Source organism: Nomascus leucogenys, chromosome 16, assembly GCF_006542625.1.
Source record: "Nomascus leucogenys isolate Asia chromosome 16, Asia_NLE_v1, whole genome shotgun sequence".
NCBI lineage: Eukaryota > Metazoa > Chordata > Mammalia > Primates > Hylobatidae > Nomascus > Nomascus leucogenys.
In genome coordinates, this window is record NC_044396.1 from 41,968,450 (window position 1) to 42,040,538 (window position 72,089).

The window sequence follows — 72,089 nt, forward strand, 5'->3', positions numbered from 1 at the left end:
CCCAATTCTGTTAATTCAGCACAATGCTCATTTCTGAGGATATACAGACAGGTAAAATTTCCTCTTTTTAATAAGTTCATTAAGACCCAGAGCCATGGTTATTAACACCAACTATACTGCAGAGTTTTCTATGGCACTTTTGAAATACAAGGGCTTCCCACTTTAACCCTTAGTGTTGGTTTTGGACAGGGCTCGGTATCTATTACTTTTATGCCCTGCAAAGAATTCTGATACCCAGCCAGTGAAAAGAATCACTAGCCTTATGAACATTCTTTGCTTATCACTCTTCCTTTATTTTTCTAAAGGTCATTTATATGCAATTTCTCATAAAACTAACTATGCACTTTCCCTGTAACCCAGCAGTTTTACTCCTAGGTAGTCACTCAAAACAAGTAAAGACATATGCCCACAAAAGGACTTGTGCAAGAGTGTTTATGACACTTTATTCATAATAGCTCTTGTGTCCAACAATAGGAAAGTGGTGGCGGGGACCCTCTGACACACTCATATAATGGAATATCACTCATTAATTAAAAGGACTGAATTATTGATGCATGCAACAAGATTAAATCCCCAAAACATTATGCTAAATAAAAGAAACCTCACAAAAAATAAAAGTATTTTAGTATTTAATACTGTATTATAGTATTTATATTACATTCTAGAGCAGACACAACTAATTTATGGTGGAGATAATCAGACCAATCATTGTGTTCAGTGAGGACAAAGTTGGGGAGAAGGCCAGTGAGTGTTGGTTGTTGGGAAGGCAAGAGGGAACTTTCTAATGTAATAGTCATAATCTATTTATTAATAGGTGTTTGGTCATTCTATTGGTCTGTTTTCATGCTGCTGATAAAGACATACCTAACACTGGGTAGGTAATTTATAAAGAAAAAGATGTTTAATGGACTCACAGTTCCACGTGGCTAGGGAGGTCTCATAATCATGATGGAAGGCGAAAGGCATGTCTTACATGGCAGCAGCAAGAGAGAATGAGAACCAAGCACAAGGGGTTTCCCCTTATAAAACCATCAGATCTCATGAGACTTATTCACTACCATGAGAAGAGTATGGGGAAAACTGCCTCCATGATTCAATTATCTCCCACCAGGTCCCTCCCACCACACGTGGGAATTATGGGAGCTACAATTCAAGATGAGATTTGGGTGGGGATACAGCCAAACCACATCAGTCATACTAGTGCATACATTCATCAAAACTCATTAAATACTACACTTAAGATTTGTGTATTGGATTTTTTGTAATATTACCTCAAAAGAAACAAGTTTAAACAAATCTTGAACACCTGATGGCACATACATTGAAGTATTTAGTGGGAAAATGTAACAAAGCAACAAGCAACTTATTTTGAGTAAATGAGGTGTACTGATGAATAGAGAGCAAGACAGATGGATAGGTAGATAGGAATGTGATAAAGCAAACAGAATAAAGTGTAAATGTAGGATCTAGGTGGTAGATAGTGCAGAGTTTACTATAAAATTTTTTCAACTGTTTTGTATATTTGAAAGTTTACAGGACAGAATGTTAGGAAAAACATTAGAAGTGTGCATGTAATGTTCAAAGTGAATACTTTATCCATGATAACTCATTGATTTTGCATAAATCTTGTGATGGTGAGAGACTAGCTGTCCACCAAACTGACTCCTCTTCTTCCTGATTACACAGCTATTTCCTAAATAGTCATATGCTTAAATGTGGTCAAGTGACTGAGTCTGACCAATGGAATGGGAGTGGAAGGGATGTGCACCATTATCAGGCCTGGCCCATAAAAACCTTTCTCATCTGAAATTGGATGGAAACGTGACCTTGGATACCTTTTGTTGAAGATAGTGGAGCCATACACAGTGAGTCTCTTACTCACTGAAGGGATGATGCTTGCCAGTCAGAAGTATCAGTTTTGGACTTCTTGTGAAGTAGAAATAGACTTCTAGTTAAATCACAGAAGTCTGTGTTTTATTTGTTATAGTAGCCCGTGCACAACTCTACATGCCAGGTCCTATTAGTATCCTTATTTAACATGTGAGGACACAATCCAGGAGTGAGGTGGCAGCTCAGCAGCAGCCTTGCCATCCAAACCCAGGCAGTCTGGCTGCAAAGTCCAGGCTCCTGAGCCTTACACTATCTTGCCTCTTTCTTCCTTGCAGGCAGAGATACAAGATCATTGTTTGTTTCTCTTTTAAGAAGGTAATATAACCCTGTGACAGTGGGTAATCCTTCAAAATACACATTTATATTCTTGGGAGCAGACTTTTCTTGCTAATGGTAGAGCATGCTGGTTAGCCACCATTTCTGCCAGCTGGCAAGCTTCTGGGTACATAATGTCTGGCAAAAGCAGAGGGAGGCAGGAGGAAAAGAAGGAGAGGACATGAATATCAGCATCGCCAACCCTTGCAGACATTCTACCCCCCATTGCTAGCCTAAATGATGAAAAAGAGGGGGTGCCCCAGCCATTGCATAAAACTCCCTGGTATGTTTGCAGCTGGTGTTTCTGCTGGCCCCAAGAATTCATATCCAAATAGGGAGACTGAGCTCTCTTCCTTAACCTTCACCTCACTCTGTCTCATTAGTAGTATTAATAGCAGAAAGGGGAGCTTATTTGGCCTTGATCAATCTTTGAAATAAACCATGTGTATTGATTTACCAAACTCCTGGTAATGAAGCTGGTGCTTACAGGACCCACAATGTAAAAGAGAGAGGTCAGAAGAGGACCTCTGCTGTTTCACTGAACTGAGCTCTGATGGGTTCACCACATCCTGCAAAATACATGCATCCGATCCTCCAACATGCAGATGCAGGAAGTGGAAATTTTATATATAGAACTATTACCGCAGTGTCTTTGGAACTTGTGTGAACCATCACGCTCCTAATTGCCAGATGCCATGCAGCTTTGAGTTACATTTAGGAAATTATCAATGCTGCCAAATTCACATTTAAAGAGAATAACAAGGGGCACAGCAATACCAAGTAGGCTTGCAAATCAAATGCAAAATCAAATGAAATTCAGCCACAGACCTTCTGTTTTCATGTTTGTTATGCTTTACCAGGTAACTGAATGTGAAAATAAACCCATGCGGATTCTGTATTTTTTAATGTAGAGCTACAGATTACAAGTCAGTCAGCTTTTGGCAACAGAATAGTGTTTCTGAATGTTAATTGTTAACAATCTCTGAGCATTGAAGTGATCTGAAATATCTTAGATTTCAAAATAAAATCTTCAACTTTCTCGAGGTGATTAATGTCAGAATAGAAATTCACCAAACTTACTCTTTAAATTAAACCTTTAGAAAAACTCTTGCGACCCTAGCCCAAGTGAACCAATGGCATTTTGTCATACTACCCTCAGCTTCTTCCATGTGTAACAGATGTCAGGGTTTGGTTTGCAAATGTTTGTCAGCTAAGTCCCCAGAGACCACAGCATATGCTCATGTGTGGCCCTCAGGGCTGCTCTTTAACAAGAAAAAGAGTGGACCTCAGACTTTTGGCTCTGTTCTATCACATAATTGCTGAGGAGTTTGAAATTCAGTTAACTACCCAGCTTCCATGTAATGTGCCTCGCTAAAATTCTTGTCCACCCAGAACCTCAGAATGTAAACTTATTTAGAAATAGTATCTTTGCAGATGTAATCTAGTTAAGATGAAGTCACACTGGAATAGGGTGGGCCCTAACTCCAGTCCTTATAAGAAGAGAAAACAGAAACAAAGACACATGGGAGAAGGCTATGTGATAAACAGGCAGCAATTGGAGCCATGTGTCCACCATTCAGGAAACACCAAGGATTATGAGCAGCCTCCAGAACCTGGGAAGATTCAAGGAGGACTTCTTCCCAAGAACCTTCAGAGGGAGGCTGGCCCCACTAACACCTTGATTTCAGACTTCCAGTCTCCAAAACTGGGAGACAAACTTTTCTGTCCTTCTAAGCCACCCAGTTTGCAGTGCTTCATTATAGCAGCCCTGGGAAACTAATACAGGAAACACTGTCTGTTAAAGAGGTAGTGTTTTAAGGATTTATTCCTAAGTATTTGAAATCGGATCAATGGGAAATGCAAGATGAGTCTTTCCCCGTTTTGTTCAACCTTCCTCTGAAAGAGAAAAAGGAACAAGTATTTCCTCTGAGGTTACAGCTACAGACACCAGCTAAGCATTGCCAGCCATCTGTCATTCTCCACTACTATGCTTTAAGGAGCAGAAGACTTTCCATGATAAAGAACAGATAGAGAGCAAGCCCAGGGCCCCTTCTTCCAGCATGATCCTTGCTGTCTTCCAAGATGGCACCTGTGAGACACTAGATCTGAGATCATCCTCATTGATGAAAGTAGGATCTAGGTGGTAGATCTTACCACCTAGGTAGAAGCATTTCTTTGCAAAAAAAGTTTAGAACCAGGCTGCAGAGAGTGATATTGGCATGCTACTTGTCACATCAATGAGCTTGCACAGGTTGTCTAGCCTTCTGAAGTCTCTATTTCATCTTTTATGAAATGGAAACAATGGCAATGCCTACCTCAGGATTATTTAGAGAGGTAAATAAGTTAAAGCCTGAAAAGTGTGTAGAACAATAGTCAGCTCACAAAAGCACTTAATCAGTAGTAGCTGTTATTGTCTAGGACAGTCCCAAATGTTCCAGAAGGAAAAGTTCAATATAGAGATTATCATAGCCTGGGAGACATTTGCTTCGCCTTCTGTTTTCAAATGCTTGCAACACAGAAGACTGGAGTGAATCCAAGACAAGTGTTAATACATTGTCCAGATCTTTTATCCTAACTGATGTAAAACCATGGAGTAAGATAGCTATCTATCTCTGGTAAATAATCGTATGTATTCCCTTGGCACAAGCAGCTTCCATGGCTTTCTGATAACAGTGACAAGAAAATTATTTGTCCATTAGAAGAACACCTTTTTATCTGCTTTCTTTCACTGTATGGACAGAGTGCTCTTGACTTTTAGCCAAGACTTAGAATCAATTTGAAATGACACAGTTGATAGAGACAGCACCAAGTTTTCCTCCTGTGACACAGAAAATTCCAACCTTATAGGCATCTGAACCAGCACATTTGTGAGACTGATAGATGCCTTCATTATTCAGAAAACACAATTATCTTTACTGTGTGATCTGTCACGAATATTCTGACTTCTTGAATGTGATAGTTCCTAGTCACCCACAGTATGTTAATTCTAGAAAAAAAGTTGGTCACACTTATAAGGAAGATCACCCATTTACTTATTGTGTTTCTCCATGAAAATTGACTATTTGGCTTGTTTAGTTTCTTTGAACTCTGTATTGACTCATTTACTCAAAGCATAGAGCAAGAGAGTGAAACATCAAAGTTGGATGGTATCAACATTTCATTGCTTCGAGCTTACATCCAAATTTCACATGGTCTTCAGCCAAACTGCCTCAGGAGAGCTAAGAGCCCCTCTCTGTCTCCACGTGAGTGCAGGTCCCTGCATTCAGTGGGCACAAAGTGATCAAAGGAGCACATCTTCATTTTGCTTCTGGAGACTTCTGGTTTCTGGTCTGACACAAAAGAGCTTACATGTTATCACTTCTGTTCTCTGAAGAAGAAAGCTAAAAAACTGAAAATCAATGACTCTTCTTAAATCCATCAGAAAATTGAGGTGACAAGACAAATTACTGACTCAAAAGCTGGAGAGAGAAACATATGGAGAACCAGAGTATACTGAACAAAAGCCCCAGCTAGTAGAAACACTTAAAGGGTGATGGACTAATTCCTCGAGGCTGAGAATGGACTACTTCAGTAGAGAAAACCCCTCAGGGCCCAGCTGTGGTGGTGATGGGGACACATGCATGAGTTGCAACTCCAAGAGACTACCAGATTCTCAAGGTGAAGATCAGAGAGAAAACCCTGCCTGATTTGAGCAAGGGGAAGGAAAGTAATCATTTTAAAATACACTTGGAGCATTTCAGTCTCATTAATAGAGGTAAGTCCTAAAGGAAAACTTAGATCAACTAAGATGGGTTTTACCAGAGCCTAACCAATGAGGGGGAAGGGAAACACAAAATCTCTGCCCCCGTTCCCCTCCTATCCCACCTAAGAGGGTGAAAAAAAGCATGAGGAAGCATTTGTGAAGATTACATCCCAGGAACGTAGGCCCATTAAAAGACAGAGACTCAGTTATAGAACTACAAAACATTTAGCTTTCCTCCATATCTTACCACTGTATCAATAGAACACTTTTGTAATAAGAGAGGACTACAGCTAAAAAGAACTGCAAGGCTCAGATTATTTTAGAAGACATCTGTAGGGAAACCAAAGACAACAGGAGAGTTGAAAACCAGGGCACTAGAAGAAATTTTAGCCTCGGATACCTATAGCAACAGCAAACAGTAAACACAGCCTAACTCCTTCCTAGATAAATATAAAATTGCACACTAAAGGAATATTTACCTCAGTTTCCTTTACACAGTACACCATGTCTGGTTCAAAAAAACAAAAACAAAAACTCAGGGCATACTAAAAGGAAAAAACACAGACTAAAGAGGCAAATCAAGCATCAGAATCAGACTCGGATGTGGCAGCAATTTTAGGATTATCAGACTAGGCATTTAAAATAATGGATTAATATGCTAATGGCTCTCATAGCAAAAGTAGGCAACATGCAAAAGCAAATGGGAAATGTAAACAGAGAGATGGAAACTCTAAGAAAACATAAAACTTAAACTTTAGAAATCAAAAACACTATAACAGAAATGAAAGAACATCTTTGATGGCCTCATTAGTAGACTTAACACAATTAAGGAAATCAGTGAGCTTGAAGATATGTTAATAGAAACTTCCCAAATGAAATGGCAATGAGAAAAAATAATGGGAAGAAAACAGAACTGAATATGTAATAGCACTAGAGGGATTTTTTTAATAGACTTTATTTTTTAGAACAAATTTAGACTTGCAGTAAAATTAAGAAGATGGTGGCTGGGCGCGGTGGCTCACGCTTGTAATCCCAGCACTTTGGGAGGCCTAGGTGGGCAGATCACGAGGTCAGGAGATCGAGACCACGGTGAAACCCCGTCTCTAGTAAAAATACAAAAAATTAGCCGGGCGTGGTGGCGGGCACCTGTAGTCCCAGCTACTCGGAGAGGCTGAGGCAGGAGAATGGCGTGAACCCGGGAGGCGGAGCTTGCAGTGAGCCGAGATTGCGCCACTGCACTCCAGCCTGGGCGACAAAGCAAGACTCTGTCTCAAAAAAAAAAAAAAAAAAAAAAGAAGATGGTACACAGATTTCCGGTATACTTTCTGCCCAGTTTCACTATTATGAGCATCTTACATTAGTAGGCATACATGTTACAATTAGTGAACCAATACTGATACATAAGTATTCACTAAAGTCCATATATTTTTCCATTTTCTTAGTTTTTACCTAACTTTTTTCTGTTTCATGTCCCATCCAGAGTGCCATGTTATATTTAGTCATCATGTCTGTCTCCTTAGGCACCTCTTACCTGTGACAGGTTTTCAGACTTTCCTTATTTTTGATGATCCTGATTGTTTTGAGGACTACTATTTGGGTATTTTGTAGAATATCATTCTTTGGGGATTTGTCTGACATTTTTATTATGTTGTAAACTTGAGTTATGGTTGTTTTGGGATGAAGCCCAAGGCAAAATGCCATTTTATCACATCATATCAAGGGTACATACTGTCACCCTTGATGGTGACCTTGACCACCTGGTTGAAGAATTGTTTGCCAGGTTTCTCCACCACAAAGTTACTCTTTTCCCCCATTTCCATACTATATTCTTTAGAAGGCAGTCATTCTGCACTGCCAATACTTAAGAGGTAGGGAATCATGCAATACCTCCTTGAGGGAGGAATATCTGCATAAAATATTTGGAATTTGTCTCTTCTCCCATTTATTTATTTGTTTAGTTATTTGTAGGCCAGTGTGGACTCATCAATATTTCTATTATGCTTTGGGTTATAATTCAATACTACTTTATTCTGTTGTTCAAATTGTTCCAGCTTTAGCCATGGGATATCTTTCAATTGGTTCCTCTATCCTCTGACATATACCCAGAATTAGAAGATTATTTATTTATTTTGAGTATATCCTCAATTTCTGGCACTGGAAGACGTTCCAGGCTAATCTTGCATATTACCTGCCTCAGTTTTAGAATTGTTGCTCATGTCTTACATTGGAGAGTGGCATTAGAAACTATGATCTGAGCACTAAGTGTGCTCATTGCTACTGGGTGTCATTTTACTTAGATTCTCTCAGTTGACAGAGCAAGGAAATACATGTGTATATTATAGCTCATACACATACACATCTATAAATTTTTATATATGTAATTAACTGGATCTATATTAAGACAAACATGAAGTCATACTGATGTCTCCAATTCTAATCTATTACTGCATGGATGATTCTAGTTCCCCTTGCTTGTCTGCAAATTCCTGTGCAACTAGGAGACCTGGGCCATACATCTGCCATCCAATTTAAATTGCTGAATTCCAATATACATGTGTCATAATAGCATGTATCCATCATTACTGTAACAAATAAATTATTTCACTGCCCTAAAAAATCCCTTGTGCTTCACCTATAATTTTCTTTCTCTCTCCTTGAACCTCTCATTACCATTGATCTTTTTAGTTTCACTCTAGTTTTTGCCTTTTCCAGAATGTCATAAAATTTGAATCATACAAAATGCAGTCTTTTAAGAGTGGCTTCTGAAAGTGAGACTTGGAAATATGCATTTAGGGATCATCCATGTCATTTCGTGGTTTGATAGCTCTTTTTAAAAATCACTGACTAGTATTCCTTTATATGGATATGCCACAGTTTATCCATTCACCTGTTAAAAGATATCTTGGTTGTTCTAGTTTTTATCAAGTATGAATAAATCTGCTATTATGAATAAATATGCTATCAACATTCATGTGTGAGTTTTTAGATGAACCTAAGTTTTAAATCCAGTTGGGTAAATACCTGGGAGTTCAATTGCCACATTGCACGGTAATCCAGCTGTTTAGTTTTGTAAGAGAAAAGAGGGTTAATTTTTAAAATTACCCCCAGTACCAATGTTTTATGATCCTACCAAAAGATAGGATTTATATCCATTCTATATCAATGGTTAATAATGATAAAATGCAAAACATGAATGGGAGGGAACATGAAAATAATGATATACCAGCACTATTTTTCCCCAGAGTATTCTTTTCAGTGAATTAATACCTTATCTCAACCAGCTCATTTGAGATTAACAATAATTTACATAGGGAAATAGGTGCTGATCTCTGTGACTGCCACCTTGAGATCTTGAAACCTATCATTGTCTTTCAGGCTAACAGTCATTAAGAAGTAATTCTCTTTTTAAGGGTTTCAGGGAGTATTCGCTGGCCTATCTCTGGCAATCAGTGAGATGTGTTCATTCTAGAAATTGCAATGTTATATAGTCAGGTGATATTAGCCCAGTTGTTTATGAACTGTTGAGCAAAATGCAATCTGACTCTTTAAAAAAGAAAAAAACACAAACTTTTAACTTCAGAGGTACATGTGCAGATTTGTTATATAGGTAAACTCGTGTCATGAGGGTTTGTTGTACAGATTATTTCACCATCCAGGTATTAAACTAGTACTCAATAGTTACTTTTTTTCTGATCCTGCCCTTCCTCCCACTCTCCACCTGCAAGTAGGCCCCAGTGTCTGTTGTTCCCCTCTTTGTGTCCATGTGTTCTCATTATTTAGCTCTCACTTGTAAGTGAGAACATGTGGTATTTAGTTTTCTGTTCCTGCATCAGTTTGCTAAGGATAATGGCTTCCAGTTCCATTCATGTTGCTGCAAAGGACATGATCTTGCCCTTTATTATGGCTGTATAGTATTCCATGGTGTGTATGTACCACATTTTCTTTATCCAGTCTACCATTAAAGGGAATTTAGGTTGATTCTTTGTCTTTGCTGTTGTGAATGGTGAAGCAAAGAACATATGTGTGTGTGTACCTCTGTGATAGAATGATTTATATTCCTTTGGGTATATAGCCAGTAATAGGATTGCTGGGTTGAAAGGTGCTCTGGTTTTAGCTCTTTGAGGAATAGCCACAATACCTTCCACAATGGTTGAACTAAGTTTCACTCCCACCAACAATGTATAAGTATTTCCTTTCCCCCACAACCTCACCAGCATCTGTTATTTTTTGACTTTTTAATAATAGCCATTCTGACTGGTGTGAAATGGCATCTCATCATTGTTTCAATTTGCATTTCTCTAATGATCAGTTGTGTTAGGCTTTTTTTCATATGCTTGTTGGCTGCATGTATGTTTTCTTTTGAAAAGTATCTGCTCATGTCCTTTCCCCAATTTTTAATGTTTTTTCCTTGTAAATTTGTTTAATTTCATTATTTACCCAAATGTCATTCAGAAGCAGGTTGTTTCATTTCCATGTAATTGAATAGTTTTGAGCAATTTTCTTAGTTTTGACTTCTATTTTAATTGCACTGTGGTCCAAGAGAGTGGTTGGTATGATTTCAGTTTTTTGTATTTGCTAAGGATTGTTGTATGTCCAATTATGTGGTTGATTTTAGAGTCTGTGCCATGTGGCAATGAGATGAATGTGTATTCTGTTGTTTTGGGATGGAGAGTTCTGTAGAGGTCTATTAGGTCCACTTGGTCCGGTGTTGAGTACAGGTTCTGAATATCTTTGTTAATTTTCTACCTTGATGATCTGTCTAATACTATCAGTGGGGTGTTGAAGTTTTCCACTATTAATGTGTGGGAGTCTAAGTATCTTTGAAGGTCTCTAAGAAATTGCTTTATGAATCTGGGTACTCCTGTGTTGGGTGCATATATATTTAGGATAGTTAGATCTTCTTGTTGAATTGAACCCTTTACCATATGTAATGCTCTTCTTTGTCTTTTTTGATCTTTGCTGGTTTAAAGTCTGTTTTGTCTAAAATTGGAATTGCAACCCCTGCTTTATTTCTGTTTTCCATTTGCTTGGTAGATTTTTCTACAGCCCTTTATTTTGAGCCTATTGGTGTCACTGCATGTGAGATAGGTCTCTTGAAGACAGCACAACATTGGATCTTGCTTCTTTATCCAGCTTGCCACTCTGTGCCTTTTAATTGGGGCATTTGGTCCATTTACGTTCAAGGTTAGTATTGATATGTGTGAATTTTATCTTCCCATTGTTCTCTTAGCTGTTTATTATGCAGACTTGTTTATATGGCTGCTTTATAGTGTCACTAATCTGTGTACTTAAGTGTCTTTTTGTAGTGGCTAGTAACTGTCTTTCTTTTCCATACTTAGTACTTCTTTCAGCAGCTCTCATAAGGCAGGTCTGGTGGTAATGAATTTCCTCAGTATGTACTTGTCTGAAAAGGATCTTATTTCTCCTTAACTTATGAAGCTTAGTTTGGCTGGATATGAAATTCTTTATTGGAATGTCTTTTCTTTAAGAATGTTGAATATAGCACCCCCCCCTCTCCATCTCTTTTGGCTTGTAGTGTTTCTGCTGAGGGATCCACTGTTAATCTGATGGGTTTCCCTTTGTAGGTGATCTGTCCTTTCTCTCTACCTAACATTTTTTCTTTCATTTCAACCTTAGAGAATCTAATGATTATACATCTTGGGGAGCATCTTTTTGTGAAGCATCTTGCAGGAGTTCTCTGCATTTCCTGAATCTGAATGTTGGCCTCTCTAGCTAGGTTAGGGAAGTTCTCATAGATGATATCCTGAAATATTTTTTCCAAGTTGCTTCCATTCTCCTCTTTCAGGGATGCCAATATGTTGCAGATTTAGTCTCTTTACATAATCCCATATTTCTTGGAGGTTTTGTTCGTTCCTTTTCATTCTTTTCTTTATTCTTGTCTGACTGTCTTATTTCAGAAAGCTAGTCTTCAAGCTCTGAGATTCATTCCTCAGCTTGGTCTATTCTGCTGTTAATACAGGCAGTTGTATTATGAAATTCTTGTAGGGTGTTTTTCAGCTCTATCAGGTCACTTATGTTGTTCTTTTCTGTACTGGTCATTTTGTCTGTCAGCTCCTGTATCATTATCTCGTGATTCTTAGCTTCCTTGGATTGGGTTTCAACATTCTCCAGAATCTTGATTATCTTCATTCCTATCCATATTTTGAATTCTATTTCCACCATTTCAGCCCAGTTATGAACCATTGCTGGAGAATTAGTGTGGTCACTTGGAGGAAAGAAGGCACTCTGGCTTTTTGAGTTGTCAGAGTTCTTGTGCCGGTCCACTTTTGTCTTTGTGGACTTGTGTTCCTTCATTCATTAAAGTTGCTGTTCTTTGAATGATTTTTTTTCTTTTATCCTATTTTATGACCTTGAGGGATTGATTGTGGTATAAGGTGGTTTTGGTCAACTGGCTTCATTTCTGGAAGATTTTAGGGGGACAAGGCTCAGCTCAGGCCTCCTGGACTACATTCTCTAATTCTAGGGGATTGGTATCTGGTCCTGGCTTTGTTCTATGGCCCTTGGAGGTTAGGAACCTGCTGTGCTAGAGGCTCCACGGTTGTCCCAGACTACTGGTCACAACACTATGATGGGTGATGCCATCCAAAGTGCTTCATAAGGTAGTGGCAGTGGGATCCATCCTTGTTTGCACATGCCAGCTTCAGCAGCAGTGGTAGCATGGTGGGGTACACACTCATCAGCTATGGTGGGGTGCTAGCAGGTGCCAGGGTGCCAGACTCTGAGTCTGGAGAAGCAGTGATGGCAGCATGACATGGTGGGATGGGGTGAGGGGGACCCTACCAGCATGTGTGTGTGCATTCACACTGGAAGTGGTATTAGCATGGCGGTGGGGTGCTGGTGAGCACAGGACTGTGCATGTCCTCTGTGTGCATTCTTGTATATGGCAGTTGCTGCTCAGGGTAGGAGTGTGTCCAGTGTTCTCTGTGCCTAGTTTCATGCCAACAGCAGTGTTGGCACAAGGACAGGATGCTGGTGGGAGTGGGACTGGTAGGCTCAATGCCTGACAATGCTCTGACAGGTGCAGTGAGGGAAGGTTGGTAGGGTGCACTCATGCTTGCAGCAGTAGCGTGGCAGGGTGCATGCGCACATGTATGCTGACAAGGAAGGATAGGCAAGGTCCACTTGCTTACACACACACCAGCAAAGCAATGTAGGGGATGTCCATGGGCAAATGCATGCAGGCAGAGCAGCACAGGGAAGGCTGCAGTGGGGTGAGAACATGAGTGGGTTGGTATATGTCCATGGGGGCTGCTCTGCTGGAGCTCTCTGCTGGTCAGCTGCTATCCACCCAGGCAGGAGCTATGATATGGCCCCTAGGAGGTACACACCCCCCTCACCAGCACCCAAAGCTGCACTGCAAACAGGTGTGGTTAGGCTGGGGCCATGGAAGAGCCCAGGAGACTGAGGGATGCTAAGGTCAGACTGGCCACATCTCATGGACAAGACGCTTTGCTGAGTTCAGGTCCAACAGTTCCCCTGGTGTTAAAGTCTCCTATGGGAGCAAGTCAAGCCTAAGCGGATGGGCATTCCTGGCAGTGCTCCACTGCAGACACTCTCACACCAAACCCTCTGGGCCACTCAGGCTGGAGTTCTGCCTGTACTATTTCTCTAAGCAGCTCTCCCTGCCAACTCAAGTGTCTGTGTTGGTCAAGGGGTCTCCTCCTGCCAGGGTTCCAGAGGTCTTTGGTGACAGCAGGTTGTTCCTTGCCTGTTCAACTCACCCCTTCCCCAGGAGCCATTGGAGGCCAGGAATGAATTCCAGTGCACGATAGCCCTGTGTGGGGTTCCCAGCTTCCTCTGCCTTCAGCCCAGCTTCTGTGTCTTCCCTCTGTCAACTCTCAATGCTTCCCTCTGAGGATCTGCTAGGAGAGGACCAGTCTTTCTGATGACCTGGTCCCTCACTGGCGGATGTTCTTCTTGGCCCCATTGAGTCGGCCATCTTGATGATGTATATCACAATCTGATTCCTAAAATTGAAACATTTTTGGAAAGAAACTCGATAAAATTTTGAAATTTTTAAAAATCTTAGTTTGCACAATGTTGTTTAAATTTGAATTAAATAATGTTACAGATTTTGAGATTCATTATAGACTATATTCATTTGCTCAGGCTGTCATAGCAAAGTACCACAGTCTGGGTGGCTTAAACAACAAAAATCTATATTCTCACAATTCTGCAGGCTAGAAATCTCAGGTCAAGGTGTCAGCAGGATTGGTTTCTTCTGAGGCCCCCCTCCTTGGCTTATAGATAATCGTCTTCATATGCTCTTTCCTCTATGTGTGTGTGTGTGTGTGTGTGTGTGTGTGTGTCCTAATGCCCTCTTTTTATAAGGACACTGGTCATATTGAATTAGAACTCACACTAATGGATTCATTTTAACTTAATTATTTCTGTAAAGACTCTATTTCCAAATAAGGCCACATTCTGAGGTGCTGAGGGTTAGTGCTTCAGCATATGAGTTTTTAGTGGGCAGAGAGGGGAATAGAATTCAGCCTAATATATGTACTTTAGTGTCTCACTATCAATTTTCAAACTAACAGTCGTCACAAATTCAGTACAGACTTGATTTACCAGGAGTGTCATATACAAGCTTTATAAAAAGTGAGTCAGGAAACTTTTTTTTTTTTCATTTCAGGAAAGCACTCAGGGGTGCCCAGCAGGACAGCATCCAGATCTTCCAATCAGAGCTGTAACACCATTTCCTGAAACACCATTTTCAACTAAGCTTTGGAGTGACAAAAATACCTGTTATCACGGACTAATGCCTCCAAGAAGGAAATCCTCATGATATGCATCTGTCCCCAATATGGCCACAGTAAATCTGAGAGGAAGAAGGCACAGCTAAAAATTAGGCTTGCTCATAGAATACAATATTTATGACTGTTGTTTACACCTGCTTGTTTTACAGAGGAAAATTAAGAGCTGTGGAAGTTAAAGACTAAGATACGCAGCTAGCTAAAAGCAGAGCCTAAGTTCCAGGTTCCTGATCCACTGCCCATTATTCTTTGAAGGAAAGATCACTCCATATTGTCAAGGATTCTTTAGATCTTATATAGAAATCTAAAACATTTACACCTCTATTCTGAATATTTAACTGACTCTGAAATATACAAGGCACCGTGCTGGGCCCTGAGGAATAAAAATTATGTGTAAGACTCTGAAGCTGCACTTAGAGGTCTTGTGATTGTACGGAGGTAGCTAGTGGGAAGGAGATTGGAACATGTTCCCAAATGTTTCTAGAAAAAGATAACTTAATACAAATGTTATATGAATGGAACAGAAAGGTACCACAGGTACACTAAGGGTAAAGAAAGTACTTCCTGATGGAGTAATCAATAAAGCTAAGATTCCTACAATTGATCAATGTCCACCAGGAGATCTTGGGTTTTTCAATAAAAGCCATTAAGCAGCAACAGCGATCTCAATCCCATAAAAGGATTCCACAAACCAAACATTTAGTTGGTATAGATAAATAACTGTAAGATACCTTATTAAATGTCCCACTATTAAAATTAAGCTTTACAATTATCTACCAATTGGACAATGCCACCAATCATGTGACAGTATTAGGGTTCTTGTTTTATGAATGTTGTGTGTGTGTGTGTGCACATGTGTCTTTATATATGAATGTGTATGTATACATATATAACAAACAGGGGTGTTATTGAGAAACATTTAATGAAGTTAATGTAAAGTATCAATGTCCAAAGCAAAAAATTAAAACTATATTTTTATTTTCTAGATAGAACTATGTGTTTATATGTATAATCAAACTGCTTTCCAAGTGATGTAAGTTCAAGTCACTTTAAGCATTCTCAAATCACCTGCTGAGTTTTAGCATTTCTTTTCCATACATCCCATCACACTATGTCGCTCCTCACTGGGTTTCCACCGCACACTTAGTTGCAGTGAAGGAATGGCTGCTGTAAGGGTTTGTCTGCTCCTGGCTCCCCAGCACTCCCAGAGGCCGTGAGCCAGGACGTGTGCACCAACACTGTGGCCTGCAGCCTCTTCCACTGCCCCTGCCTGCTGAAGCTTGGGGTGAGGGGGCAGTAACCCCTAAGCCTCTGCTTCCACCTCCAGCTCTGTGTGCCCCACAGTCATGGGGCCGCCTGCATTTGGGCTGACTCACAGCCTCTGCTGGGGACGCCATCCTCGTATGCTCTTTGCCAAATGGTGTGGAAGGCTTTGCAGCCTTTATGCTTCACACAGAAGCTACGGTTTGAGTGTGTGTGTGTGGGGGTGGGGGTGTGTGTGTGGGTGTGATTTATACGTTTGTTAGATAATAAACGATTCTAAGCATTTAAGTCAGTTATAGCCTCTCTTTTATGGAGAGTGAAGGCAAGAAGATTCCCTCCTCCCCACCGGTCACTTTACCTTATATTGTTGTCTGAAAATCTATTATCAGAATTAAAGGAAAGATGGACTAAACTATGCTCCAAATATTTTGAGTTTTATAAAGCCAACTTTAAACCCCGCTGGCCTTCCCGTTCTGTAAAGCTTTAATGAACTTGTTTCTCTATCTAGTCATAGAATCCAAAACCCCAACTGCCATTAATTCAGATCAAATAAATTGCTACTACTCTGAGAAGAAATAATTATGGACTCTTTGATGTTTTCTTCAGCTTATTAAACTTCATATAATTTGCCTTGGGAAATATATTTTAACACAGTATCAATAAAGTACATATCTATTTGTACTTCTGATTCCTAACTCAAAACCTCAAACAGTCTAATATGTTAACAGATTAAGAAGATAAGCATTTTTATCTTTGTTTTTAGTGCACAAAGAAACTAGGTCTGAGAACTGTGAAATAATACATTCATAGTCATAAAGCCAGTCGATGGAGATGATTTCGAATACAAATTTCTCTGGCTCCCAAAACCATGATTCTTTAACTTTCCTATAATGTTGTCAGTGATAATATTTGCATAAATTTGACACAGTAATATTTAGGAATCTGAGATAATATGCAGTGACAAATTTACTTTTTACCACAAACACTTTATTATGATAGGGAAATTATTCATATCTAAGAGAAATTGTTTTCTATGTCCTTACAAAATGTTTCAGTTTATTGCTCATTTCCACTGTTAATAATTTCATTGCATTATTCTCTGCCACCACTAGACTGTCTTTTTAGTTGTATTCATTGTCTGGCTTTCTGTGGCCCAACAGTAGTCAGAGGAATGGGGTTTACATGAGTTTCTTAAAAGCCTTAGCGTTTATGTATTACTATTCCTTAAAGAGGATGTGAATTGGTGAGCTAACAAGGTTTTGAAGAAAGGCTGAATCTACTTGGGATGATTCTTTTTATCATGCAGAGGAGTAGATTTCCCATATGCACTGTGGAGAGGTGAGTGGGGAGGTTTTCAGTGGAAGAATGGGGTGAAATTCAATAGTCTTCTAGCGCTGTGCATTCCAGTTTCTATTGCTACATAACAAACTGTGCAGAACATGGTGGCACAAAACAAACTCAGCTGCACTCACAAATTCTGTAGGTAAGGAATTTGGAGACAGCAGGAATGGATTGCTCTGAACCACATTGTCTGGATTCCCAGCTGCAAAAACAAAAGCTGAGAGTGACTGTACGGCCAAGGGTTGAAATCTAGGTTAATGCCTTCACTCACCTATCTGGCAGTTGATGTCCTCTGTTGGCTAGGGCCTCAGTGGGGCTGTTACATATGGCATCTCTGCAAGGGCTTGCCTGGAATTTGTCACAAGATGACAGCTGGTTCCAGGAGCAAGAATCCCAAAAAGGAAAGGCAGAAATGCAGGGTATATTTTGATTTCATCTCAGAAGTCACATACTCTGTGGATTGTGACAGTAACACTGGTCTGTCCACGTTCAAGGGAGGAATAGACCAAGCACCAGATGAGAGTCATGCAAAGGTCTTATTGTATGAAGATCATTTAGAATAAAAGATACTGTACCATTTGGGGCCATCCAGTCTGCTGCAATGAGTCAGATCTTAAAAATATACTTTTTTTACTTGTGAGCCATGTGATTTCCCAATAGCACAAGCAAGTAGGAAAAGAATCAATGATCTGGGACCATTTGACAGTTAAATTTCTCTTATCATGAGACTTTCCCTAGAGGACAATGAAAGTTGATTGTATATTCCTTCTTCATGACTGAATCTTTACTTCTTCAGTATTCCTATGATATAGAGAGTGTGATATAAAATAGCTGATACTTTACCCATTGATTGCCAGTCATTAGGATCTGTTTTATGAAAATGGTGAGAAAGACACTAGCAAAGCCTGCTTGAGTAGATATGGCCAGGAAAACTCAGTGCAACCGGCAGCTGAATCACAAAACACAGAAGCCTAACCATACCTGAACACTTCACTAAAACAAGTCAGTAGCAAAGACAATGTTGTCTCACAAAGTTTTTACTCCCTGTCAAAATATTTGTGGGGTTTTTTTGGAGAGGGGTGGGATATGGGATAGTGTTAACATCCTTAATTATGTTTGAACAAATATTTAAATGACATAATCCAAAGAAACCTCCCTTAAAGCAAATAATTTTTGCCTGAATGTTGATCTAACTACAAAGACCCTCGTTCTTTAAAAGTAGCCCTTAGAAACAAATGCTGATATGGAAGAACAGTTTCAAAATGTGACTTAAAGAAAAGCCGAGATCTGTTTTTAAATTTGAAAATGAAGTTGTGGGGAAGCTCATAGAATGAAAGAAGACACCGTAGAGGGTCATCGTATCACAGTGTGGTCATCAAAGCAGAGTTCCAAAATGTCAACGGGCTATGGGAAAATATTTCGTACTTTACCAATAAAAGTCATCATAAAAGACAAACCTAATCAATATTTGGTGCTGCACTCCTCAGTTTGTCCCAGAGAATGATAAACACTCTTAATTTTCACTTCAATTGAAGTATGCTGCAGCTGGCATAGGTCACAGTGTTGTGTGGGGTTGCAAGGCAGAGGGCAGAATCCTCTTCTTTGTGAGTAAGCTAAAGACATATTATTTTATGTCTTTTCCTCTCATTGTCCCTGCTTCATAATCACTTCTCCATGCCAACAATATACCTAGGTCTATATATCTCAAAATGGTGTGTCATTTAGAGGGGACAGTCATAGGATAAACTAGGTGCAGAGAGCCACCATATGACAAAGTCCATGAGTTAAAGAGCCCATCTTTACTGAAGGTCCAGGAAAAGCATTGATTTAGTCAGCAGAGGGAAGCAATAGTTGTATCTTGTGTTTTGTGCTAGCAGTCACATTTTTAGAGTTTTTATTTCTAACAACTGAAAATACGCATTGATCTCTAATAGATGTCACCTTGTACTATTTAAAAAATAATGTGAGTATTAGAACTCTTCAAAGGTATCCCTTACGCTAAGGCTTCTGTGTTAAATTTTACTAATTTTAAGTATCTTCTATTCTTTTCTATTAATACAAAATGCATAAACTTAGATATTAGTTGCTACTTAGAATTGATACTCGGGAATGTAAATGTTCTCAGTGTGGGTTTTCTTCTTGGTGATATGTGAATTTGGAGCCTATTTCCCAGAGTGGAAGGGAAGAAGTAGTGTGAAGTGTCAGAACTCTGTGTCCCTCCAGCCCGGGGCAGTCTGTGCCAGTGACACTTCTGTTCTTATTGTCCACTCACCCCACACCTTAGGTCACTCTCCACCTCCACCAGCAAATACGCTTTCCACACACATTCCTTTAAAAGCTGTCCTCCCCATTTTTCCATTCTCCCAGATTCATCCCCTTCCTTCTTGTAGAGCCATTGAGGAAAGGGTGAAAGTGTAACTAGATGAAACTGTGGTAGATAGCCATTGTATTCCTCTTTCCAGCATCGCTTTCTCTTCTCTGGTAGTAGGATCCATCTTTCCAGTGGAAACCCATTCTATGAGGATCAAAGAAAACTAACCCTTCTTGATGCCTCCCTGCTAATACACACATGCACATGCACCCAGGGGGCTCTGGGAACACATCACTGAGCCCAGACCCACGGAAGCACAAATCCCCTAGCAATGGGATTGGTTCAGGGATAGGACAGTTAGAATCTCATCCTTGAATATATGAGTACTGGAAAAAAGAGGGTCTCTCTGTTCCTCAGTTTTTATGAGTTGCGTGGACTATTTGAGCCTGGACCTGCCAGTGCCACACTTAAAGATACACGGCCTGAAAATGAAGGTGCCAGAGAAATACAGAGAGAAGCAGAGCCCTAGAGTCATCATTTGAACACTGAATCTGCCCATATCCCTCATCTGAGACATCAGCTCCCTGAGCTTCACTGCAGGGGAAGCCCCATGACTTGTGAATCAGCAACCCTGTGCTCCCTCTTAGGTGAGAAAGTAACCAACCCAGTCCTTTCCCCTTCCTAGGACAAAGCTTCACTTCCAGAAGGGATGAACCAGTGGTGATAAGGCAATCCATTTGTCAAGAATGAATCACTTTTATGTTTGGAGAAGGAAACAAAGCTCTCATTATGGAGAAAGACCAAAGACCTGTGTTTCCTCTTGCTAGATACTCAGGCCTTCTTCCTAGCACACAGTGATATCCAAGTTTTATTTTGCAACTACTGATGGGAAGGAGATGGCAGTAGGAATGAGTCATGTCCCCACTACCCACTAGATCTCGTGAGTTTGTTATGTGTCAGGTGACTATGAGAAGCAGCCCATGGGAATCCAGAGTTGTGTTATTTTAGAATTGGAAGAAACCATAGAAATCATTGAATCCAATGTTTTTGTAGTGAGGCCAATTGAAAATAATAATAATTTTATCAACTAACACTTAGTGAGTACTTACTATAGTTATATGAGCACAATAACTTTATGTGAATATTTGGTCACTATTTTACTGAGGAGACTATAGTATAGAAAAGATAGCATTTTGCACAAAACCACACTAATCCAAAATGGAGCTGAGATTTGAAACTAAGCCGTCTAATTCTCAAGTCTATCCTAGTTTTTATCCTCCTAATCTCATTAGTTGCAATTCACTAATCTCCATGAACACTGACCCTGAGAATTCCCATCATTTTGCATGTAAAAATCACATTTTTCCCACCTCTTCCACTTACTAACAATGTGGCTTTGGCAAATTTACTTGACAGATCCAAGTTTTATACAACTAACTCATGGGTCTGTTGAGAGTAGTAATTCAGGACACATAAAACACTTGGTATAACAATAAATATAAGGATTTATAATTATTGGTGTTATCAGTAGCAGCATTGTTCTTTTTAAACAAAAACTTACTGATACATTTCCCTAGTAAATAACTCTTAAGCTTGAACAACATATTTTTAACCTGAATTTCTGGGTGAGATGTGTTATGACATACAAATATCAAGTTTTATTGATAATTTCAAAAATACAGAATATCTCCAGTTTGGGTGAAGTGAGAGAAATCCGGGACTAAAAGGGTGGTTCCTAGTCCTTCCTTCCTGCATCAGACATGGCCTCTCTTCCCCTAAATAATAGCTGGAGTTTCTAATGGAGTTGCAGTTCAACTCAAACAACGAGGAAAACATCTAAGTTATGAAACACATCCATTGTATAACCCAAAATCATAAACCCTTAGATTATAGGTTTATTATAAGTAATTCTCTAGCCGGGGACATCCTGCTAAAGATATTCTGTAGGTTTTTTCCACGTAGCAAAAATCACTATTTATCAGAGGTCTAGTTGGCAAGGAGAATAGACAGTCACCTGTTTTCTTTGCTTTCTCCACCTGGTTGCCAGGGGTTGGGGGGGCTTCCTTACAAAACAAATGAACTTGTTGCAGACCAGCTATTTTAACTCTTTCCTCCCTAGTTCCATTAAAAAACATTAAAAACAGCTACACCAGATCCTGTAGTTCAGTCTGTGTCTTATATGCACTTTTATAGCATAGCTCATAACAATGTCTCCTCTGCTAGTGTCATTCCAAGGCTATATTGCTGCCAAATCATTTGGCTTCCAATATATTGGCTTCCTTGACCAACTCAAACTCAAATAAGTCATATATTAGTGAAAGTAGTTGCCACTTTAACTATCTCCAAATATTTGAATAACTTTTAACTTTTCTAGTAATTTCAGGTATAACATAAATACACAGATAAAACAATTTTAAAAATATATCTAGGTAGACGGATAAATGGTAACCAAGTACCTCCATTTTTCTAAGTTGGTTTAATTTTTTTTTCATTATTTTCTCTTCTTTTCTTCTTTCCCCATTACCCCTACTCCCTTCTTCCTACTTAGTCCTTTAGAAATGCAAATGCAACCTTTCACCTCCCCTCGCCAGACATTCCCTACAGGGCAAGTTCATCCATGTGCTCCAAGATCTGTCCTTGACAGTGGATTTGCAGACCAAAGCATGCCCCAGGGAACCCTCACCTCTAGGGAGTCACCTCAGGAGAGCATGTCAAAAGCATGCCCACTTGGCCACTTTTTACAACTTATTTCTGACCAGGAAGGTACCAACTCAACTGCCCAGTACATAACTGCCCAGTAGCAGGGGGACACCTTCCCTAGCTCATTTGCTCCCCTACCTCATAAAAGTGCCCGTTTTCTGCTCCCAAAATAAAGCAGCACATTTAAATGCAGGATGCTTTTTTCCCCAAGCTAGCTTCTGAATAAATTCACTTTTTTCTTTTTTATCAGACCTCACACTCCCTAATTGGACTCTGCATTCAGCAAGCAACTAACCTGCTTTCTGGTTACAATAGACCTTTTAGAGTAGGCTATGTTGTACTAAAATTTGTGCTGCCATTGCAATATATTGCAGTTACTTGCTTAATTGCTTGTTTTTTTGTAGACTGTAAGATCAAAAATGTATTTGGCCACTTAAGACACTAATAAATCCACTAGTAAAGCACTAAGAAAAGTGGGGGGTGTCTGTTTTGTTTACCACTGTTTATTCAGAATGTAGTATAGTTCCTGACAGAAATATATGACTGAATATTCTCTTAAACACAAGTTATTGAAAAAAAAGTAACTGTCCTGTCTGTTTGTTCATTTGTTTTATGTTATCATTAGTTTTCACAAACATGGGGACCATCAGCAGGAATGTGAGGAATGTATAGTGCTCCCAATTAATCATAAAGAAGATATTATAATGCCTAAAACTTGCTATATATTGAGTTTCCTCCCTATATATTAAAATATATATAATAGGTTTCTAATTATATTCCATATTCAGAACTCACATACCCAAATACGCAACAACCAGCCCAAAGAAAGGATCTTAATTCATATGAAAAACTATTTGCTCTCTTATTTCCTTAGACTTTTTCTAACTTATTTTTGTCCTCATTTCATTAACCAACCGGATTCCACTGAAAATGGAAGCAGAGGCCCCTACCACACTTGCACTCCAATCCCTTATGAAATTGACTTACCAATCAAAGATAAACACGAATAAGAAATTTGCTTTGTTTTGAAAAGAGACTAGGACTTAACAGTGTGTTCTTCCCAATTAGCAAAATGAGTCCCTTTTTACTTCCCATGCTTAAGTTTTGCTTCTGCTTCCACAAGCAAGAAGCTGTTCTTCTTTTGTCAAGATACTGGGTTTTAAGTTGTTCTTTGTGTGTAAAATACTATGTGGTTTAGAAACAGATCATTCTCGGCAGGGATGTGTTGTATTGTACTGGGAGCAGGGCAGAAGGCTGCTTGTGTTTCCAGGTGGAGTTGCTATTTCTTTATGCTTTTATTGATGGAACAGTTTGATTTTGAATTTTGCATGCTTTTGTAGTGAAAAAAGTGGATTTTCATTGTGAGAGCAATAGGTAACATTGATTCTGGGGTCCTGGCAGCATTATTGTGAAAACAGGTGAATTATCCTAAGCAATTCACAGGTCTGGGAATTAGAGACCACAGTTTAGATTCCCCACAATTCACAGGTCTGGGAACTAAAGATCACAGTTTAGATCCCCACATATTTTGTTTTTATACACTAATCACCCACAGCATTGTCATGGATGGAAAGTTAGAGTAACCCTTATAGTTTTGAGAAACAGTTTCCATTGTTCTTGCTCAAGTGCAGCATCACTAAAGTAATTATAGAATAAATAATTTACCACAATAATTGACTGTTGTGATTTTTAGCAGGTACAGTTTTGATTTTATTGCAAGGCACACAGTCGTATATACAATGCATAATTATCATCTTTTAAAGTACAAGATAAAAATAATATACATTATAGTTAAGAACATATGAGTATATTCTTGTTTCAGAGAAGAAAATTGCCTTAAGGAAGCTGGGTTATACCCCTTTTGGATGTGATTTTTGTATTTATACTGAATCATCCAAATAGCTCTTGGTTAGAAAATAAATCTCATTGATAGGACACACAACCTTTCACAGCTTTCTCTTTACAATGTTCCAATTTAAAGTCAGCCAATGTGCTCCCTGCATTTGCGTGAGTCATCTTATTTCGTCCCAGGACTAGATGAAACATCTATAAATTGTCTGACAATAGTTATACACGTTTAAGAACTTTATTTCTCAGTAATATATCACAGAATAGAACCATTTGCTTAAGATTTTATGTGACTCTTTATTGATTTTTTTTCTCCAAGCTATTTTTCCAAATGATGTATTATTTTTGGTATTAAGCCTGGAGTTTTGACTTAAACTCGAGGGATGCTCTTAGATTGGTAACTACTCTGAGACACTAAGAGTGTTTCCACTCTCCTCCCAGTTAGAGTGGGGGGATTTCCTCCTCAGTGCTGCCCCTGCATGGCTGGTTCATTTCACTGTGCCTTCTCTGACCCCTTGTTAGGACCTGTCTTCCAGACCTTCTTACCAGGGTGGAAAGATAGGGTTCATGTAGAGAATGGATCTGAAGGTTAAACACATGCAGTTCTGGTCTCAAAGAGACACAAAAGACAGTGTCCTCCTTGTTGAGGTCAGAGAATAGGAACATCAAGAAATGAGAGATATCAGAGAGCCAGAGGGGTTTGGACAAATGCATTGCCTGGAACAATGAATAAATGGCAATGTGGTCCCTGCTTCACAGCAGGACATCAGGACATACAGAAAGCGTGTACACACTTTGACAAAGAAATACATTTGTGCTAGTGGTATTTTCCCTGCCACGTTGTTTACTTTATCATTCCTTTAAAGCAGTACCCTAAAATGATATTCCCTTCTTCACTCCTTTTTCAATGTTGGGGAGTCGATATTAACAAGAATCAAGAAGCTTGGACACCCCTCATGGGCACATACAGCTACTATTCTCTCCTTGGGCTGCAGACTTACATATGAGGAGATGCAGGAAAATCAGGCAAACCAATAATGGCAATTAACGCTATAAGAGCACGTGAAGTGCTAACAAAGGAAACAGGCCAGGAGTGGCCACTCATACCTGTAATCCCAGCGCTTTGGGAGGCTGAGGCGGGTGAATATTCTGAGGTCAGGAGTTCGATACCAGCCTGCACAACATGGTGAAACCCCCGTCTCTACTAAAAATACAAAAATTAGCAGGGCTTGGTGGTGCACACCGGTAATCCCAGCTACTTAGGAGGCAGAGGCAGGAGAATTGCTTGAACTCAGGAGGTGGAGGTTGCAGCGAGCCAAGACTGTGCTACTGCACTCCAGCCTGGGCAACAGAGCGAGACTCTGTCTCAAAAGAAAAAAAAAAAGAAGACAGAAAAAATTAAAGGAAACACACTACTCTGATTTCATCTCACAATCCTATCTCTGTTATACTTTGCACTGGAAAGGAATCTGACGAGAAAGTCTCTGGGGTTTTCCTGTTCCATAAAGAAGTTTTTATATTTCCTATTTCACCAGGGCTTGTTTCTGGAACTAGCCTCTATATAGATATCCTTCCTGTACCATAGCCAAGATTTTTAACTATAGGATTAGTGTAAATCAGTATTTAAGCCATTCCTATTTACATTCAGTTATAAAAATACAAGGGCAGATAGGCATCTCAATAAAACAAGAAATACTCAAAAGAGCACTTCATTTTCCTTAGGAGAAATCACTTCCATTCTGCCATATGTAATCTGTGTTAGGCGCCATGATAATCTGGAGTAGAGGCAAACATGGTCAGAGTAACATTCTGAAGCCACGTGTAAAACCTTCAATGCAAGGTTTTGTTTCCAAAAGGTGAGAGTACATACACCACCAAGTTCTGCATGGTGAACAGAACTTAACAGTTGTAATGATGTCTGTAGTTACATAGGGCTGTATATTCAATTTTTCTATTAAATTCCAGAGGATGCTGCCCTAATAATATATAGGCTTGGAGTGTCATTTCTAAATTATCCCTTTTTTCTTCTCAGGCAAATTACAGAAAAAGCCATTACCTCTGAAATGGTAAGTTTCAGGGGGAAAAAGAGGGAATTTATATGTCATCTGGAAGTTTTAGCAAAATTGCCCTAAATGTGCTGCTCCTGGCATTATCCTCAGCAGGTATGCCCTTCACAGAATGCCATGCAGGATGTGTCCTGGCACCAGGAGGGACATCACGTCCTCATTCAGCACACATTTAGGAACAATTCTACTTCCTGCTGAGAGCCACGAAATAGTACCTTGAGATCTACAGAAGCAAAACACCTTCCTCTCCGTGAATAGAGAGGATCTGCGAATCGCTATATGTTCATAAAGAGGTGTGGCAAATAAACTAGATCCTGCTAAGGCTACAACCTGGGAGCTAGTTAAAGCCTTTGTGATTCATTAACACATGAGTTGTGAGCACTGTTACAGGACTAAACGGTATTCAGGGAGTCCGAAAGAGATCATGCCATGACTAATTCCCAGCAAAATGCCTCAGCATCAACTTAGCAACTCAGGGGATATCATTAGTGTGCCCTCAGGAAATTGCCTGGCTGGGAGGCAAGCCTATTCCTTATTTGCACAGGTACTATTATTTACAGAAGATACTGTATATATTTTTTCAGTGGTATTCACACCACTTTATGTTTCTTGACAATGAGACATGCTTTATTATAAGACTGTCTACCTGAATAGCATGCTAAGAAAAAAAAACTGTAGTTTTCGAGAAATTAAACCATGTTAAAAACAACCTTTTGAATGTTTAAATCATTTCATAAATAGCAAGATAATGTTCTGGTATAAGTGAACATCAGATTCCTCAGATGTGGGTCCAAGCCATACGTAAGCTGTAATTCTTACCACACAGCCACATGAAATGCGTGTCCACACAGCATACAGTGAGCTGGGCATGAACCCTGGAAATAGTTCTCATTCCATTGGAGGTTGTTGCTGTCATTGTTAAACATCTGGATTGGATGCCCACTGAGCTGTGAAAGCAATGTTTTTTCTTTTCCTTTTTTCTTAAACTGAGCTTTTGAAACTACCTTTCATAGGAAGGCCACCACAGATGGGTGCTGAACCTTACCTAGGAAACCAGAAGGAAAAGACCTGTTCCTTGTTCATCAGAGGAACTGAGGTTCTGCCTCGCTTCTGTGCCCTAGAGAAGAGGTGCATGTGTTGCATGGACCTTTTGTCCTTGATGTTTCCACTGATCATGAACATGGTCTGCATCTAATGACTTCAGACCATGAGATCTCTAAAAGTTCATTTTAAATTCTATCTTTTCCTGTCAGACTGCAGTAGTGATCTGAGTTAAACCTAGATCATTGAACTCTTCTCTTCCTGAAGAACTGTACGAAGACATCTCCACGACTAGTCATACTGGTTTATTCATCCCATCGACGTCCCTCAGGTAAGCAGGATCCTGAACTGTATTTCGGACTCTGCTAGTGCTCTGCCGCTCCATCCTCATCTTCAGTGGAAAGCAGAAGTCCCGGAAACACCGCTTGAAGTTTTCATCAAGAAAGGCATAGAGAATGGGATTCAGGCTACTGTTGGTATAGCCTAAGGCGATGCAGAAGTAATAGCTGGAGAGAGCAGCTGTGCTGTGGGAGGTGCTCCCCAGAGCCTCCACCAGGATGAATATGTGAATGGGGGTCCAGCAGACGATGAAGACCGCCACCACCACCAGGACCAGTCTGGTGATCCTACGCAGGTTGCGATCTTTCTCTCGGGAGCCAGAAAGGAGCCGGACACTCTTGAGACGCAGGATCATCAGGGTGTAGCAGACGATGATGATGAGGACAGGGATCACGAAGGCAAAGACAAAGACGCAAATCTTCATGAAGAGGTCCCACCAGGAGTAGTCATCATCTGGGAACTGCAAGGAGCACTCGATGACATCCACGTCTGGAGGAGGGCAATAAAAACCACAAACACACAGAAACCTGTTATTGTTATTACCGTGGCTGCAAAGTGTTTTAAATATGAATTTTAATACCTTTTATTGCAATGGTCCAATTATGGTAAGATGACATTACCTGAAGTAGATCACCAAATTACTAATGAATACTGTATTTTGTTAATCATCCTAATCTTTGTGCATGGAACAATGATGATAGTCACTGTTTACTGGTAACATACACAATACTGTAGAATTAAGATTAGCTGGCAATCTCGCTCATCTAGTTGCAGAAGTTGGTTTGACACTGACGGCTTGCAGAAGAGGTAAAGAGTTAATGTATAGCATGAGTACTTATTTCTATTTCCATTCATTAACACTTCTCCCAGACCTAAGGCTCTGGCAATAAAAAAGCTAATGCCTATTTGTAATAAATGACTAAATATTTCAAATCTAGCCACTGAATTTAACAAAAGCCAACTTTTTGAAAAACATTAACTGGTTTACAGGAAATCATTATGTGGGTCAACAAAAATTGATATGCAATTTGTTTAAATATGACTGAAGTATTGTGATTTAATGGAACCAGTGACACTCACTGTGATTAAGGGCATTACTGAAACACAAGTAAAACCTTTGGAGGAGGTGGGGGAGAATCATCATCATCATCATCATCAAGGGAATTCTGAGTAAATCAGGCACATTTATTTTCGTTTTTACCAACATTATTATGTAACTCAGATAAAACAAATATTTGTATGTGATTACTTAGAAAATTGCTACATTTGCTCTGCTTCTCTTTGCTGGGTAGTATTCTCTTTGGAGTAGCCTTAATATTAGGAAGACCAGGGACTCAGGATGGACACCTTCTGAACTATTTTTGTGGGTGTCCCATGGGCTCGCCTTTCCCCAAACACCAGCTAGCCCACATTTCCAACCCCTGCCCCTGGGCAGTCAGCGAGCACACAGCAGAGCTCTCTCTGCCCTGGTCCTTCCTCACAGACAAGGTAGTCATGAGCAACACCATGAGCATGATTACAGTAATGAAAATATTTTCTTCTGACATTGGAAAAATCTGCTTCAAAAATAGCACATGAATACTTTCTAAATAGCAAAACGGCTCTATTAATGTTTTCTAAAACATTTTAATGCAATCTTAATAGAATATACCATCTTACTAGAATTTTAATTACATATACTTTAAAATAAGAAGGATATAATCATTTTTGACAATTAATAAAGATGACTATCTTAGAGACCTTCATGTATCAATGAAATACCAGATCAAACCTTGGAGTAGTAAATGAACACTTCCAGAGAAATTTGTCATTTTTGATTTTTTAAAAAAGTCATTGTCCAAAGTAATATTACTATGAAGACTATTAACTTTTGCTTTAGTGTTTATGGTAAACGATTTTTAAATCATTACTATTATCACAGAATATAAGATATCCATTAAGCAACTTTTGATGGGTGATACATGAAAAACAAATCTGAGTTCAATATAAATATTCTATTCTGGGTTTTGACTTGTTTGTTGAATCTGGTAGAAGAGTTTCCTTGGAGGTAGGGATCATGGTTTGGTTTGTTTTTTCTGCTTAGCTTTTGTTTTCAGCATTAGCTGTTTCCTGTGGCTGACCTCAGCTTATATGTCACTTCAGAGACATTTAGATGGAGGTCCGTCTCTTAAATGGTCCTCTTCCCGGTAACTTATACTTTGTCTACATGTTATATTCACCCAATTTCCCAGACAGAAGCTTGTCTGATCTGTAATTGTGTGTTACCTTCCTAACATTTTTCTCTCCATCCAGAATGTGAACCGCCTTAGTGGAGAAACCCAGCCAGCCTTAATCAACACTGAATCCCTGGCACCTAGGGTAGTACCTGGAACATGTGGTGCATAAACAGAATAAATTGTTAAATAAATGAACAAACAAATATATATCACATGAATAACAAACTCTCGAAAGTGTGTCCTAATTACAGTAGTTATTACGGAAAAGTCACCAGCTAAGCTAAGCTAAGCAGAAGCCGCACAGGGCTGCTGTTTAATTCGGATAGACCTTTAACTCTGAGGCTCAGCTTCCTCCCAAACAAACTGTCTTGCATGTAGTGGGAGATGATAAGTATTAGATGACTGGGTGAAATAATTAACAACAGCTACTTTACAAGACTTTGGGAAACAAATGTCCCACTACAGAGTTGGAAATATCCTCCAGAAATGTCAATGAAGCTGAATTTGTAGCGTAAAGAGAGTGCTGAGGCAATCATCAAGAATCCCAGTGCACTTCACATTATGCTAAGGGGATCAAGCCAGGCACAGAAAGACAAATATCACATGTCCTCAAGCATCATATTTGGGAGGTTAAAAAAAAAAAAAAAACCTGAACTTACAGAGATAGAGAGTAGAACCTCTAGTGGTGACCAGAGGCTGGGAAGGGTTGGGGGGAGGGGGATATACAGGGGTTGGTTAATGCATACGAAACACACTTAGAAGAAAAAGGATCATGTTCGATAGCACAAGAGGGTGACTACAGTTAACAATAATTTATTATACATTTCAAAATAACTAAAAGAGTGAAATTGGAATGTTCCTAACACAAACAAATGATAAATACTTGAGGTGATGAATATCCCAATTACCCTAATTTGATGATTGCACATTGTATGCTTGTATCAAAATAGCATACAATGGTACCCCCTAAATATGTACATCTATTATGAATTCATAAAAACTAAGCATTTTTTAAAAAAGAAATTCCTGGCCGGGCGCGGTGGCTCAAGCCTGTAATCCCAGCACTTTGGGAGGCCGAGGCGGGCAGATCACGAGGTCAGGAGATCGAGACCATCCTGGCTAACACGGTGAAACCCCGTCTCTACTAAAAATACAAAAAATTAGCCGGGCGTGTTGGCGGGCGCCTGTAGTCCCAGCTACTTGGGAGGCTGAGGCAGGAGAATGGCGTGAACCCAGGAGGTGGAGGTTGCGGTGAGCCGAGATCGCGCCATTGCACTCCAGCCTTGGGGACAGAGAAAGACTCTGTCTCAAAAAAAAAAAAAAAAAAAAAAGAAATTCCTGTCCAAGCATGCCATTTTTGCCATTTTTATTAAATGTTCTGTTTCAGGAAGAAGGGGACATTTTCAAGTTGAAGTATCCATACAACTGCCTCAGTTTAACAAGCAGATTTTGGTTTCCTTATATATTAATATCAGAGGGCTGTGGCTTCTGCTGGCTCCTGTTCCAGCATCTCATGGTTGTCATAATTATAGAGTTAGTTCTAATAGCTAAACTACAGCTTTTCTTGTGTGTATTCATTTTGTTAAGAATAATTGTTTCTGCTTATAGCGATTATAATAATTCTTAGCTACTATAATAAAAGTAAGAGCAGACTATGAATCCTCACATAATACACACACATATACTACAGTATGGAAAATATTAGAGTCAACATTTTACGTTCACAGAGTGAAAGCTTTGCCTCAGAAAAGTTTCTTGCACTTTATTTCTATTTGCTGTAGGCATGAAGAAACAAAATCCTATGTGTGATTAATCATATTTTGAAATGCAAATATGATAAAGAAAGTTGGGCATTTCTTAAAATTTACCTAGTAGTATAGCTTGACACCTGCTATGGCTATGCTAGAAATTCATTTTGTAGTTTCAGAGGGAAAAGATCAGCTTCATTAAAAAACAATGAATAAAGTCATTATACATTTGTTCAAATCCACAGGACACATAACCTGGAGAGTGAGCCCTCCTGTAAACTCCAGGCTCTGAGTGATAACGAGGTGTCAGTGTGGGTTCAGCAGCTGTAATAAATGGACCACTCTGTAGCAGAGGATGTGCCTGTGTGGGGTAAATGGAAGTAAATGGAAGCGCTTCTCTGTGCTTTCTGCTCAGTTTTGCTGTGAACCTAAAACTGTAAACTGAAACCTAACTAGATTAAGTCTAAAAGCAAACAAACCATGTATCATGCAAGACAAGCTATGATTTTAGCACCTTGCCCTTTCACTATGACCTGGAAAGTCCTCACTAAATACACTCAGTTATCTGCTCTCACAGGTATTATGAACCCCCTAGTAAACGGGAGCATTTAGATACCTGCTGGAGCATTAAACAGCATGAGTAGGCCCAGAGTGACTATTCTGTTTGCCTCCCCATCATTAATTTCTATCAGGAACAAAGATGCTTTCCATAGCTTTGTATTTTGCTAGTAAAGCAAAACTCCTAGAACAGTACCTCTCACCTTGGCTGCAGGTCAGAGTCACCTGGAGAGAGCTCAAAAATCTTGACACCCAGCCTGTACCCCAGGTCAATTACACCAGACCCTACAGGGGTGGGATGCAGGCAGCAGTGGTTTCTAAAGTACCCAGGTGATTCCAATGTGCAGCCCAGAATGAGAACTACTGTCCTAGAAATTCAGGAAAAACATCAACAGGGGGCCAGGCACAGTGGCTCACGCCTGTAATCCCAGCACTTTGGGAGGCCGAGGCAGGCAGATCACGAGGTCAAGAGATTGAGACCATCCTGGCCAACACGGTGAAACCCCGTCTCTACTAAAAATACAAAAAAATTAGCTGGGCATGGTGGCGTGTGCCTGTAGTCCCAGCTACTCGAGAGGCTGAGGTTGAACCCGGGAGGCAGAGGTTGCAGTGAGCCGATATCGTGCCACTGCACTCTAGCCTGGTGACAGAGCAAGACTCTGTCTCAAAAAAAAAAAAAATCAACTGGCTGGTTTGCATGGGGTAAAACCTGGTATGTCCAAAATCAAGTGGTTCTGCTCATCTGTAACTACCGTCCATCTGTTAACTTGATTTTGAATGGCCTAGAGCCAAAGCTGTTAAAATAGTGATTTGGAGGTTATCCTTTAGGAATAAAAGAGGAAAGAGCCAGCATATGTTGCCAATAATTTATATCCCTTGTTAAAGAGAAAAAAAGAAGTGAGAAGGTGTGTCCTGGACTTGCCAGGTTGTACTTTAAAATTCCACATGCCTGTGGTTTCTTACCTCATCCTCACCCCTCCACTTTCTACTAAACATTGCCAGAATGGGAGACAGGTCGGGCATCTCTCTTCTGGCAATGTCATTATTGCATTCTGTGTTTAGAAGTGGAAAGGGACACAAAATTGTTCTACTTCTCATCTTCCATGGATTTAGGCACTACATTTCCGTCGTCTTTTGGCATTGATTTCCACTAAATATGTGGCCTACTCATGCTCAAATTAAAAGTCTATATAATTTGAAGCTACATTTTTATGAACAGAATGAAAATGACTGCTCTTACCTTCCCTGACTTTGGTGCCTCCGAGAACTATTGCAGAGATGCCAACAGATGACGACAGCAGCCAGATGCAGATATTGATGATCTTTGCCTTCAAGGGCGTGCGGAAGTCCAAAGCCTTCACAGGGTGGCACACGGCAATGTAGCGGTCCACGCTCATCATGGTCAAGGTGAAGATGCTGGTGAACATGTTGTAGTAATCAATGGAAATTACTATCTTGCACAGCACATCCCCAAAAGGCCAGGAATTCATCAAGTAGACGGTACTCTGGAAGGGCATGGTTGTAGTAACTAAAGCATCTGCCAAAGCCAGGTTAAATATGTAAATGTTGGTTGCTGTCTTCATCTTTGTGTATCTAAAAGAAAAGAAACAATAGCATTTCCCTCCATTTTCAAGTCAAACCCATAAGGTGAATGTGTTTGTGATAGCTTTTGGATTACTTATTTTGCTTCTTCATTCAATTATTCTTATATTCATTGATGGTCTAACATGTAAAAGGACTGTTCTAGACATTGATAGGAAAAATAGACAAAGATCTCTGACTTTATTGTTTATTCTAGTGCTTTGTTTAAAAAACTTAAATATAGAAGATACAGAAGACAGCAGAGATAGATGAATAGACATATAGATCTAGCACTGCATATAATACAGATCTTTATTTTGTGGCTGACAATCCATCTTAATCCTGCCCAGCGTCGCTTGGCTTTAAGCATTTTTAAAACACTATATTCGTTTTCTTTGACTTGTTTAAAACATTTTTTTCCTCAGAGTTATTTTGAGAAATCAATCATTATAATTATGATGTATTTTGAAAATACAAAACGGTTTTCAATTTTGATATATGCTCAGTTGCAATGGCTGAAACACAATTAGGTTTGCTGATTTTTGTTCTCCAGTGCACCATTAATTTGTCATTTTAAATAAGTTGTATAAATAAAGCAGATTGAATTCTGCTATTACATGTCATAGCACTAAGCATAGTATGGTACAGTAGGAGAGAAATAATTCTTTCTTTACTCCTTGAGATATTTTCTAAGCACGTAATATGTCTCATCCTCCAATTGAGAGAAGAGTAATTTTCAAGGTAGGTAAGAAAGATTGCTTCTACGCCTGAGTTATTCTTTACATTATAACATGATGTTTAGGACAACTTCATTTTCAACTAAGACTGAGTTAAGAGGGTTGTTTTGCTTAGAGAATGCTTCCTCAAATATCCATAGAGTATTAAATAAATGTTCCAAACCATACTATCAGGTTTTCAAAGGCCAAGAGCTGAAATATGTTGGGAAAATCCATATGTTGATTACATTCTACAGCCTCAGATTTGAAGACCTTGTCACAATTCAAGTGTGCCCCATTTGATACATGAATTTCCACATGAGAAACAACTCTGAACATTTCATGATAGAACAGAACAGCCCTGGCTCCTCTTGGAGGCAGTGTGGTCTCATGTGAACTCAGACAGTCCTGAGTCTGAACTCAGAGAATGACTTATCTGATTTTCAGCTCCTGCTAAATAAGAATCATAAAACCTAACTCACAGTACATGAGACAAGGGCAGTAGATGGCCTGACACACAGGATCACACTCCAGCCTCAGTGTCCACTGCCTTCCCTCCCCACCTCCCATCTCTACTCATTAGGAAGTGGCTGTGTTTGGGGTCAGCTGGGAAGGCATTGTGAAGACAGGTACTAGAGTTGGTATCTGTTAGTTTCCATTTGGATGTTCTGCTTACTAAAGAGTGATTTAATCTGGAAAGCGAGGAGTTTATTTACAACTTTTTTTTGCCTTTATACTTTTTATTCAGACATTATTAAATGACCTATAAGTTTTAGGTAGTGACTAAACATGGATGGCCAAGTTCTCATAGCACAGGCTTTACAAAAGCAGAGATAGCCAAGCATGGACAGTTACTGAGAAGAAGCCACATGTTTCTAATAAGAAAGACTGAAATGCTATCTATTCAGATATTTTCTTAAAAAATAGGGTTTTATGTTTGAAAAAAAAATGCATCTTACAAACCTATCTTCTACTTTTTCAACTCCTCCCACTCCAAAACCCCAGATACTAGCAAGGATTCCGGCAGGAATCTGACTCCTGCTCTTGTATTTTATGACTCTGATATTCCCCTCTTTCTTTATGAAGTCAGAGTGGCATTCTTTTTGCTATAAACTTAGGCAGACCTGGTTCTAGTCCTTATTTTTCAAACTAACAAGTATACTTTAGAGGGTCCTTAACCACCCTGAGCTTCAGTTTCCCCAATTATAAAATGGAAACTATAATATTTATCTCATAGAGTTCCAGGGGTAATTAATGAATGCATCTGACCCAGATAGCATGTCTAATCTATGTCATGTTCCCCAACTCCCACCTCCCTTCTTACGTGGGTGGAAGCCACCAGTTACCACAGGAAGCAGAAAAGAATGTAGTTTCTAGGTAACATCCATGGTCATATTTACCCAATTCAGCTTAAATATAAAAGGTGAGAATAAAAAGGAGCCCCAGGACCTGACACAAAGAACATGAATGGAATGATCGATAAATTACCATAAAATATAATGTGCATCTTTAAGTAGTCATACAATGTAGAGTGATAGCTTAATTTTAGTTTTTCAAAATATTTATAGCCAATAGATGTATGAAACTGCATAAGACTTGAACACGTAAAGAATTCAAACTCCATCTTCAGATCTCAGAGAGATGAGCATAGGCAATAAACACGCTGACCACATTTCCGAGTGCCTGGGTCAGGCCCTCTGCCATGCATTCCCCAAGCTTTGTCTCATTTCATCCTCACAGTCACTTCATGTGGTAGGTACTGGTATCCCTATTCTATAGATGAAGTGACTAAGAATCACAGGATTTTCTTTAAAATTCTCAAAGTGATATAACTACAGGCATAGCAGAAATTTAAACCCAGGGGTTTGATCCCAATTCGTCCATTCTTATATCTCCCCAGCACTTTGTAATTTGCAAAGTCCAGTATTTTGACTTCCACGTATCTTACTTGATTCTCAAAACTACTGCCCTTCTAGTTTACCTGAAAGACTTATGTCTTTTCCCTCATATAGCTGAAGAAAGTTAGGCTCAGGTAAGTTAAGTGATTTGTTTGGTGTCAGCAGAGGTGGGACCTTAGTGGGAGGATCTGGAAAGGGTGGCAAGCCAGGGCCCCCTTCCAGGTTTCTGGAAGACACATGCTTATAAACCTATAACACTAGAAGGGGAGAACTCATGAGTATAATTAAAAGTAATGAATAAACTCTGAATTCAATGAATATTTTCAGATAGTCTTCTGTGTACTACACTGGACTACTCTGTGAACGTGAATATAAAGCAACGCTGTGATGCTCAGAGGCAGTCTGGTTGAGCCCCAGGCTATTGTTTGTATCTAACTGCAACAGAATTAGCCAGTCTTTTCATTCATTGTATGTCCACCACTGAAAAAACAAGCAAGCTTTCTCATTATGCTATGGTATGAAATTATTTTCCATTTCACCCACACTGCTTTACAAAAATTCACAAGCATTTCAAGCAAAATGGCACCATCTGGGTGGGAAGTTCTGGCTTGTGTGGAGGAGCTGGAAGTGGGCTGGCAGCTCGTGGCTGCACTTTTGAGCATACACACCGCAGGAGCATATGGTATGAAAAGAGCAAAGTCCGTGGGCTGTCCTCGCTAAATTGACAACATAACAGACCTGCAAAAACAGTACGGTGCGTGGAATGGGAAGTGAGGGGCAGGCCGGGAAAGAGGGTTTACCTGGGGAACTTGAGTTGTGAGCACCGGGAAGGCTATGGTGGCCAGGCAACAGGGTGAAGGGTGTTCCAGAGACTTAGAAATGCTCCCCAATGACACTTTAACTCAAGACCATCCTAGTGTACTTCTCTTTACAGAGAAGCGAGGAGTGGCTTCAAAATTGGCAGCCACTGGTGCTTGTGTGATGGTGAGGGGAACAAAGTTATCTGCTGAGATGTCAGGAACCAGTGTCACCAGGCAGGGTTTCTGGGAGGACATGACACTCACCAAGCTAGAAAGGTGGCACTTGAGAAGGGGGAGCTGATCCTGCAACACAGCACTCTCAGGACTTCCTGTCCTTTCCATGCACGGCTGTACTCAGACAATATGCAGGAGGTAGAGGAGGTAATTATTGGATTATTAGCATGCTTTTCTGTTGAGGTGCATTGCCTAGGTTTGTTTTCTGTTTTTTAAATTTCAATGATGCTTCTTTAATCAGGAACTCCTTTTCACCTTCATGACAATAGTATAATAAACCTTTAATCTTGATGACTGATTACCATATACCTTTCAAACCAACACACTTTCAGTTGCACTGATTTCAGTTATTCTGGGTCTTTCCTTGTACTTGTCCCCCATGGTGATGCATGCACCCTCTCTTCCCTCTCCAGTTATGTGCATGGCCCCTCCCCTGTCTTTACTCTTTCATTTCTCTACCCCATAAGTAGCAGTATACTAGACTTTGAGAATGACTGAAAAACCCAATATACAGACCCTGGCTCTGAGGATCTTTTAAACTGAGACCAGATTATAATGTGAACTATAGGAATACATGGAAGGGAAAGATTGCTGTGTCATGAGGAAATCAGGACATATTTTGAAGAGAAAATTTAGCAGGATCTTGAGCTTTGAGAAAGATCTGGACAGACAGAGAAGCTTTCTGGCTAGTGTCTCATTCAGAGTCAATGAGGAAATGGATTTCCTGGTTCAAGGTTCCTGCTGAGGAGTCACAGGTGGCTGCCTGGGATGGGAACAGTAGTGTCAGGCCACAGAGGGCCCTGAACACCAGAAGGAAAAAAATCACTTTAACATTTATTGATGACATTATGTGACAGACACTGTTTGGGGAATTTCATATTATCTGATAAAGTTGTCATGATGATTAAATGAGACATGCATAAAATTACTTAGCACCAGACTGGTACTTGATAATTGCTTAGTGAATGCCAGCCTTCATTGTCACATGACTGCTCCTGCTGTTGTTACTGTTATTAATTACCTACCACAGCCCTAATAAGCCATATCACAATCCCATAAGATACCACTGCCCCTATTTTCTTCTGAAGAGAAAAAGTTTGAGAAAACATCTTAGAAATACTCTCAGTGTTTTTCAGTTCTTGGAATCTATATGTAATAAATAAAGGAACTTAGGCTTGTCTTACTCCAAGGTTTCTTTAAAAATCAGGTATTTTATCAGAGAAATAAATACTGCCACTTCCTGCAGTTCGATGTTGAAAAGCATTCTGATGAGGACGGTCAAGTATGCATCATGAGAGTAGAAAACATTTAGCATGAGAAACAGGGCAAGGTCCTGGCAGAAATACTATAGTAATACATTAAATACTACCCCTCAATGGACAAAACAATGTCATGTACATTGTGGAATTTTTCCATAGGCCCATTTTTGGGGGTGGGGAAACTGAGTTAAAAGGGAGTAGGTGACTTGCCTGAAACCACAAACTAGTGAGACAATGGGAACTCAAACTTCAGCTCCAATATAATAAAAAAGAAAAAGGAAATAAAACAAAACAAAAGCCCTGGTGATTTTCTAAATAGATTCCTTTAATACAGCAAAAACCTAAAGGTCCATAGAATGCACCTGAACAAACGCTGTTTGGTGAAAACACAAGCGTGATCAAATGCCACGGAGCCACAGGAAGCTGGTGGCTCTCTTACAACACTAGAGCTGCCCTTGGAGTCCAAAGGTGCCCAAGACACCAAACTCAGTAGGAGGAAAGCTCTGCAGCAGCAGGGAAAATGCAGTCCTTTTTCACAAACGATGGAAGATGAGCATGGTCAGAGATGAGTTTGGGAGCTCTTTTCTCGGTATTGCCAACAAGCATTTTCCTGGGCGTGTCTTCCAGATGCATGGCATTCTAGATTTTATGTGCAAAATGATCAGAAATGGTGGGGGAAATGGAGAGGGCTGGTCAAAGGATACAAAGCTTCAGTGTAAGATGAATAAATTCAGGGGACCCAATTTACAGCAGGGGCTAGCATCAACAATACTGTATTGCTTATCTTGAAATTTGCTGATTGAGTAGATATTAAGTGTACTCACCCCCCCAACACACACCATACATGCACAAAATGGTAACTGTGTGTGGTAATGGCTGTGTAATCTGTGGTAATCACAAATTAATGTATACCAAATTACCACGTTGTGCATGTTTAATATATGTAATTTTTATTTGTCAATTATTCCTCACCAAAGCTTGTGGGGGGGAGGGGGGGAAATAATGAACTCTGATGTAAAGTATGGCCTCTGGGTGATGATGTGTAAATGCAGGCTCATCAGTCCCACAAATGCCCCACTCTGGGGAAATGTGAGAATGGAGACTGTACATGTGTGGGGGCATGGGGTATATGGGAACTGTAACTGCCCTTCCATTTTTCTGTGAAGCTAAAACTGCTTTTTTAAAAGTCTGTTTAAAAAATAAAAATAAAATGAAGAATGATGACCGTGCTGACGTGACTTTTCAGTGGAACTTACTTAAAAACATAATGAATGTTTCACTAAATTTTTCAGTTAGTTTCAGTTCACCTCAATGAAATTAACTGCCATATGCTCTTCTGGGTTATTTACTATTGAAATTGTAGCTTTTTTTTTTTCTAAAGGGGCAGTAGTTTATTAATTTTAGAAAAGAAAGGAGGGAGGCAGAGGCAGGAGGATGGCTTGACTGCCCCACTGCACCCCAGCCTGGGCGACGGAGAGAGACTCCATGTTGTTTGTCTGCTTAAAAAGAAAGGTAAAAGGAAAGGAAAGAAAAAAGAAAAGGAAAGGGAAAGAGAAAGAAAGGAAGAAGGGAAGGAAAGGAAAATGGAAAGGAAAGATAAGGAAATTAAATTCACTGCTTCTCAAAGGATCTGACTTTGATATCCCTCAGTCTGTAGTATTCTGAAGGAGTCATACTCACATAGGAGCCAGGCCCTTGCAGCTCTCCAGAATCGCTCTCCTGCGTGCAAAGCGCAAAGCCATCAAGAGAACAGCAGGCACCCATGTGCGATCAGGACTCCAGACGCACAGCCCCGCGCAGGTGCAGGCTATCCATGCAGGGTGGCAGCAAGCAAGGATGGAAGGGTAACGGGGAGCGATGATTCCACGGGAACAGCCAGTGCCCCTGGGAGCCGCTAAGCTCCTCCTCTCAGTTGTCCCGGCTGTGGAATCATGCGCCTCTGGACCCCTAGGAGGAACGTTCTAGTGCATTCAGGGGTACGTGCAGGGTGAGCGCTTCTCACGCCCAACAGCACCTATAAGAAAATGGCATCTCGCTAATGACTGGCATGCAGTTTCCTAGGGCACAACTACCCGGATGCCTAGCAGTATATGGATACTTAAAATTAGTTTTCCTATTTTTATACAGAAAGCTGACCTAAATCAGAGCAAGCCACAGAGCGTGGGCACATGGAGAGGGGGACGATGGCCCTCTTACGCTGCCCTCTCCCCATGAAGCCAGTCCTTCACTGGACAGGAAGCAACCCAGCCAGGCAGAGGGCGCTGAGAAGATTCAGGGCTAAGCAAATTGGGCTGTGATACTGGATTGATCATTTAACAATTGCCTGCCCTTGGGCAGTTCATTACACCTCTGTAGTTGATTTCCTTATCTGAAAACGAGCTCTAACAATCTTCATTTCATAGGTGTGTTGTGAATTTGAGTGAGCTCAACAGGAGCTCTGAAAATCAGTCCTGTCGCCTGTCATAGCTGATCTCTGATTGCATGTAACTCCAGCCACTCTTTTTTTTTTTTTTTTTTTTTTTTGAGACAGAGTCTGGCTCTGTCGCCCAGGCTGGAGTGCAGTGGCGCGATCTCAGCTCACTGCAAGCTCCGCCTACCGGGTTCATGCCATTCTCCTGCCTTAGCCTCCTGAGCAGCTGGGACTACAGGCGCCCGCCACTACGCCCGGCTAATTTTTTGTATTTTTAGTAGAGACAGGGTTTCACTGTTAGCCAGGATGGTCTCGATCTCCTGACCTCGTGATCCACCTGCCTCGGCCTTCCAAAGTGCTGGGATTACAGGTGTGAGCCACCGCGCCGGGCCACTCCAGCCATTCTTAATCCAAGGCTTCCCTGCCCAGCTTCACACCAGCTCCTTTGGGATCTCTCAATTCATCACATGGTTTTGTCGTCCTCCATTGAAATTCCAACCTGCTTGGCCAATGGAGAAGGCAAGTGTTAAACAAGCCATTTACAGTATTATCCCCACTCCTAAAATCTATTCTTCATATATAAGCCTTCCTTATCAAAGACATAAACCAGCACCCCCTCCAAAGGGAAAAAAAAAGGGACTGCTGCTGATCTTTCTGTTGAGGAATAAATAAATGTTATTCTGAAACCATCTCTTGTTAATATGATTCTAAGTATGTATTACTTGCACCACTGAAACCACATAAGCTAAACCTTCAAAAGGCAACTGTCCTGCAGCCATACAATTTGAGGTTTTTAGCTGAGCACAGAGACTCCTGGGGCCACGACAATTAAGTGCATCCAAGTTAATCGGGAATGAAGGGAGGTGTCAACTGCACGGCCACATGAAAATATTGCTGCGGATGAGATGCAGCTGAATGAGTCATGGAGTGGATCTATTCTGTACCAGTGAGAAGCAAATTCCTTGTGAAACTAACTCTGAGACAGGCATCAGAAAACAAGTAAAGTCAACACAATCAAGAAATGATTTTGAAGGCTACAGTTTTTCCTGGAGTCTATTAAAGTTTAGGACCTCTATACCTGATCACCTAATTGGTTTTTCGCATTCTCACTTGCTCTCTTTCTCTCTCTCTCTGCAGCTGTATAGTCTCTGATCCCTGAGAACCAATTCCACGAGACTTTGGCCTCCATCTGTGATCACACATCCCTCAGGGGAGAAAATAATTTGGCTAATCCATGTAAGCAGTTGCAATTCTCTTTGAAAAGGTTGTCAAATGTATACAAATTACTTTGAGAAATGAAAGATAGTCTCTTGAAAATAATTTCTGAAGTCATTTTTGCTACATTTATATTAAAGAAAATGTTTAAAGACAGGATCAAGAAATTAAAGACAGTTTCAAGAAAAATTAGAACATACTATATTAACCAAAGGCTAAAATAAGACTGGTGTCCTGTAGGGAACAGCCATTGGTGAATTATACAGGTACTATATTGAACCTTTGCTTTTTTTTAATGCCTCTGTATGTGTGATTTGGTGATATTATCTAAGGTAGGCTATGTTGACACTTATGAGAATGTGGAACATGCAGGTACACACAACTACAATGGTTACAACACATACTTCAAGGAGGGATAAGAAGAAACTCGGGAGAGAAGAGGCAGGCATTGTGCCAGACCCTCTGTCACCCCATTCTGTCCCACACTTCTCTAGTTCCAGGACAGCCGCATAGTTTTGGTGAGGCTGAGACAAGTACAACCATGAGGCCCAGACTGGCCCAGGGGTGACTTGAATGAGTCAGTAAATGGCCCATAACCTAAGATGATCCCAGCAGAGGAAGCCTGGAACTTCTGTTCAGTGGACTGGGGAAGAAACACTGTATCCTGCTATTTATAAGCAAGAAGATGAGTATTTTTAGAAGGACCAAGCTCTATGCCTAGCAAGCTTGAGTGAGTTGGCCCCTTTGGTGCAGAAATTTGAGTTCAGGAAATGTAACCATTTCCATAGTACTTTTGCAGTTTTGTTTTCTTCGAGGACCCTTACAAATTTCCCCCTTTGGGGAGGTTTCAATACTGCTGAGGCTGAGCTGTAGGGAAGCAAAGGTCTCCCAGAGGAAGGTTCATGAGAGATTGAATCCTACAGGTCTGTATTGTGATAGCAACAAATTAATTACAACTAATGAGAAAAGGAATAGGCTAAACTAAGACCAAGGATCAAAGAATTTTCTGATTCCTCCTATTTTTCTTAACAAAATTTCCTTGTTTATCCTTATAATTAATTTACAGAAATAAATGAAAAAGAGAACATATACATAATTGTTGTGAAAACCGAAGCTTGACAGAGTGTCCTCTTAAGGAGAACAGAAAGAGGATGGGCAGTGTTCTGAGCTGAACCGTGTCCTCTCAAAATTTCTATGTTGAAGTCCTAAGCCCCAGTACTTCAGAATGTGACTGTACAGTCCTGCCTTGGTATCCCTGGGGGATTGGTTCCAGGACCCCCCTGTCGGATCCAAAATCCATGGATGCTCCAGTCCCTGATATAAAATAAGATAGTGTTTGCATACAACTTACACAGATCCTCCCTTATACTCTAAGTCATCTCAAGATTACTTATAATACCTACTACAATGTAAAGGTTATGTGAATAGTTGTTATACTCTACTGTTTATGGAATAATGACAAGAAAGAAAGTCTGTACATCTTCAGTACAGCTGCAATTTAAAAAAACAACATTTTTCAGCCACGGTTGGTTGAATCCATGGATGCAGAATTCACAGATATGGAATGAGGGCTGACTGCATTTGGAGACAGGAGCTTTAAAGAGATAATTAAGGTAAATTAGGCCATATGGGTGGGCTCCAATCTGCTATGACTGGTGTCCTCATAAGAAGAAGAGATTAGGACACAGATGTGTAGGGGAAAGGCTATGTGAAGTTACAGGGAGAAGGCAGCATCTATAGGCCAAGGAGAGAGGCCTCGGGCCTCAGGGGAAGCCCTGCAGACACCTTGATCTCGGGCTTCTGGCCTCCAGAACTGTGAGACAATCAACAACAGGGGTTGCTTAACCCACCCAGTCTGTGATGCTTTGTTATGGCAGCCTCAGCAAACTAAAGGAGGCTCTAGAAACCTGAGGTGCCAGGGAGATCATCACACTGAGCCATTTAGAAGGAAGGAGGCCAGCTGAGTCTGCAGAAAGGCATGGATAACTGGGAGAGAGATTGAGAATTAGATTTAGGATTTGTCAGAATGTACCTGACAGTTATGGCCACAAGAATGGATGAAACCATTGCAAGGGAGTGTGATGAGTCACCTTGGCCAGGCTACAGTCCCCAGGTCTTCAAACACTCATCTCGGTGCTGCTGCAAAGGTGTTTTGTAGGTGTGATTTGAGTCCATAATCAGTTGACTTTAAGCAAGGGAGATCATCCTAGGTAATCTGAAAATGGGGCCTGATCCAATCAGTGGGAACCTTAAAAGCAGAGCCGAAGATCCCTGAGGAAGAAGAAATTCTGCCTGGAAAGCAGCAGCTTGTCTCTCCTGACTTCCTATCTTAGCCAGTCCCAAAGTCACCTATGCTATTTTTTTGTGAGAAATTTCTTAACATGGACATCCCCTACTGGTCCTGCTTCTTTGGCTGATCCTTGACTAATACAGAGAATATGCAAAGTGAGGACAGAAGAGAGCTGAGAAGACTCTGGAGAATATGAGCATTTAGGAAACCTCAGAGGAAGGGCAATCTGTGCAGGGGAGCAAGGAGAATGCCAGAGGATGTGGGGGAAGCCAAAGAGAGGGTGCTATTCGAGAAAGTGAGGACCTAAGGTCACCCAAGCATGCCAGACCCTCCACACAAGGCAAGAGAAAGTGGCCTAAAATGAGCATCTGAAACACACACCAGGGCTTTGGTGAAGGAACATCGCGGGGAGCTCAAATGCTCAGGGCAGAGGACCAGGTGGAAGAAAAGGAAACAAAGAGGAGGGATTACTCCTCCAAGAAGCTTGCCTGCCCGTGACAGGCAGGAGGATGAAAGGACACTAGCTAAGGAAATGAGGAAAATGGAGGGTTGGTGGATAGTGGGTTGTTGATTGTTTGTAAGATGACAGATGCTTGGGTATGTTCATGTGCTGAAGAGCAGGTGAAGAGGGAGAGATTGCAGACACAGTAGAAAGGAGATAGCTTACATGGTAAAGACCCCAGGAGGCAATGAGCTTCAAAACCCAGGAGCAGGAATTAGCCTTGGATAGAAGGAAGGAGAATCCTCCTGTGAGACAAAACAGAATGCAGGGAGGGTGGCTGCCAAAGTGAGTATGTAGAAAAGCAGTGTTCCTGAGGGCTGCACTCCAGTGTCTTGGTGAACTACTGGGTAAGACCACTGATGAAGAGAATATGATAAAGAGAGTGAAGAGTATGACCATGAAGAGAATACGATCAGGTGGAGGGTTTTGGAATAAGGGTAGATTTGAATTCATTTTTTAAAATGGGAAACGAAACAAGGAATTGGCTCTTTCTGGAAAATAGAAGAGGGACACAGAAAAACTTCTAGGGAGAATTAGGGTCAGGTATACTTGAAGGTGGTGACTGTCTTGACAAAGATAAAATTTATTTTATCCAACAGCATCCAACTAGCTGGGTATAGGAATAAGGAAGGTAGGTTACTAGCTTGATCAAGGGTTAAGGCTTTGGTGGAAGACACTGGCAGAAGTACAAGAAGGCAGGACACTTGGGTGTGTTGTCAAGACAGTGCTTTAATTGATAGCTCATGCAGTCTAGGATGGGGAAGAGAAAAAGAGACAGTCTGGGAGAAAATGTAGAACCTCCTAGAAAGAAAGAATCCAAATGTCTGCAGGAGTGGTATGGTGGGAAATAAGGAGCAGAATGGATAAGAGCACAGGATCTACGGTCAGGCCACTGGCATCATTCTGGACCCGTGAGTTACCCAGGTGTAACCTTAGTTTATTTCATCTTTCTGCGCTTTCGTTTCCTCATCTGTTAAGTGGGTATGGTAATGATATACCTATAGTTGTGAAGATTACATAATTCACATGAAGAAGGTAGCTTTACCTGCCTGACAATTATGAAGTGTTCATTAAATGTTAGTTACCTTCTTTAAGGGAGGAGAAAGTCGAACGTGTATGAAGTTGTGGTAAGAGTGGCAGAATGGATGTTTATGATGTCAGAGGTAGGGCTGCCTCTGGCAGGGCAAAGGGGTATGAGTGTCATGGTGCTCATTAATTAATGAAAAATGATGACTGCACAGGGGAATCCTGCACAGGAGGAAGTCAGGAGACCACAGGATTAGAATCCTGATGGTCAGCCGAGTGTACTGGCTCACACCTGTAATCCCAGCACTTTGGGAGGCCAAGGCCGGCAGATCACTTGAGGTCAGGAGTTTGAGACTGGCCTGCACAACATGGTGAAACTCCGTCTCTACCGAAAATACAAAAATTAGCATGGTGGTACATGCCTGTAATCCTTGCTACTTGGGAGGCTGAGGTGAGAGAATCGCTTGAGCCTGGGAGGCAGAGGTTGCAGTGAGCTGAGATCACGCCACTGCACTCCAGCCTGGGCAATAGAGCCAGACTCTGTCTCAAAAAAAAAAAAAAAAAAAAAAAAAAAAAAAAAAAAAGAATCCTGAGGGTCGAGGGTCACACCCATATTCACACCCAACAACCATAAACCCCAAAGCCTGATGAGTGAGGAAGCTGCAGCACTGACATTTTAAGGTCTCCACAGTGAAAGTTAATGTGCCCTAATTATCAAGGGATTATGTCAGTTGGTACACACTAAATGATGAGAACTATTGAAACTTTAAATCAGAAGATATGAGGCAGCATTCCAGGGGCCCGAGGTGGGAAAAACTATTTGTAAGGCAGGCCTAAAAGTAGCCATATCTTTCTCCACAGCTCTTTATCCCCAGGTCTGAGCTGAACAGTCTAGATCTGCACCTGCCCACACTCTGAGCATCTAAGTTCCATTTCTACAATGATTTTCTATAAGATTGAACTATGCTAGGAGCCTTTCCCATGTAAAATATTTTAAAATAGTATCCTCCATCTTTCAAGCACAGCTACTCAGTCTCTTCAGTAACAAGGGCTGTGGGGCCTCCACACCCTGGTTCTGCACTCAGGCCTGATGATCACAGCGCAACCCGCTTCACGCCACCCTCTCTCCGATCTTTAGTCTCTTCATTTCCTAAGATAAATAAACCCAAGTACATCAATTCTTCTTCAAAGGTTTTATTTTTCAATCCTTGAACCATCTATCATCATGAAATAATACTAAATACTCCTTTTCCTTTTTAGCTATAGACTTAAGTGAACTAGGTTCACTAGACATTAACCTTTTATTTGTGAAAACCTTAAAATGTATGTGCTCTAGCCATAAGTGAACTAGATAGATTTCAGTAGGTTGGCACTCCAGGATGGCAGTAGAACTCTTCACTTTTCATTCATCATCAAATGTAACCTTTAAGTATTGGGGGGTGGGAGAATGGAGAATGATGTATGTGAACTATCCAACTTCTTTCATATTTTTAGCTGAACTTACCCCCTTATAACACACTTTAGTGTTGGATATATTTGGGAAATCTATCCATTAAAAGTCCTAGCTAATCTACAGGAATTTTTTTTCCTTCTTACAAGTCAAATGTTCCCCATGGAGTTATATTTGCACATAACATCTAAATGTTATTTTAGGATTCCTCATTCTTTTTAATCCTAGTCTGCAAAAGGTTGCAGAGCAACTACAAAGCTCTTTTCAAACTGGAGACTTCAGGGGCTCATTCAAATAACAACAATATGTATCTGTTTTACTTGAGCACCTAAATATGATATGGGTAGAAACAGGGCTATTTTTTTCTTAGAGCTTTCTTTTGATTATCAATGTTTCTATTACCCCACCACCAAATAAATAGCTTCTGTACCAAAGATCTCCTAAAAATTTTAATTAAAATTCAGAATACAGTTGTCTTTTCTTTTGTCTAATTGTCTCTTTAGTGGAGGCCAGCCCTGAGATTACTAATGAGTTGGACAAACAATTTAATTTTAAAATATTGCTTCCTTCTGTAACCTTTACTCATCACGGATAGAATTCCTGCGAAATGCAATAGGCAATTATGAAAACCAAGGGCACCAAGCTATAAACACTAGTTGTTGATGAAATGAGCTTTATAATATGTGTTTGGAGATTTAAATGATGGTTTTTAATGTCAGAGCATATGTAGGAATAAAAGACCTGACATTCTCAAGCAAAAATAAAAATAAAAATAAAGCAGTATTTTTATTATGATAATTTTCCAAGAGAAAGATTTATGCTACCATTCATGATATGGTTGTTAAAGTTCATAATAAATAAATGGCCTGTTTCAAAACTAAAATCAAGCTTAAAAAAATCAGCTATTCATCCTTTCAGAGTCCCTAGCCAGGGTGACTTGCACCCCGCCCTTATTTCGTAGAGACTTCTCAAAGGAACACAAGCTGCCTACTCCCTCTCACAGGTGTGTTGACAAAGCTCTAGTGCTCCCAGAAAAGGAAACACATCTATCTTAAGAAAAGTGCAGAACAAAGTTAGGTTTTTCTTTTCTTGTTTTTCTTTCTTAAAGTCAGAATCACTTTGCTTACCAGAAAATTAGCATATATGTGGATATTGGGATACTTATTATTGGAAGTTGACCTAAAGAAATTTCCACACACACAAAAAAAATAAAATAAAACGTTCAATTTCTCATGGTGGAAAAAAAACAGTGAAGTAGTTTTTGAAAATCTCCACAGGCCGTGTTTTAGAGGATAAATATTATTTACTGATATTCCTAACAAATGGGATGCCATTTGATACTAAAAAGGCTCATATATGCATATCAACAACGCTAGAGCATATATCAGGTTTTGTTTCACAAGTCAAAACACCAGTCTGAGGAGTCCCAGGAAATTCGGAATTATCTTCAGTGCATTGGGTGGGCTTGAAATTTATCTTAAGAAATATTTGCAAACGGCATAACAAAGGGCTCCAAACTGGCGCAGGCAACCGGGCAAATGGATTAGTTCCTTTACCAGGAGCCCCTGACCCTGTTGTCAGCACCCTGGCACCTTGCCCTGCGCATAGAGTTTTCAGCAGAAACACTGGGCCCTAGGGTGGGGTTGGGGGATCACTCCGAAAACTTCCAGACGCCCCGGGCCGCCCGGATTCGCCTGTGTGAACCTCTCAGCACTCCACCAAAAACTCCCAGAAAATCCTTCACCTCTTCTAGGAAGCCACCCTGTAGCATTTCCAGGATCCTTCACGGAACAGAGTCCCCACCACCTGGCTGGCTGCCCCCACTGCTTCTCCAGTGGCGGGGCCCGACCCTCACTCCCTGCCCCGCCCAGCCCCCAGCGCTGCGCTGACCCCGCGCTCACCGGATGATCACGAACATGACCAGCGAGTTGCCCACCAAGCCCACGACGAACACTACGGAGTAGACCGCCGTGATGATGACTGGGATGGCCGGGGAGATGTGGGCGGGCTCCAGCTGCGCGTCCTCCGAGCCGGCGCTGCGGTTGCTGTCGGGCTCAGCCCAGCCGGGAAACCAGGCGCTGCTGTTGGGGGGCAGGCAGGCGCTCGGGGAGCAGGTAGGGCCCGGCTCCCCGCGGAAGATCTGGATCGGGGAGTCCATGGTGGGGCGACTGCAGCAAGAAGGCGAGGACAGGTGGCACCTGCGGGGCTGCGGGAGCGACAGAACCGGCTGGACGCGGAGAGGCAAACTTTGCCCGCGCCTGGCCAGCGGCGCTGGGGACCCGAAGCCTGCGAATCCGCACCCGGGCCGCAAGTCGCCGGCGGCAGGTCAGGGAGAACGGACTTCTCGCTGCCTTTCCGGCCAGCAGGCGCGCGGCTGGGTGCCGGAGACGGGCGAAGAGCGCTCGCTCCTTCTCCCCCAGCTCCCGAGGTGCCTCCGTCACCAATTCTAGGCACCGGCCCCTGGTGGAACTGTTCCTAGACTGCCTGAGTCCCCAGGGTCAAGCCCCCTTCCCAGCTCCCAGCACGGAGCTCTACCTAGAACTGCCCCTCGAAAGCCCAAAGCTTACCTATGGTTCCCAGAGACAGGCGAAGGCGAGGTTTTTTAGGGGACGCCCTGGTAGGTGCTGAACCGCGCGCTCACGAGTCCCGCTCAGCTCTTGCAGTCACCTGCTCTCGGACCCCAGCTCCGCTCTCGGCCCGAGGGCTGCTGTTCCGCGGAGCGCAGCCCCCGCCTCTCAGCGCGCGGCTCCTACTACTGGCAGCGGCTCTGCGGGGCGGAGCGGGGCGGGACGCAGCCGGGACGCGGCTGGGCGCTGGGGGCCTGGGGGCGGAGAGCTTGGCTGGTGCGCCCGCCCCAGGCCGGCCGGTCCCTGCCCCGCCCCGCCCGCCCGGAGTCAGCCCCCAGCTCCTCAGCCTCCCAGCCCCGCGTCCCCTGCAGCCCTGCAGGCTCGCCCTGCCCACTAACTGCCCGAGCGGCACACCGCCTGGTCCCCAGCCATGCAGCCTTCCCCAAGACCTGAGACTGAGCCATTTAGATTTAGTAAAAAGGAGGGGCATGCCTATTTAGTGCAAGTATGCACCTGGATTTTCATATTGTGTCCAGAACTTCTTATCTGCATAGTTCGCGGTCAGGAACTAAGCTTATTTGAATGGCCCATCCAAAGAAAGTAACAAAATGATCCAATTAGAATAAGACCAGTTCATAAAATAATCACTTAAAAGACACATAAATAGAATATTTCCTTGCGTTCTCTTCCATTCCGTCTGCTCTAACCGGGATGACAGGCTGCAGACAAACTGCACCTTACGGGTATTACCTGAATTGCTGATAGTATCTGAGAAGGGCAAAACACTATCCTTACCCGGGCCCCAGTGGTGCTCCAGGGAGGTGACAGTGTCTCTGTTTTACATTAATCCCTGCAGCCATCACGTTCTCCTCACTTCTCCCTCACAGTAGCGCTGCCTCCATTTTACGGCCGCGAATCTGAGCGTCCATAAATAAACTGTCACCATCATTTCTTTGCATAACTCTGCTAGTCCAAGGGTCGCTGTCAGATTCTGCTAGGTGAGAGACATTCTCTCCTCAGGCAAAGGGACCGGCAAGACACAAAGGGAGCAAGGGCTCAGCCCCTGAGGTGAAGGTTCTGAAAGGGAGTGGGAAAATTCCCCTTCTCCACAGGGTACTGGAGACAGGCCTGGGGGAGACTGGGGGTTTAGGCACCTCAATTTCCCCAGTGGATTCACTGCCTCAGGCTGACAAACACAGGTCCCCACTGCATCCCACAGCTAATGTCCGTGCCATACCTGGACACACTAATGGCTGATACAGCCCTTCTTCCATCAGCTGAGGGCAAAAGGGGGCTCCTGTCTCTTTCAAGACGCCATGACCCCAAAGTGGAATTTGACCACCAGCGTCTTCCCGCCTGGAGATGCACAACTCTTTCGAGCAGTGTAATATGAAGAGCCTAAGGAAATCTTCCCTTTGTTCAACCATATCCCTTCAACCCTTTCAAATAATTTTGAAAATTATTATCAAGTCTTACAGTTCTTTTAAGTCTGATTGCAAACTGTCGTTGGAGGATCACATCTGCTTCAGTAAAACATCAGACCTGCTGAGACCTCCGCGTGTCTGAGGGTGCCCTCTTCATAAGGAAGATGGCAGTCTTCCCCTCATGTCTGGGAGCTCCTTTCCTGCCACAGTGATCCCATGCTGCCCCCAAACAAACCCAGCAAATAGTTTACTTGAAACTAACAAAAGCTGAGTGGTATCAGTGTTAAAAAGAAAATAAAAATAGTATGTCAAAAGGAAATAAGTGGGAAGTTCAAAATTATCCATCTTTTTATCTATTACCTATTTGTCTATTTATCTATGATTCCATGCATCAAAGGTACAATTGTGTTTGTGCTATACACTTTTGAAGGTGCCCGTATTTTCTATCTAGGCTTTTGTACTTGTTTACCACATTGGTTGTTTTCTTTGGTTAGTGCACAGGTGGCTCTCACAGCTGGTAATGTTAGATCTGGGTTCAAACACAGGTGTTTCTGGCTCTTGCCGTATGCTTATTGAATAGAACTATTTCATGTAAGAAGACAAATACAGAGCCACTTTTCCCCTCCAAAGACAAAAACATTTAGGAAGGGGATATTCAGCAAAGATGAAAAAAGAAAGGAAAAGTTATTATTTGAAAAGATTTAGGTAAAATTGTAAACAGGTGAAAACCTTTAAAGAAGTTACCAAGTTGATACAATTTCAACAATTCAGACTCTTGAACTCCATTTCTCACATATATCATGAGTGCAGAGGGATTTTCCTTCCATAACAAAAGCAGGGGTACAAGACCAGCCTGGGGTTTCTAAACTATAATAGGAAGTTCTCATTCTCATGATTGATTTAAAAAAAAGTCCTCTTCTAGTTGAGACAGTCTTTTGAAGGTAAAACAAGACTAATTATGATAAAAGTAGTTTTATTTCATTTGAGCACTCTTACCTTTCTTATTTACCAAATTAATGGTCAAAATAAAGGGAAGGCAAAATGAACAGAGCATGGAGAAGCCCTCAGGTGGCTCAGGTTGCCAGGGGAACCCACCCGAGTCTCTAAATCCAGGAAGTATGGCTGCTTCTGTGGAGTCATGCTCTTGGGAGTATGCAATTTTATCATAATATCGGATAAAAGCTCATAAAATAGAAAGGAAAAGTAAACTGCTAAAGTGCTATACACTGTTACACACTGATATAAGGCACATGTGGTTATACTTGGCCGTTCTACTCAATGCAAACACTATGCTTATAACTAAGTACATGGAAAGCACTTTTATAGATGAAAATGTGGAGATTTTCACTGGATAATGCTACAATGCTAAGGAGCATCTTGGGTAGTGGGGGGCTTTGACATTTTTGTTAGATAGACTAGATAACCCACCAGTAAATTGCAATTAACTCCCTTTCTTGTGCCTCCAACAACAGATATTGTTGTGCAGCAATGAGTGCAGAGCTGGAGGGAGCAACTTCATTAGCTGAAGACCCCAGTGCAGCCAATGGAGTCTTGCTGAGCCGGGATGCTGCTGGCTTCAGCCCACTTCACTCAACAGATATTGCAGAGTATCCCCAAGTGGCTGAAGGAAAAGCACCCTCTGGGGATACAACAATACCAACACAGAGACAATCTCTTCTCAAAGAGAATGTGAAGCTAGTGTGAGAGATGGGATCTAAATTTTTTTAATGTTAGGAATAATTAGTAAATAATTAACAATAACTAAATCTATCCAACTCTGGCAAATGTTATGTAGAAAAGGTGTTTAATAAACAGTGATAGCCAGTGCAGCAAGTTTACATGAAATTTAAAAATAGCGTCCTTTTCTTAAGGCACTTTACTTATATCTGTCAGCAAGTTGTCATAATAAATATCCAAATCAGTCTTGTCTTCGGTGTGAAGCATCCTGTGAGATACTGCACACTTAGGTGCAGTGTAGTCTACACCTGTGTGCAGATCCCCTGAAGAAGACCTGGTGTCTGGGAACCCTGCTCAGTCAGAGAACATCAGGGAAGCCCTTCTTGAAATGGCATTGAAGCTGATATTTAAGGATTGCAGTTATGGCAGTTATCCAGGAGAGGGGGAAGAAAGAGCATTCCACAGCATATGTGAAGAATGTAGATGGTCAAGAGTGGGGCATTTCTGTGGCACCCTGATGAGGCTGAGGTGCTTGAGCCTGGTGATCAAGAGCAGTTAAGGTGCAGACCATGCTGAGCCTTGTCAAGAATGTCAAAGATTTTGGATTTCAGCCTAAGAGTAATAAAGAGCCAGTGAAGGCTCTCAGGCAGGAGAGTGGCATGCCCAGATTGAGGTCTTTGAAGTATCACTCGTCTTTAGTTTGGTGAACATACTGGAGGGAACGAGTAGGTGTGAGGAGCTCCATATTGAATCGGAATCATGTGTTGTTCCAGCTAAAGGTGCCGCTCATCTGCATGTGACATAGACAACACGCAACCAGGACTTTTTCACAGCCGTAGACTTAAACTTGAAACAGCTTATACTGAAACTCTTGACTGCATTAAATCCACAGGTTTGAAAAGTCAATGCCAGTCACATGTCAGACTCTAAGTTGGGGAGTGAGAGAAATTTTGGCAACACAAAGCAATGAATGGCACATCAGACGAATGGGCAGAATTATTTCAAAAGAAGTTGAGATTATCTCTGGTAGTAGAAGAAAGATGACACTAAGGTAGGGATTGGAATTTAAGCAAGAATTTTATCAAGAAGAAAAGGCATGGAGGCACACATGCAAAGGTGTGAGAGCCTGACACGTGGTGGTGTGGGGCTTGCAGTGTTACAGAAGGTGTGGGGGGAGGCAAGTGGTGAATCAGGACAGCCAGGGCGCAGACTCAGGGAAGAGCAGGTCGGCCCGGCTGTGCTGGGATCGTGAGCTGCCCGTGTGGTGGAAGTGGCCCTGACTGACACAAGGAGGACACCTTTGGACAGAGAACAGTAGTAAAGCTCTCTTAACCACCTAGGTGAGAGATGAATTAACCCTAAAACGGCACAATTGCTAAGCAGATTGAGGAGGATAGGATAGTTTTGAGAACTGTGTAGGAAATTAAATTGACAAGAAATGGTCTGAATGAATATGGAAGTTAGGGAAGAGAAAGGGTTTAGAATTACTTTAGGATTACGCTTGGGTGACCAACTGAATGACGGTGCCATTAACTGAAATAAGAAATACAGGAGGAATCACAGCAAGCTGTAGAAAGAACATAATGAGCTTGGGTTTGGAAGGCTGTGTTTGAGGCACCAGTGAGGCATTCATTTGTGTGCGTGGTCCAGGGCTGTCTAATGCTGGGCAGATTGTGTTGGAGAGACACAAGGCAGAGCCATGCAGGTGAATAAGGACATGGAAAGTGAACATGGCAAGAAAATCAAGCTGATGAGGAAACGCTGGAGAAAGCATGTGCTTTAATAGGGATCTATCAAAGAACACTGATGAAGAACAGGCATCAATGAAAGAGGAGGAAAAGAAGCAGAGAAACCAAGAGAAGAAAGAATTTCAGGATGGAGAGGTGATCAACAGTGTCCACACGGCGAAGAACTTAAACAAGTTATTTGGCAAAGAGAATGTCACTGGAGATACCAGTACTATCTATAATTAAAATTAGGTTTTATATCTGTGCAATAGAACAGAAATGAACAGACAATAAAACAGTGAAAGGGCAAAGACCCACTGGGCCTTAGAGTCTCTGCTGAAGGTACTCCTAACCTGGGGCAGAGGGTAGGGGTATGCCACATGGCTAGTGCAAAACACACCTGCCTCTTTCTCACTGCCCAGGGCCACTCCCCACTTTATATCACAACTGTGGGAACACAAAAACACCCCTTACCACTGGCCATGGGAGAATTTTGCACTCTGGAATGGAGATGCCCTCCCTCTGATAGACAAGGTCTCAGGATCTTGGCTTGTGTGATGTTACTTTCCCCTTTACTCATCGAAATTCAGTATGTTTCCACTGAGGTTAAAACACAGCCAACTCCACACACTATAGGCCATCATTAGTCTGGATTTTGACCAAAGGTCATCTTTATTGGTGACTGTGGGGAGAGAAGTCTCCTGCTGCAGTGGACAGCTGCTCCAGTGCTGCCAGGCCATGGGTCACACATGGCAAAGCCACTTCGTGTCTCAGCTGATCAGCCTCTATCTGCCTAGTTTGTAGGAAGTTGAGTTTTTCATAAGTTTCTCTGTAATAGAATTTCCAAAATCACTTTTTCTAAATCCTTTTGCAGACAAATTAAATTAAGGCCATTTTTTTAAAGGAAAATTCACTCTTTATTCTCTGTAATGCCTGTATGATTGAATTTTTACAAAGCGACATATTACTTTTTTAAATTTTATTATTATTATACTCTAAGTTTTAGGGTACATGTGCACAATATGCAGGTTTGTTAGGTATGTATACATGTGCCATGTTGGTGTGCTGCACCCATTAACTCATCATTTAGCATTAGGTATATCTCCTAATGCTATCCCTCCCCCCTCCCCACACCCCACAACAGTCCCTGGTGTGTGATGTTCCCCTTCCTGTGTCCATGTGTTCTCATTGTTCAATTCCCACCTATGACTGAGAACATGCGGTGTTTGGTTTTTTGTCCTTGCGACAGTTTGCTGAGAATGATGGTTTCCAGCTTCATCCATGTCCCTACAAAGGACATGAACTCATCATTTTTTATGGCTGCATAGTATTCCATGGTGTATATGTGCCACATTTTCTTAATCCAGTCTATCATTGTGGAACATTTGGGTTGGTTCCAAGTCTTTGCTATTGTGAATAGTGCCGAAATAAACATACATGTGCATGTGTCTTTATAGCAGCATGATTTATAATCCTTAAGGCAATTTTTAAAAAAATAAATAAATAATCCTTTCACAAAGACATATTCAAGTTCCAAGGGATCTTTTCTTTTTCTCTCTCTGTTTGGTTTGTTTTCTGTCAAGTCCAGGAGGATCCTCTACCCCTACCCAAGCCCCTATCAATACCTCACATTAGTGGTTACTAAGACTGTTTCTGGGAATTATATTCTCTTCCCCAGTGTGGGGATGCTCCTCATCTACCTTAGAAGAGGCATGGTAGGAAGACCAGACCCCTCCAAGGATTATTTTCACAAACATTGCCTGAACTGACTCTCCCGCTCCAATATGATCCCCCTCAAGTTGGTCTGGAGGACAAGTGGATGCCTCTCTACTTCCATCATTCCTGCCTTCACTGTACTTGAAAATTCTGGTTTGGACTGTAGCTGTAGGCACTTTCCGTTCTTCAGCTTCTGAGAACTGAATCAAAAAAGCCATTTTAAAGGGCTTGAACACACTCTTTACATGAAAGTGTTGCTCATAGTTCAGATGACTGTCTTACAGTTTCAGTTTATGGATAAAGACATGAGTCTGCAGGGAGAGCAAGAAGGCCAGGAGCTTTTCATCTTCAGGAATTACTATAATTACTGATGCACAATCCAGCAAGCAAGGACATTTAGGGCAGATGCACAAAAGCACTGCCCAGAGAGGGACTGGTTTACTGCTAGTTTGGAGAATAACTGGCTTCCCTGAGAGTGAGGGACTCCTCAGTCCCCGAATGGCTGGATTTTGCCTTGCTCTTGAATGGGCCGGGAGAGGCTGTGCAGAATCAGAATCTCCAGAGTGTAGCCTGGGCAACTAGCAGACATTAAACCCTTCCTCCCCACTCATCTGGCTCCTTGGCATGAAAGCACTCCGACAAGGCAGCCATGCTGTCAGCTTCTGCAGAGGGAAGACAAACTTCCCCCTGGGATGGCAGGTCTTTATTACCAAACTCACAGTGCTCAGCCCCCCAGAATTTGGTCTGGTCATGCAAGTATTCTGATCACCCTCAACCTCAGCAAACCCACTGTCCAGTATGCAAAGAGAGAAAAGCATTTTCAGTTAATAAATATTCATACTGATACTTTTACTCATATCTCCAATACAATTTCTGGCATCTACAAAGCATAAATTAACTGGATGAATTAAAAATGATGGCAGGCTGGGCACAGTGGCTCGCACCATGATCCCAGTGCTTTGAGAGACCAATGAAGGAGGATCTTTTGAGGCCAGCCCTGTACAACAAAAATATTTTTTAAAAAATCAAAAATTATTAAATAAAAATAAAAATTAGCCAGGAATGGTGCCTACCTGTAGTTCCAGCTTGAGCCCAGGAGTTCCAGGTTACAGTGTCACTACTCTCCAGACTTGGTGACAGAGTGAGACCCAGTCTCAAAAAAAAAAGGACAAAGTATATGTTACATTTCACATTAAAGAAGCAAAGGAGAATGGATGGGCTCGGGACCAGAAAAAGTGCTGATAGAATATAAGCATGTGCTGGAAAACTAGCATTACCTTGAGACAGTGGTTATATTTAATTTACCAACTTCTACAGCATTTTATTTTCTTTTTACTTAAATACATCTTGAAGTATAATTATGGCCAAAATGGTAGAACCCAAGTCTAGAGAAAACTGGTTGGTGGATTTCTTTGGATCCCACATAGCATTGTGCACATTTATTAAGATCAATAAATTCACTGAGTTTAACAAAACTTAGGAGTTCATGACTCCAAAGGCAATTATACTTGGAATAAGCTTTGTATCTGAAGGCAGTGATTGCTCAAAATTTTACTTATTTTACAATAAAGTTAACAATTATTGAGTTAGCACTCAGAGTCTAGGAACAAAAATCCTCTCAGTGGAGAAGCCTCAGTAGCTCATGACATCTAATAATACCATCTCTACTGACTCCTTTGTCTTGTAGGAAAAAGATTTCAGTTTCTAGCATTTCACAGCATGTGCCATTCAAATTAAAAGCTTTAGACTGCACTCAAAAAATCATATTTAGAAAGAAGATCAAAGCATGGTTATACAAACTACAAGAAAAGAAAAACAGAATAGAGAATGTTTGAATAATCTACCCTAAGAAAGAACGAGATAATTGCAAGCATGTTTCAGGTGACACAGAGGTGAATTCTATGTGATTTATTCCTGCCCCCCACTCACAGTTTAACACAATGTGAAAACAAGGACGTTCAAACAGCAGAGGGAGTAGGTGCTATAAAATATTACTCTTGGTAATGAGATTAAAAATAAACAGAGATAGAACTGGCATAAATACTTTCAATGACACAGCAAAATTTGAATCCAGCTTTATTTCGAAGATATTGAAATTTTTTATATTTCAAAATCTAGGCAGCATATTAAGACACCTCTGTGGTCATGGTAATAATAATATTATAAATTTGTTTGAGTCTTTGCTTTCATCAAGGCATTTCATATAAAAAATGCCTTATTTGGTCAGAACTTCCTTGTACTTTATGCAGAAAAAAACTGACTATCCCTATTTTGTAATTAAGAAAACACGTTCCAAGAGGTTAAGCCCTATAACCATGATCACTTAATAAATGGAGGACTAGGAATAGAATCTTCCTCTTGAATTCCAATCTAGTGATTTTTTTTCACCTTCCCAGGTTGCACAAAAATTTTAGTTTGAATGAAAGCAGAGATGAGTCATAAGAGTAAAATTAAAATGTGAGAAGACTGTCAAGTGTTCTCTTTAACACTGAAGCATGAACTGTGGCTTCATTGTGCAAGAGCTACCTAATGTAATTTTAAACCAGAAACAAATGGTCACAACGGAAACCATTTTGAAAAACTGCATCAATATTAGTAAGTTAAACTTCTCTATAAAAAGACTGTATTTGGACAACTAAAGCAAGTAGAAGAAAAGACTCATCGATTCCACAGTCAATGAAAAGAAAAATATCGAATAAGTGAATGCTGAAAATATGTTTATTTGGGGAAAAATAATTGATATGAACAGGATTACATGAAACATGTGAAAGTAACATTTTGTTATATAGGATAATTTATCAAGCTTAGATGGTAAACAATAAAAAAATTATATATAGGTCAAAACAAGCAAGATTTCCTTTTATTAGTTTAAAAAGATTGTTGGCCAGGTGTGATGGCTCACGCCTGTAATCCCAGCACTTTGGGAGGCCGAGGCGGGCAGATCACTTGAGGTCAAGAATTCGAGACCAGCCTGTCCAACATGGCGAAACCTTGTCTCTACTAAAAATACAAAAAATTATTCGTTCATGAGCGCATGCCCCTGTAATTCCAGCAACCTGGGAGGGTGAGGCAGGAGAATTGCTTGAATCCAGGTGGCAGAGATTGCAGTGAGCCGAGATCACGCCACTGCACTCCAGCCTGGGTAATAGAGTGACACTCTGTCTCAAAAATTAAAAAAAAAGAAAAGAAAAAAACATTGTTAATTGTTTTGCTAATATGTTCACATGAACCAAAAGTCAAAAATATTTACAAAGATATTTGGAAGCTTTGTTCTCTCCTATTCTATCCTTTTCCTCCCATCCTACTCCTATCTCATATAAGCAAACTACTTTCTCAGTTTCTTTTACATGTGTTTTCGTGTTTCCTTATGCAAATGAAATCAAATTACATACTCTACTTTTTTACATAAAAATATTAATTGTTCTCCACCATGGTTTTTTTTTTAATGTAGTTGTACATTCTGGAGATATTTCTATACTGAGACACAGTTTTCTCAATTTAAAAAAAAATTTTTTTAACTTTTTCAGAGTATTCCACTTTGAGGCTATACCAGAGTTTCTATAACCAATCCTTCACAAATAGAAGCTTGGATTGTTTCCATCTCCTGCTATCACAAGCAATGCTGCAATTGTGTGTATACACCACTGGGCAGGAGTGCAGGTATACCTGTTTTCTCAGAGGGGGGTGATTTAATCGAAGCATAGTTAAAGTAAGTAGTGTGCTAAAATCAGCTGTTAACATTTTGGGAATCTTTTGTTCTGGTCGTTAAAAACAGACTCTACTAAAAATTAAATTATACAAATGTTAATTATATATATTATATTATAAAATTATACTATAAAATCATATTATTATGTTGTATTAATAAATTATATTATAAATAAAGGTATTAAAAAAATCAATGAATCACTTCCTCACTATTTTACTATGCATTAGTCTGTGCTCTGGAGATGTCTATTATATGGACGTGGCGGGTACTGTATAACGGTGTGCTGCATTCAGTAACATCACATCGGTTGCTGACTCAGCCATGATAGGCAAGTATTGAAACCACAGAAGTTAGCAAATGCTATCAGTCAGGGTCTTGTTTTCTTTTTGTCTAAAGAGCCAGTGGTTAAACATTCACCTGCATACCGCCCATTAGATATCTTTGCGCTATTCTTAACCTGTAGCAATTTAGTGGACTCCAACTTTATAAAAGGAAATTAAACATTTTTAATTGACATCTGATTCTCACTCTCCACACCATTCACTTCTATTATTGAATCTCTCTGCTTTTTAATGACCATACAGATTTTTGCATAGGTTCAATAAGAATCTGCTCTTCTTTCTACCAGAATGCAATTGGAAAAAAAAATCAGAAAAAAAATGGAAAATCTTTTCTGGTGTTAATTTTGGCAAATTATATCGTCCTATAGTTTCTTCCTTCCTTATGATTACTTAATTTCTATATTTGAAAATTTTCCCCTTTTCAAACATAGCGTTTTATCTATTCTATTACTTCTCATTATTTTTTTAGAACCAGATTTGAATTTAGTCTATTGTATTTCTTTTTAAAAGCTTCATAATTTCTGCTTTTACCTTTACTAATTCCTTTCTTCTGTTTTTGTTAGTTTAATCTATTCCTGTTCTTCCATCTTTTCCATTTGGAGGATGATTTACTTCTTCCTTTTTTCAACAGTTAAAAGTATGTAAGGCTTGAATTTTCCTCTGAATCATCATTTTATTTTATTTCAAAATTCTTTAAACACAATATTTTTGTTATCTCGCTTTGAGGAAATTCTCTAATTTTGGTTTCTATTTCCTCTTTGATCCAAGAGTTGTTTAAGAGTTTTGTAAATGTAAATGTTCAAAAGGAGAAACTTTTCTGTTTTCTAACTGTTAAAATTTATTTCTACTCTTATGTGACTATGATCAAATTGTCTGAACTTTTTTCTTTTCTCTTGTTTTGGAGTATATTGAAATTTACTTATGTAGATGATAAATGTGAATGTTCCATGAGCTTTTGAAAAAGAAGATATTTTCTCCAATTTAAGGATACAGAGTTTAGTAAATGTCAATTACATGCACTTATTAACCATGTTATTTTAGTCTTTTATATCCTTATTTATTTACTCTCAACTTGGTGTATCACATAAGAAAGAGGTGATCTAAATTCCCTTACCACAGTTGTATTTCTTGTGTCTTCTGTAATTTCTGTTTTATGAATGTTATTGCCATATTTTTTGATGCATTGCTATTTACAATTGTTAAGTTTTCACTGCACATTTCACTTATTAATGCTAATTTAGTTCATTCTGTCCCACATTTCATCTTGTCTGGTATTAACATCTGGGAAGGATGAGTTAAGCAACTATCTTGCAATCCATTTCTCTTCAGTTATAGGATTTGAGAGAAACTCCTTAGAAACCAAGGAGGCAGTTAGCTCAGTCTAATCACCTTGTAAACATACCTTAAAAGATGCTCTAGAAAATACGTTGAATAATTGAAATAGCTAAGAAAAGAGTCCTTATCTATTGAATGCTTTTAGCAGGATGCTCCTGTTCTAGGATTGTTTGTGGTAAATAACTTGAGAATCTTTGGACATATGAGCCATGTCTCCTGGAAAATATCACGTAAGTTATGTAAATTATATAAATCTGAGATAAAATAAAGGCATTTCATAACCTAAATGCTCTCTGCTATGCATGAGCAAGGTGACCACAGACCCATTTAGAAATATCATCTTATGAGTTGGCCAGAGAATATGTCCAGTGCAAGAAAAAGGGACCTGGTGAACATGTGAATGTCCTGGACACCTGGCTGCTATAGCTGTGTCACTTGGAAATTACTAATAAAGTTTGATATATAGTAGATTGTCTGGTTCGTGGAACTCTGATTTAACAACTCAATCCTCAATCCTTTGTGTTAGGACAACATGACTACCTCTGCTTTCTTTTTCTTTGCCTTTTTCTAGTGTAATGTTTTATCATTTTTATCTGCAACTTTTCTGAATCTCTTTATTTAGGGAGTGTTCCTTATATATAGCACGGAGTTGAGATTTGCTTTTTAATTCAATTTGAAAATATTTTTGTATTTGTAGGTAAATTAAGCCCATTTGTATTTATTAATTTCAGACATATTTTGACTCAATTCTCTCCTATTATTTTGCATTAAGTTTTCTGGGTTTTGTAAAGTTTTTGGTAAGTTTTGTTTTGCAGCTTCTAATAATACAGGGTACTATTTTTTCTTGTTTTTGTATTTAGTTCCTCTGATATTTAGAATGGGTTCTGTTTATATTGGTCTGCTAGGATTGGCATAACAAAGTACCACAGACTGGGCGGCTTCACCAGCAAAAATTTATTTTCTCACTGTTCTGGAGACTGGAAGTCCAAGATCAAAGTGCCAGCATAGGAGGGTTCTGGTGAGACCTCTCTCCTTTGTTCTTTGATGGCCACCTTCACGATGTGTCCTCACATGGCCTTATCTCCATGGATGTAAAAAAAAGAGAGAGAGGGCTCTGGTGGTTCTTCTTCTTCTTGTAAAAACACCAGTCCTATAAAATTGAAGCCCCATCCTTATGACTTCATTTAATTCAGTCACATTGAGGGTTAGGGCTTCAACATATAGATTTGTGGAGACACATTTTAGTCCATAACAATGCTTATAAAGGTGAAGTGGTTATCCTCATAATCAGGATTACATAAAATCACCTTAATCATCTGCTTCTGAAGAAAATACACAATAATTTCTGAATTATTGGTAAACTGAATAAGTGCCCCCCAAATATGTGCATGTCCTAATATCCAGAACCTGTGAATGTTACGGTATATGGAAAAGGGGACTTTGTAGCTATCAGTAATGTAAGGATCATGAGATGGTGAGATTAACCTGAGTTACCCAGGGGACCCAATGTAATTCCACAGGCCCTTGTAAGAGGCAGGCAAGAGTCAGATTCGAGGAGAAGGTGATCTGATGACACAGCAGAGATTGGAGTGATGCACTCTGGAGATGGAGGAAGGGTCCATCTTGCCTTTTTCAGTTTCTAGTGACCACTTGTATTCCACCAGCCAACGAACTCAAGTGGCTACTAGAAACTAAAAAAGGCAAGGAAATGAATTCTTCCCTCAGAATCTCCAGAAGGAAGCAGCCCAGCCAACATCTTGACCTTAGCCTTGTGAAACTGATTTTGGACATCTGACCTGCAGAACTATAAGATAATACATTTGGGTGGTTTCTTTTTCTTTTCTTTTCTTTTCTTTTTCTTTTTCTTTTTTCTTTTCTTTTCTTTTTTTTTTTTTTTTTGACAGAGTCTTACTCTGTCACTCAGGCTGGAGTGCAATGGCGCGATCTCAGCTCACTGCAACCTCCACCTTGTGGGTTCAAGTGATTTTTCTGCCTCAGCCTCCTGAGTAGCTGGGATTACAGGCATATGCCACCACGCCCAGCTAACTTTTGTATTTTTAGTAGAGATGTGGTTTCACCATGTTGGTCAGGCTGGTCTTGAACTCCTGACCTCGTGATCTGCCTGCCTTGGCCTCCCAAAGGGCTGGGATTACAGCCATGAGTCACCGTGCCTGGCCTAATTTATGTGGTTTTAAATCACTAAGTTTGTGATAGTTGGTGGTAGTTTGTTAGAGCAGCAATAGGAAGTTAATACAATTCTCTCTATAAGTAAGATAAAAATTAGCATATTTCTTTTCTCTTTCCACTGCCAAGTTTTAGTCAATATATTTCTTAGTGTTCACCTTTGAACTGTGAAACATGTTTATTATTTAAATACTTGATTTTGCAACTTCATGTGATACTTTTGATTCCCAGACATTACAAATTAGGTGATTAGCAAAACTATGCCACTTCACACTTTTTTTTGCTACCTTCTCTTTCATATACATATACTAGTATATGTATCATTTCCACATTTTCAAGGCACATACATTTCCATTATATTCTGTCACATTAATTTTCATATTTCTTTAATCTTAGTTTTACAGATAAATATTATCAATGCTCACTGCTATTACCTTTGCTCTGGCTTCCTTAGCCAATTTATGTTTTATTGAAGTTTTTCCTGTGTTATTTTTTTAAATGGCTCGGGAAACAGTATTTTCTGAGCTTTTATGTATTAAAACCTATTTTAAAACCTATCTAATTTGGCTAGATAAAAAATTATTTGCTCACACTTTCTTTCCTTAAAGATCTTGTAGGCATTGCTTCACTGTCATCTGGCTTTATATGTTGCCATGGAGAAGTGAATTCAGCTTAACTGCATTTCCTCTTATAAAACTTGATCATTTTCTCAACTTTTCATAGATTTTAAAATTATCTTTTAAAGTCCAATAAGTATACCTGAATATTTCTCAATATCGATCATGTTAGACCAATTTTTGTCATTTCAAATTGCAAAATTCTGCCTGTGTGGCAGAGACTCTCAGAGCTTTGAAGCATGGAATATGATCCTGATGTCACCCTACACCATGAGAACTTCCTGCAAGTAGGTAGTACAGGAAAGTAAAAGTCACTGATGAATAATCAAAAAGAAAAACTAAAAGAAAATGTATATAAAACAAAAATTAGAGAAAAATAATAGATACAAAAGAAAAACAAAATTGTATCTCACAAACACACACACACACACACACAACACAGCCCTACCTTGTGCAAGAGCTCTTCCAGCAGGCTCAGCAGCTGAGTGGCATCTCCTGTCTCCCCCAGCTCCCTGGACAGAAGACCTAGTCCTACTGATTCAGCAGCCAGGAAACATCAACAGATTCTATTTTGTACAACTTCATCTTGTGGAAATCCTGTACCAGGAGGATGGAAGAAGCTGAGCAAGGCTCCTATTCACCCACTGTCAACTCCCACTCCATAGGGAATACGCGAGCAGAGAAGACAGGAAGAATGAAATTTGCTTTTCCTGCACAGCTCTATGTTGCTGAGAGCTGCTCTGGTTTTCTCAGCAACCAAGTGGTAGTCCCTTCTCCAGCTTTCTGGGGTGGAAGAACTATTTGGGGTAGCTTCAGCAGCCTGTGAACATTGGCAGATCCCAAGTTCCTCAGAGACTGCCTGCAGGAAATTCTTACTGGGCAATGGCAGCACCAGTGGCAGCACTAACTCCTAACCTTTCCCCTTCCCCACTCCCCACACCCATGCAGCTCTAGCCCATAAGGAGGATCTAGATGGATTAGCTGGTGAAGAGTGAATCCTCATCCCCACTGCAGCCTACCTTCTGCTCCACGGTACAGAAGTTCTTCCTCGAGGAGGATCAGACCAAGCCCCAAAGGTGAGCAATACCCTACCCTGCCATGGGGCCTGGCTGTATTTGGATCAGACAATGGAACAAGTTATGTCCCAGGACAATGTAAAAATCAATAAAGCAATCAGTAGCAATTAGTGGAGGCTGCCAGTTGGGGGTGATACCACAGAGAAGAACAAAAGGTAAATGAGGAAATTAGTGGAAAAAAAAAAAGAGAGCCCAACCAAAGCTACAGTCATGTCTGATGGGCAGGAAGATTATATGCCTGCCCAACATTAACCTCTGAGAATGATCAGAGAGGGAATCTCTGAGCTCCAAGTCCTGAGTTAAATATAGAGCAAAAGTAGTCTCTAAGCCACATATGGCTCCAACCATATTTGAATAATACATTGGAAATAAGAGCTCAGAGTCACCAAGAGAACAAGCACTCAAACAGAGAATTTCTCAGCAAGGCAAAGTTTACTTCTGCAGAAGGGTGCTGCCTGCATCAGTCATGATCACACAAGCACCCCGAACAAAGGAAAGAAGAGTTTTGATCTCTAACACAGCTTCTGTTTCTGTGTCCTTTCCCCATTGGCTGGAGTCGGACCACACAATCTAAACTATCCTGATTGGCTAACCTAAACTTTTCCAATTGGGGTAAATGCACAATTTGCAAAGAGAGGATGGGATGGAGAGACTGTTCATTACTAAGGTGGGAAGGGTTTTCTACAGAACAAGTACAAGGCATGTCTGGGCATGTCAGGGCAAGGCTAGTTACAAATTAAGCTGAGAAACAAGAAAGAATGGAGAAGGTGGGTTACAGGTCAGGACTAGCGGGAATAGTTGTTTACAGAGCAGGTAACTGGGGGCGAGAAGGTACAACGAAGTTGAGTCCGAAAACAAAGAACTAGGAAGTTTCACCTTTGAAGAGGAACTCACTGTACCTGACAATTTAATGTGTGTTCTCAAAGAAAAACAGAATTAAATTATGTGATAGCCATAAATGTTTAAACGTTCATCATAGAAACTAGAAAAAGAAGAGCAAACAAAACTCCAAACTAGTAGAAGGATGGAAACAATAAAGGTTAGAGCTGATAGAAATGGAATAGGAATTCCAAAAACACTAGAGAAAATCTACAAAACCAAAAGTGTGGCTCTTTGAAAAGAAAAATTGACAAACTTTAGCCAAATGATGACATCAAGAAAGTGAAAAGTCATCAAAATGGACAAACTATCTGTAATTTATATATCTGATAAAAGATAAATCCAGAATATACAAAGAATAATTACAACTCAATAATCATTTTAAAAGTAACTCAGTTTTTAAATGGGCATAGGATCTAAATAGGCAGATCTCTGAAAAGGATATACAAGTGACCAATAAACACATGAAAAGATGCTCAACATCATTAGTCACTAGGGAAATGCATGTCAGAACCACAATGAGATCATACTTGACACCCACTACAATGGATACAATAAAAAAAATAGACCATAAAAGTGTTGGAAAAGATGTAGAGAAATCATAACCCTCATACATTGCTGGTCCACTTGGAGCAACAGTTTTGGAGTTCTCAAAATAGTAAATGTAGAGTTGCCATATGATCCAGAAATTCCTGTCCTTGTTATATCCAAAAGAAATGAAAACCTGTATCTATACAAAAACCTATACACTAGTATTCTTAGCAGTATTATTCATAATAGCCAAGACTGGAAGCAACCAAAATGTCCACCAACTACTGAGCAGATGAATAACATGTTGTATGTCCATGCAGTGAAATATTATTCAGCCAAAAAAAGAGAAAAGAATGTAGTACTAATGAACACATGGTACTGCATGGATGAACCTTGAGAACATCATGGTAAGGGAAAGAAGCCCATTGCAAAAGACCACATATCACATGATTCCATGCACATGAAATGCCCAGAACAGGCAAATCTACAGAGGCAGTGAGGACATTCATGGTTGCCTCGGTCTGCGAGTGGGAGATAATGAATGACTATCAATGATACAGGATTTCCTTCTGGGGTGATAAAAATGTTTTAAAATTAGATTGTGGTGATAACTGCACAACTCAGTAATATACTCAAAACATTGTATTTTTCACATTACGTGGTTGAGTTTTATGTTATGTAAATTATAGCTCTATAAAGGTGTCAAAAAAGAAAATTACCATAATGAAAGGAGACAGAACATCTCCAGTATCTCCCCAGGAAGAAGATAAAGGCTGTATTTTCTTATTACAATTCTCCATGTAATATGGTGGGCTAACAGTGCAGTTATCCCAATAGTTAGAGGAAGAAAGTCTCAAAAGGATGGAAGTTGTCTGTATGGGACAGCAAAAAAACAAGGAACAAAGGGAGGCAGAATAGCCCAAATGTTAGCAGACAAATACCAACTAATTCAGTACCCTGTGGATTTGGAATTATGTCCCTACTGCAGCTATGAGTGCATCAGACTGCCATAGCAGGAGCAGCCACACCCTTTGTGCTGATTTTATATGCACTCAGCAACCTTTTCTTTGTATTTCACTTCCCCTTTATCCTTTTCTACAGGAAAAAAGACACTGATCACTCTCAGAAAGAAAATTACCACTCATGTTACAATTGAGTATCTTATTATACAAGAGTACATTTAATTTTCTTATTGACCAGTGCCTTGTGAGCCTGATGATTATAAGTAGGTCGCTGAGACTGGGTCCCTGAGATTATGTTTCTGGACTCTTGAAGCTGAAGACCAGACTGTGGATCATAAACATAACTCCACTTCATGAAGTTTCTAGGAATCCAGCCGTCTGATTGACACTTTTTAATTTTGATATTGCAATCAAACTGTAACAGTTGTATTCCCTGACAATAGCTTTTAAGAAATGATCACCTGTATTAAGTAAGAGAAATAACTACCTGTATTAAGTAGGAGAAATAATTGGGCAATTCTAAATACTTGGCCCTACTAATGACAAATATTTAGGCCCAGGAATCAAGCAGCAGTTAAAGAATCTTTGTCTTTAAGAAACCTTATTTAAATGTGTCAAGATGACAGAAATTCAGGTCAACATAAGCATCAAAAGTACATTTAAATATAACTATTTTTTGTGTCAGTCTAAATTTGCCCAATTATTTCTTTCAATTGCAGATCAGGTGGAGAAAATAATTATATTAGGTACCCATTAAAATGTACTTTACATCTCTGCTTTTACTGTAAAAGAAAAAGAAGTTTCAGAATATTTTTCTCTTTACATCCGTATTCAATTTTCTAATGTAAGCCATCTATCACAACAAGGCCAAATTTTATGATAGGTCCACAGTCCCATATACAAATCCTTGGGCCCTCATGCTTTTGAACCTAACATTTTTCAAATTTCAGAAAACCAATATAGTGCATACACCATGTTTTACATAATTTCTTCAGGGAGCTCTGAGGCGGCACTCTTGTAATCCAATATTAATGGTAATCAATGTATTGGCTACTCTTGTAATCAATCATTAATATCGCACCAAACTGGGATAAAGACTCACATTACTTCAGACCAGATTTTGCCTCCCTATAAATTTACTGAAATTTTCTGAGGAAAAAAATTGATTTTCAGAGCTTTCTGCTTTTGGAATCATGAACATATGATTCTAGATGTGTAATTTAAATCACTATGTCACATCAAGAAGAGAACTAATAAATTTCTCATGGGATGAAGGAAAGGAGAACAGATGTAATCCTTTAGGTCTAATAACAAATTATACATAGTTCTCTTACCTTCTCACCATCCCAATCCACCCTCATATTCATGCCAGAATCAAGCAAGATTACATACTTTAGAGATATCATTTAGCTACACGGTATCATCATGAATTTAACACATTTAAAATACAAGTTAATCCTGGGATTAAATCTCTTTCTCTCTGTCTTCTTTCTCTCCCCCAGGATTTTCTCAGTGGTGTGGATTGGGACCAGCCTCATGTGAGATCCAGAAGTAGAAAGGACTGGAAAAGAGATTCTGATGGACACAGAACTCCTGCTACATCGTATAGATTGACAGAACATATAAATATAAATAATCATATTTTATTGTTTGATTTAAGCCTTATATTTTATTGATAGGCGTGTTAGAAAACAAGATTTTATAAAGCTTTCCCAGATGGCAGAATTTAGAGAAAAATATTTCACATCAAAATTCAGGGACTTCCTCCATAAAAATAGCACTGTTTAGCTCTAAAGCAAAAGACTGCAATTCAGTTTGTTCATGACATACAGTGGGTGGACAGGTAAGAAACCAAGTCAGCAATTGCTTGATTTACATTTTTGTAGCCATTATAAACAAGACTGGTTCAGATTTTGATCTGATGACTAAATTGATTTTTTTGCAAAGGGAAATATTTCATTACTCACACCAGAATTCAATTCTAAGAATTTTCTTTCATGTAATGTTTTCCAGTGTTTCAGTGCGACTTCCACTGTCTCTGACCCTAGAGAAAACTCTCGTGGTAAAGCACAAGGCTTCCTGCAGAAGGCTTGTCTGGAGACACTGGCATCAATACTGCTATGAAACACATTCAACGCATACTTTAAAATTCAAATGACCAACATTCCTTTCAGCCATATTTGCTTATGATCCTGGCCTTTTATCTGGCAGGGATTTTAATAAAAACTTAGCTTTGGAATAATTTTAGTTTCTCTCTTAAAAATGGAAATCTGCCCAAGTGTGTATTTGTTTGGGGAGAAGATAGAATGTCTTATAAAGAATTCATTCCATATAACAGCTCTCAGAATAAAGCAAAAGAAGAAGTCATTTCAATATGGAACGTCATAGAAGTCATGGAAATCGATATCCAATATGCAATAAGAAATGTAGTGATATACAGATCATAGGATGATATTGAACTCTCCCATCTTTCTTCATTCCTTTGTCTAGAATTGCTGACAAATCAACATTTTTATCATACATATGCCAATATCTAGTTACAGATTAAATTTTTTGGATCTACGAGGGCAAAAGTGAGTTGCTGTAACTCTAAAGTAGGGACATTAAGAAATAAAAGAACAAAAGAAGGGAAAGGAAGAAAGGAAGGAGGAAAGAAAGAAAAGAAAAGGAAGGAAGGAAGGAAGGAAGGAAGGAAGGAAGGTAGGAAGGAAGGACAGCAAGCCTCGACATATTTGGATTATGCTTATACCAAAAATATTGCCATTTCTCAAAAAAAATTAAAACATTCCTTTTAGAATTCCATCCACAAATTTCTGTATATGAAGAAATGCTATGTTTTAGTATTTGGAAATGTCCAAAAGTCACTTTTAGGCTTGCAGAGTGAGTCAAATTAATCAGATTAATCAAATTAACTGTTGTTTTTTTTTAGGATTTAAGTTGCTTTTATTGTTGTTTACCTTCAAACCAGTAACGAGGCTGTGTAACAGATATGGCTGTACATAGCCATCAGTTAAGAGGCTTCACCACCCCACTGGTTTGCCAGGTCCTCACAGGGGTGCCCCAATTAGGAGTCTTGGGTGGGCACAGGACATCACTAGGCATGAGCTTCATGGGTGATTCATGAACTTGTCTTTGAAACATTAACTGGGCACTCCAGGCTCTACCTACAACCAGAGGAGGCAATTTTGAGTTGTGCTCATCAGACCTACAGAAGGGCTGGCCCTGGCCAGACACACCTCTCTATCCTTTGAGTTTCTTGGAGGAAGGAGAACCACGTCTTGCATCTCTACATCTGCAGTGCCTATCACTGTACCTGGCCTATAGGAGGCCCCCAGGAAATATCTCTTGATCAATTGGATAGACTGACTTACTTTCAGTTCCACACCCTGGGGTGAGTGAACATTTCTCAGAGACGAAATGTTTGGTCAGATAGTCCTGAGGGCTTTCTTCTTTGTTCTAACACTGCCAGTTCTCAACAATGTAGGGATGGAAGTCTGAGCTTTCTCACAGCTTCAGCAGGCCTGCAGAGAAGTGGGGAAGGAACATCTGTGTCCTCAACTGGGGCTACTCCCAGGGCAACAGAGCCAAATAGCAGGAGACGGACAGCGACAGTAAGAGATGGGCAAGGGGGCTGCAGAAGCCTCATGTAGATTACATGAGAGATAATGAATGCACCAACTTTTGTCCTTCTTTTCATATAACACTGAAATATCATCCAACTAAGTGAGGCTTATGGTCTACGGTATTGGTATAAGATTCACAGAAAATAATAAAAATAAGGATAATATGACTTTTTTCACCAAGTTAA

The 72,089-nt window shown here is 40.3% G+C and overlaps 1 protein-coding gene across 2 annotated transcripts; it reads right to left on the bottom strand.

The window, feature by feature from the left end:
* Positions 1–24,022: 24,022 nt before the first annotated feature.
* On the bottom strand, positions 24,023–50,344 carry OPRK1 (opioid receptor kappa 1). Of its 2 annotated transcripts, XM_003255955.4 has the most exons (4): positions 50,104–50,344; positions 49,438–49,742; positions 33,396–33,748; positions 24,023–28,122 (listed from the first exon to the last, which is right to left on the bottom strand). In XM_003255955.4, exons 2-4 carry the CDS (start codon positions 49,692–49,694, stop codon positions 27,590–27,592), a joined length of 1,143 nt encoding a protein of 380 aa, XP_003256003.2. In that variant the 5' UTR covers positions 49,695–49,742; positions 50,104–50,344; the 3' UTR covers positions 24,023–27,589. The 2 variants fall into 2 exon arrangements, with proteins under 2 accessions (XP_003256003.2, XP_012362326.1); XM_012506872.2 differs by lacking the exons at positions 49,438–49,742; positions 50,104–50,344 and adding an exon at positions 37,151–37,365 and having other exon boundaries at positions 27,496–28,122.
* Positions 50,345–72,089: the final 21,745 nt, after the last annotated feature.

Coding starts and splice junctions, on each gene's coding strand:
- OPRK1 (XM_003255955.4), bottom strand. CDS start 49,694: ATGGACTCCCCGATCCAGATCTTCCGCGGGGAGCCGGGCCCTACCTGC. Junction 33,749..49,437: donor GTCATGTTCGTGATCATCCG/GTGAGCGCGGGG, acceptor CTTTTCTTTTAG/ATACACAAAGATGAAGACAG. Junction 28,123..33,395: donor AGGCACCAAAGTCAGGGAAG/GTAAGAGCAGTC, acceptor GCCCTCCTCCAG/ACGTGGATGTCATCGAGTGC.